This window comes from Zophobas morio, unplaced genomic scaffold (assembly GCF_036711695.1).
Source record: "Zophobas morio isolate AGI-343-1 ecotype UQ-CSIRO unplaced genomic scaffold, CSIRO_AGI_Zmor_V1 ptg000021l, whole genome shotgun sequence".
Taxonomy (NCBI): domain Eukaryota; kingdom Metazoa; phylum Arthropoda; class Insecta; order Coleoptera; family Tenebrionidae; genus Zophobas; species Zophobas morio.
In genome coordinates, this window is record NW_026972126.1 from 9,058,087 (window position 1) to 9,117,136 (window position 59,050).

Sequence of the window (59,050 nt, forward strand, 5' to 3'; positions counted from 1 at the left end):
AACAAAGATGTATGATATTATTGTTTGATATCAAATAACCGTGTTTTGCACGTAAATACTCAGGGAAACATGTGTGTCAACATAAATTAATTGTAGGTGTTAGGTACAAATGTATAGTATTATGAAGCAAAAGAATTTAATCTATTGTATTTTATAACTTATCAAATAGTGTCAGAAATGCTTCGCAAATGTAGCGTGAATAAAAACTGAAACGTGACAAGCTTGAATACCATCTAATATTTTTATGCCAGATTACCATGTCATAGATCTAAAACACCAGATCACATACAATAAAGCACACATGAGAAGAGCAACAAGCACATGCATCTTAAATATGCCCAAAATCAGTATAATGTGGTCTCGGAAACACTTCGCTCAGGAGCGCCAATTTCTAGAATAAATGTTGAAATTCAAGCTGTAAGAAAAATTAAAGCTGAAAGAAAATAACACGCAACTAATAATACCCAAATAAACATAAAATTCCCCTCTTATTTCGAGTCCACGATAATATTAATCTAATGGTAATAATTTTCTGTAAACTTTGGTATTGACTGAGAGGACGTCAGAGGACCTTCTCAACAAATTAAGTTTTTTGGTTCCTAGATCGTCAAGTCAGGTCATTTCTGGGCCAGTAGTGGGTCTTAACCATGCATAATAATAATAATTATTACACGCATTTTAACTAGCTGCACATTTTCCAGTGTTAAAACTTAAAGATAAGAGCCAAAAAAGAACACTAAATTGGAGAAATTGCGAAATCTGTCTTCTATCCTGTTAATTGGAAATAAACTAATCATGATTAGTGTTGCGTAATCTCCTGCGCATTTTACACATTGATGTTTCTAATTAAGCTGGATAAGTTCAATTCAGTGTGGTTCGAAAATCAGTTCATGTAAGCGTTCTCTAAAAATAACTTAAAACATCTAAATTGTTTAAAAATACTTGCATTCGCGTGTTATTTTTCCCCAAAATGTGTCATTACAGTCATCGTACACGGTGAAATATTCGAAATTAGTAATCAAATGTTAGCATGAATAAATTTTATTGTTGCTGGAGTAGTGTTGGTTGAGTACGCAAGTTGCGTCGCGTCGGATCTGTTCGCTTTTAAATTTACAACACGATCGGTTGATCTCATCAAGGACAGCACTTAATAATTATAAAACTCCAAAATATTATTTGTATAGCACGAGTGCGTGGTTTAATAAAAGATAAAAACTGTGGTCTTCGTTTTGCTGGTGTTACATAATAAAAAAAAAAAAAATGTGGATATTTATTGTCACTGGGGTACTAATGGTACTTGGCTACTGGGTACTGAGTCGGTGTTACAGCTATTGGACTAGGAAAGAAGTACCACAATTAAAACCTTTCTTTATCTTTGGAAACTTCTGGCCCATAATGTCGCGTAAACTATCACCTCCTGAATTCATAGAAAAACTGTACAACTCTACGAATCTAAGGCAAGTAAAACTGTGTATTATAAAAAATTCTTATTTAAATAAAATTCAGGTACATCGGCATATACCAGTCTCTTCGACCATATCTTCTAATAAGAGACCCAGAACTCATCAAGCAAATTACGGTAAAAGATTTTGACCATTTTTTGGATCATGTGGGTTTTGTAGATCCAGAAGCCGATCGCCTTTTTGGAAGGAATTTATTTTCACTTAAGGGGATGAAATGGAGGGAGATGAGATCCACTCTTAGCCCAGCTTTTACCAGCAACAAAATGAAATACATGTTTTCATTAATGTCGCAAAATGGACAACAATTTGTAAATCATTTCCTTGAAAAAAGTGAAGATGTAATTGAAGTGGAAATGAAAGACGTTACTTCACGGTTTGCAAATGACGTCATTGCTAATACTGTGTTTGGTTTTGAATCTGATTCTTTGAAAGAACCCAATAACGTGTTCTACACTATGGGAAAATTTGCGACTGATTTGACAAATTTGCGGACAATTATGGTGTTTCTAGGGTACGTGATACTGCCCAAACTTCTTAGAGTAAGATCAGTTTTGACTCAGTCAGTTTGAATTTTATAAGTAAGTAATTTATTTGTAGTTTTTCAAAGTGGCTTTCTTCCCTAAAAAAATGACGAACTTTTTTGGACGAATTATCAAAGAGAATATTGACAGCAGAGAAAAATACGGTGTCAAACGGTCTGATATGATTGGGTTGTTACTTGAGGCTAGGAAAAATAAACACAACGACGATGACCAAACTACTTTACCGGATACTGGATTTGCTACTGTAGAAGAATCAGAAGTTGGTAAAAACCAGAAATTGAGAAAGTATGACATAACAGACGAAGACATTACTGCTCAGGGTTTGGTATTCTTCTTTGCTGGATTCGAATCTGTTTCTTCACTTATGTGCTTTATGGCTTACGAATTAGGCGTCAATCAAGAAATACAACAGAAGCTTAGGAACGAAGTAGACGCCACGAACGAAAAATGTGACGGAAAAGTTACGTACGAAGCTTTAACTACAATGAAATACATGGACATGGTTGTATCAGGTAAGTATCATCATGATAATCGATTTTTCTTAATCTATGACTTGCAGAGTCCTTGAGAGAATATCCAAATGCCATAGCCACTGACAGAATCTGCACTAAATCTTACACGATCGAACCAAACACACCAGATGAGAAACCAGTTCATTTAAATAAAGGTGATAAGATATTTATACCGGTGTACGCAATTCAAAGAGATCCACAATACTATCCAGAACCAGAACGTTTCGATCCCGAACGCTTTAATGACGAAAACAAAAATAAAATTAAACCTTATACGTACTCTCCTTTTGGATCAGGACCACGAAATTGCATTGGTTCGAGATTTGCTTTGATGGAAATTAAGCTTCTTTTTTATAACATTCTGTCCAATTTTGAATTAATTCCAATTGAGAAAACACAAATTCCGATTCGCTATAGTAAGAAAGCCATAAATATGGCGCCTGAGAAAGGTTTTTGGCTGGGTCTTCAGCGTCGCGTAAAGTAACTAAAACATTTGATGGTTTTTATGTTAAAATGTGTTTGTCATTGTATAATGTCAAAAATCTGTATTCTGCATGTAAACACAGAAACATTTGTGTTAACATAAATTAGCGCTTGCGGTTTGTAATATAAATGTAGAACATTATAAAACACGATCATTTAATTTATTATACATTTTTAATGACTAGCCACATAGTGGCAACGTTGGTTCTTAAATGTTTTTTGAATAACGGCTGACACATGGTTTGATTACAAATTTAACATTGTGATATTTTTATCGTTGTTAACAAAACAGGATATGATCCATTGATAAATTTTATGTTAATTCGATAAAAAACTTTATTTCCGCCGCAACTTTAATACTTAAGATTTATCTCATGATAACGTCAGGTGATAACATGTAGGTACATCATTACAATCTCGTAAGGTGAGAATTTACCTGATTATGCTTTTTTTTCTAATATATATCTGTACATGTTTTTTAATTTTGTAATAATATTTTATTCTATTTTAGAACCATAATCTTATTTATAAGCACCCAAATGCGGGCTTAAATTGGCCTTTTTAGCACAAATCTGTCAAAAATTGCTAAGCAACAATTGATTGTTCATTTACACTAATCAATTAATTATTCAAACAGGCTTCGATATTCAACGTTTTTCTTAAGTTGGATAATAATATTTTATCAAATCATTACCTGACCGACTTCAAATTCTTCTAAACTTTCGTTTGAATAAAGGTTTTCCGCTTCTTTAATTTACATTTTGAAAAACGAATTATCAAATAATCAACGTGGTATCCATAACAACATCAAAATAATAGCCAGCTATGTATTAAAATTCGCATCGGCACAATTCACACAGTCTTGCCGAAAATATTCAATATTTCGTTAAAAATAGTTTAGAAACTAAAATAGAATAAAACGTTGTATGTACCACGTGCATAATTGTCGATTGTGGCACTCGGGAAATTAAAAGCCCTCCTTCGTCGGGCTTTAAACATTCCCTCGTGCCACAATCTCCTTGATTATGCCCTTAATACATAAATAACTATTATATGTCGATGCATAATTAGGCTAAAATTGTTTGGATTTGGTGATGCTTAATAATAATAGTATTTTAACAAAGCGAAACTAACATTTAAAAAGCTGTTAAAACTGTATACTATTAAATCATGAAGTCCAGGTAATTTTAGTAGAACTTTTGTGTTCTTCTGTTTAGGTAAAACATAAGTAAAGTATTATTTTTTGGGCGTTGTTTTTTTTTAATATTCCGCTCCTTATGGCTATTTTAGAAATATTTTTAATTTTTGTTGTAGAGAAATTTGTGTATCACAAAATAACACTTATTGTTTAAGTTCAACTTAATAATAATTATCTAGAAATGCAACTTACAAAATAAGAATTTATTAGAATTTTAATGTTATCGTAGTAACAATTTTAAGAAAATTTTTTTTGAACAATTACATGTATCAATGTAATCTGTATCTGTACTTGGTGTCAAAATCCTTCCAAAGTCTGCGCAAGACGGGCAAATTATGTTACTTCCTCTATCATTTCCCAAAAATTTTCGTCCACTACGGAATCTTACATCGATTTGGGCGTTCTTGTTACCTCCGATTTTTCCTGAAGCGAACATATCTTGCGGGTCACTGAGAACAAGTTTTTGCCAGAGCAAATCCGTCTGTATTTGGAAAACTTTTTAAAACAGATTCGTGAGACCGACACTGAAATTTGTCAGCAATTTTTGTACTCTTATCTCCTAAACGGGATATTTTACGCTTATCGGTCCAGCATAGGGCCATCAGAATTTCGTCCGGTAGAAACCGACCTCCATTTTACATTTAGACAAAGGCATTGTGGTGTCCCAGTCTGAATTAAGATTCGCGCTGAGAAAAAACAACGCCGCGAAACAGCATTTCAATAATTTGAATTTTAAAAATAAATAAGAAAATCGTTAAACATTGGCAACCATGTCCAGAGATCTTCAACTAATGTGGTAGACGGTCTAGATAACTAGTAAAAGTCTCTTTCTATTTTTCGGGCTTGTATTCGAACATTAATTCTCGACGGCGCCTCTTTAGAGTAAAAAAGAGCTGCTTCTGATTTTGATCGTATTGAATATGTGTTTTTTTGTTTGTATGTGATGTGGGGGTTTTGGTCCATGGGGTAATCGGGGAACGAATTTTGACATAATTAATAACGTGAAATAACTCTTGATCTAACATTGTGCTTTTTTTTGTGGTTGAAATTGTTGATATAGTGTGGTATAATTTAACATGATGCCAATTCATTCCATCAAAAATCAACAACAAAAGGAATGAGATGAAGTTCCTCGGTCAGTGTTAGGAAGGGGGATTTTAGTTCGAGTTTGTTTCTCAGATCCTTTTAATTTTGTTTCTTGTGGCCCTTCCGGTCTGGTGACGATTAAGTGGATGATACGATTAATTATGCAACAGACTTGCACCGCGAGGATTAGTGTTGTGGCTCAAAATACGATTTATCACGCTTTATGCAGTAGTCCGTTTTCTCTATTGCTAAATACAACTTCCTTGATGTTCTCATTGCTTTCTTTTGTTGGACTTTTGTTTTTTTTTTTGAGGGCATTTTTGTTTCTTGTCTATTGCCTTACCTGCTCCTATTTTTTTGCCAAATCCTTATTAAAATTGATGGATGCTTCCGAATTTCCTCCACCGTTCTCCGTTTCAAGTTTTTATCTGCTGTACGCGGTTCTCCACTTTTTGATTTTTCTTCGAGAGTACTGTAGTGTGCCGTTTCAAATTAAATTTAGGGCCAACAAAATAACATTTCAGTAAAGTGGACAACCTTCATGCTCTCTTAGATTTTTCCAAAAAGGTAGTGGGGATTTTTCGTTCTATTTTAGTGAGATTTGTTCTACTGCTAAATATTGCAGCGCTCTAAATGTTATTGAAACTGAAAACACGTGTTAGAGATTCAGTTATTCAGATTCAAAACACGTGTCAGAGATTCAGTTAGGGGAAAGTCCCCCTTATTAGACCAGTGCCTGAATTAAACCACCCTATTTTTTTAAAATCTAGAATAGTTGCGGACATCTAGTGCATATTTATTCGAAAGTATTTGGCACCAAAGCAGTGTTGTGCAAAATTCCATTCTGTAGCGGTAAGTGTTTGCTTGTTAAATTGCAAAGAAATTTTGCTACCATTGTGATACAACTTTTCGCATGTTTTTGTAAGGATATATAGCCTAAATTATTTCATAAATACAGTGCACAAAGACTACATTGGTCAAAGCGTAATAAAATTAAGAACCTAACCTAGAAATAAATATGTTTTATTTCGTTATTGCGTTTTAACACAAGAAAATAGTAAATTTTGTACCAGCGCGTAAATTGGACCACCTTAGATTCTCCTTATTTGGACCGGTCTAATTGAAGGAACTCCCGATTTGACCAATCACGTCACAGTATCTAGGCGCGTAATTTTAGAACTTCGTATTACAAAGCCCAATAATAAATTTTCTTGTTATAATCTATTAACTATGATTTTATACTAGATGGATTCGGAGATTTCACAATTGATGAGCACTCTAATCCAAACAATAAGACTGAAAAACAGCTGATTACTGAAGTAGAGAACAATACGAAACTAGAGACTGAGGAATTAAGACTTGATGATGAAACTGCCACTCTGCGTTATTACACACCTCTAGAAATTTCACCTATGCCCAAGATAATTAAGCAAACAACAAAAAGAAAAAGATAAAAAAAAAACAAAAACTACAATATTAACAACGACACCTTACAAGGAACAGTTGGAACAAAGAAAAAACAGAAGACTAAGAGCAAATTTGTTGATGAACTTAAAGAACCCAAAGCAGGTCCATCTGGTTTGCGTAAGGACAAAATACCAAATACAAAACAAGACGTTATTATAGAGGCCAATGTGCAAGAATGGTACTGCTTCCTCTGCGAGGAAACAACGCTGGAAGACATGATTCAGTGCAATGGATGCAAAAAATGGGTTCACGAAACATGTTCAGGAGCTGAATCGCGCACAAAGCGTTATTTATGTGATTATTGTACCTAATTATAACAGTATTGTTCAGTTTACATGTAGTTCTAAAACGTTTATTTTTGTTATTATTTTTTAAAATTTAATATTGTTTTTTTTCACATTTTAAATAAAATTATGTTCATTTCATGCATTTTTACCAAGAAGGTCCAATTTAAGAACCGGTGGTCCAATTCAAGAATGTAATGGTCCAATTTAGGAACCCAGTCTCCTATTTTGGACCACTTGCAGACCTTCAAAAATTATTTTTTTTAACCAATTTGGATGTTTCAAAAAATTCTAAAAAAATTACCAAACATTGAAAACATGTCAAAGTTAATGGCTCAACACTAGATAAGTTAATATCGTATTACATTTTGGTTTTAATTGAAAAAATGTCCCACTAGATCCGAATGAGGGGACTTTCCCCTATTCAGAATCAAATATTTCATTTGACCAGTAAAGTAAGGTTAGAATTTAGAATGCGCGGCAGTTCATAATTCAAAAATTCTACTATGGGTTTCTTATGGGAGCTTGATTTTACAGATCAAATACGCCGCATAGGTAGAAATCTTAACTAGTTCATGCTACAAGCGATAAAGACTGTACGATTATCTTCCTGTTACTAAAGGTTTAACTATATAAAAAGCTTCTGTTAAAGAAATATTGCAAATTAAAAACAGCTCTATTCCTCAAAGTAACGAACATCGTTTCTAACCTCTTGCGCATGAGTGAAACGGAAAATCCAGAAACCCTTGGGAAAGAAAAAGAACGCGAATATTTTGCGGTACTAGTGACGTTTAGATCGTGAAAATCCCCAAAATATGACAGTTGATTCAGAGAACACAGAGAAGCGTCATAGTTTAAATCAAATGACGGTTGAGGACTTCTCAATTTATGTTGGTAGCAGTGTTTGTTTCTATCTAGGAATAAAAATAACTAGAAGAAATGTCATAATATTTTTAACGACGCGTTTTATTTTCGACATATTGACACTAGATTTACCAGAATATTACAAACTGCTTACTGTTTCCTTCACTTTCATTCAGGTCACACGAATTACAATTATAGTGAAGCACGGTTTTTATTGGCATCGACTATTTAAATTTGGCGCTTGCCTTTGGCGGTTGGGGACTCCAATGGCAATAAGGGTGGTTTTGCAAAATCAGCCTCTATGTCGCTTCTCTATGTTCTCTGGTTGATTTCGTATTTTAATCACAACAAACAATCATAATCAATTTTTGGGTGATACTATTTACCAGTTTTTTTTTTGTTGACGATCGGAAATGCATTGTGAACGGAGAAAATTATTTGCATGCAGTCAAATAATGCAGTGAAAGTCACTTGGTATACTGAATTAAATGTGCTTGAAGAGTTTATTCGAGCTAGAATGCGAAATAGCCAATGGTAAGTTAATGTATATTGATAAATGCTGTATCAAGTACAATTATGAGGTATTTTGTTTTATTTTGCATAGATATTCCTTAAGAGAGGCAACATGTGAAACCATCACTGGTGAAACCACAAGAGGTGCATTTGTATGTCACCATATGGCTACACCTGCCCTACACGGACGTTATAATGTATGTATTTTGGACCAATAATTTGCGTTCTTTGGACGTACATCTGAAGAAAAGTGAATCAGCTGAGGTCAGAGCTGTGATCTCTGAAAATTCTTTTAATCCCCAAGTCAACCTAAAAACAGCTAATGTTGAGGTACAACTTCATGAAAGCTTATGACAAACTAATGGGAGCGAAGCACCACAGCGAAGCACTGGACTATTGGGCTCTAAACCAGAAAGATCTCAAGAAAATCTACTTCACAGTGTCGAAGAACTATTAGTGTCTGAGGACTATTTAAATGGACCATGAAGACGACAGTTTGTGGGCCAGTTTTTCACCAAAAGTGAATCAGATTTTGCATTAGGAAGTGCAATTTTTTATTATAGAATATTTTTTTTTTGTTTTGAAATAAATTGTTCTTTAAATTGTGATTTTTTTTAAATGGGCGTTTCAGACCCAATTCGTACTAAAATGAAAGTAATTTTTACTTGTACATGAAAGGTTTAATCAGGAATGCTAAGTTTTTCCTTTTCTAGCAAAAATGTGTAAAAAGAAAAAAGCTTGGGATTGATGATGATTCTTAAATCAAAATTTGGCAATTGATTGAAAACTCTCCTTTATGTATTATTTTAAATTCACAACCGTATCTGTAGCATGTGAAAATCACATTTATGTGGAGGGGGAACTCAATGGCAGTATGAACCACTGTACGACATACGTTCGAGGCAAATGTAGTGGTAAAAGTTGAATTTAAATATTTATTAAATACCACCGGTTCCGTTCATGTTTTGTGTCAAGATCAACAGTAAAAATATCAGTCTTCATGGTACAAGTAGTGGGATATATAAGAAAATTACTTTAATGGTAGAATTTAAGCGTTAAAATGACGCCTCGATTTCACCCATAAGGATTACACGGGGAACTGAAATACGGGCCTCGTGTTATGATCTGAGTTCAAATTTCGCGCGTCATTCACTTTACTGGTCAATTGTGATATGTCCAAAGAGCTGGGTGGTTTTTCTTAAATTGTTATTTAGCTTTAATAACTTCTCACTCTAGATTTTTGAAATAGCGAATTGCAGTATTAAAGATTTAATTTTAAACAATGATTTGCTTTGAAAGTTATCGGTTAAGTAAATGTCATCGTAAATTCGAAGAGGGAAAGGAGTTTTTATGCTGATTTTGTGTTGCCATTTACGACTTGAATTTTGAACATTTATTCTAGGACATTCCTATCACAGCGAAGTGTGTCCCGAATGACATTATTGTGACTATTTACTTGTTGTGGCCTTGTTAGCATTTTGATACTTGGTTATCAGTCTAAATTCCCAGAGCTGCGTAGGCAAAGCGAAATCCATGGACCCGAGCCTAAATTGTTAATTCGCCTACCGGATTTCGCCCCCATTGATTACGTCTCAGTATAAATTAGACCTCTCGCCCTCGTGCATTTAGAAAACATTTTATTGAAGATCACAGCCAATTTCCTTTTCTTTTTGCGGGTTTTCGAATTTTGTGCTTATGTCTAAGATTGGCGAAATATTTGAGTTGTCATATTACGATCTTCCAAAAATCTCACAGCTTTCGGAACGGTCCAATATTTGTACTGGTTTCTTTTGCCATTAAAAAATAAGATTTTGCATTATTTCTGCAAAATTTTTGATCTGAACGTTTTGATTCCATTGTTCGAAACTAATGGTGACAGTAAACAAGAAGCATTGGCATTTATTAAATCAAAGGTAACTTTTAAAATCGATGCATTTGAAAATTCTTTCTGATAGATGATAGGGATCAATCATGAAGTTGAGATAATTCTAGTGGAATCTTTGCAATTTTCTGCAACAGGCAAACCATAAGAAAAGAAAATGTTGGGGTGTACTCTTTTTAAATACACCACTGTTTGTCTGCTTTAGATACAATTTTTCATTTTACGAATATTACCCAAAGTAATTTTACTCGTTTACCCGTGCCTTCATACTCACCTTAAACTAGATGAGGAATATGGGTAATGTAATTGCTGGTACATTTCATGCAAAAATTCTCTAGCAATAAATAATAATTTGTTAGAAGATGCAAACACACAGATTTTCCGTTGCATTTGCTATTTATTGTAATTGTAAAAATTATTTTAAAGGTTGAGAACGATCAGCTAGGTACCGTTGGTAAAACACACTAAATTGAATAAACTGGTGAAAAAACGAATCATTATTATTGATTAGTGTAGTCTCGTGCGCATAGATGATTTTAATGAAGTTTCACACGTTTTCTTCAGTACATATAGTTCGAAAATCACCTCACGTAAGCGTCGTCTAAAAATAACGTAAAATATCTGAATCGTTCAAAAATGCTTTCAAACGCATGCTCTTTTTTCTAAACTGTATCATTACAGTCATCGTAGAACGTAAATATGAGTAATAAACTATTGCATATATTAGCATAAATAAATTTTATAATGTGTTTGGTTTGTTGTCGGCATGTAGCGTCGCGTCGTATCTATTCGCTTTTAAATGTTCAACACGATCAGTAAATCTATCAAGGACAACACTCACTAATAACTGGTTACTTTAATATTGTACGACACAGTGCGTTGTTTGGTGAAGATAAAATATAAAAACTGTAGATTTTGTTTTGGTTGGTGTTACATAATTTTTTTAAAAATGTGGATATTTATTGTCACTGGGGTACTAATGGTACTTGGCTACTGGATACTGAACCGGCGTCAGAACCACTGGACTAGGAAAGGTGTACCACAATTAAAACCAACCTTTATCTTTGGAAACTTCGGGCCTCTAGTTTTTCGCAAACTATCGCCTCCTGAACTTGTACAAAAAATGTACGACTCGGGCCAGGATCAAAGGCAAGTACAAATGTGTAACTAAAAAAAAATTACTTGAATATAAACCAGGTACTTCGGCATATACCAATTTCTTCGTCCAGGTCTTATGTTAAGAGATCCAGAACTCATCAAACAAATTACAGTCAAAGATTTTGAACATTTTTTGGACCATGTTGGTTTCATAGATCCCGAAGTCGACCCTCTTTTTGGTAAAAATTTGTTTGCGCTTCGTGGGATGCAATGGAGGGAGATGAGATCCACTCTTAGTCCAACTTTTACCAGTAGTAAAATGAAGTACATGTTTTCTTTAATGTCACAAAATGGAGAACACTTTGTAAAACACTTCCTTCAAAAAAATGAAGATGTAATTGAAGTAGAAATGAGAGACATTGCTTCAAGGTTTGCAAATGACGTTATAGCTAATACTGTGTTTGGTTTTGAATGTGACTCCCTTAAAGAAACCAATAACGAATTTTATACCATGGGAAAACTTGCTACTGATTTCACAAATTTACGAACAGTTTTGGTGTTCATGGGGAACGTCCTACTGCCCAAAATACTAAAAGTAAGATCAATTTTGTCTTCGGCAAATTTGTTAAGTATGTGATTTATTTGCAGTTTTTCAAAGTTACTTTCTTTCCTAAAAAAATGACGAGCTTTTTTGGACGAATAATCAAAGAGAATATTGAAAGTAGAGAAAAATACGGTGTCAAACGATCTGATATGATTGGATTGTTACTTGAAGCTAGAAAAAATAAACACAACGACGACGAACTCAGTAGCTTACCGGACACTGGTTTTGCTACAGTTCAGGAGTCAGAAATTGGTAAAAATCAAAAGCTGAGGAAGTGTGAAATAACGGATGAAGACATTACTGCTCAGGCTTTCGTATTCTTCTTTGCTGGATTTGATTCTGTTTCTACCCTTATGTGCTTCATAGCGTATGAATTAGCACTCAACCAAGAAATACAAGAGAAGCTTAGGAACGAAGTAGACGCTACGAACGAAAAATGTAGTGGACCAAACACGTATGAAGCTTTAATTACTATGAAATACATGGATATGGTCGTATCAGGTTAGTATTATTATTAGTAGTCTATTTTTCTTAATCTTAGATTTACAGAAACCTTGAGAAAATGGCCAAATGCCGTAGGTACTGACAGAATCTGTACTAAATCTTACACGATCGAGCCAAAAACGCCAAATGAGAAACCAGTTCATTTAGACAAAGGTGATATGATATTTATACCGGTGTTTGGAATTCAAAGAGATCCACAATACTATCCAGAGCCAGAACGCTTCGATCCCGAACGCTTCAATGACGAGAACAAACATAAAATCAAACCGTATACATTCTTCCCTTTTGGAACAGGACCACGAAATTGCATTGGCTCGAGATTTGCTTTAATGGAAGTTAAGCTTCTGTTTTACAATATTTTGTCAAATTTTGAAATAATTCCAATTGAGAAAACACAAATTCCGATTCGCTTCAATAGAAAATCCATAAATATGGCATCTGAGAAAGGTTTTTGGCTAGGACTTCAACGTCGCGTAAAGTAACTGACACATTTGATGATTTTTGTGTCAAAAAATTGTATTACTGTCAACATAAATTAATAGTAAGTGTGTGTATAATATTATAAAACAAAAAAATTGCATTTAATATATTTAACATCTACCAATACAGATTAAGAATGCTTCGTAAATGGAGAGTGAATAAAACTGAATCATGACTTGCTTACAAATTTGACACGATATTTTTGTTGTAGTTAATAACTGCAACAGTGCACGATCCGTTGACTAATTTCATATTTAATATTTATGTTGCTGCAACTACTATTTGATACTTTTAATAGTACCTAATTTTTATTCCACGATGACAGTACAGGCTGAGTCAGTTAAAAGGGACATCTCGAATAACTTTTTTATTTATTAACCGATAATATTAAATTTGTAAAAGGAGAATAGCAGCCTGCGTAAAAAAGTATACTGCAGGAATACCATTTATTTTTGAAATTTTGTTTTTTTTTATATATAAAAAAATGTCAAAAATTAGCTTAATTAGCTTCACTATTTAATATTCGTAAATTACTGCAATTGTTCGTACAAACATTAATTAATTTTCTGACCAATGTAAAATTTGGTAAAATGTTGGATTGGATTGTTTAGAAAAGCATAACAAATGAAATAAAGTCTCAAAAATAGTAAAAACGTGTTTAGAAAACAACGCGCAGAAAATGCTGTAAGAAAATATTATTTTACAAAAGTAAATAAAACGCATCTGAAATAATAAATATTGAACTTGGAAGAGTATTTTTTTCAATTTTACAATAAAATAAAAATTTGGATAAATTAAAAAAAATGTGACGATTGGTTTATAATTATTGAGCTTACTCTCAATTATTTCATGTTAATAAAGTGATGCATACATAGAACCCATTCGTCGTTATTTATAAACTAAACTCCATTAACATTGGTTCTCTTCGAAGTGCCCCTTTTTAGCTGACTCATCGTGTAGTTAATAGCATTTATATAACTATTAAGAATGACTGAAAAATAACCCTTAACCTTAAGATTTATCTGACGATTTTTCTAATATCTGTACACATTTTTTAATTTTGTAAAAATATTTTATATGAGAGAGACAATTGTTTGGATGTTGTGATATTTAATGTTAGTTAATTAGTTAGACCTAGATTTTTCCAAAGATGAAAGTGAAAGATGAACAAAAGAGTCCTTGCTCGTCTAACCTTGGTGATCTAAAACTGTTAAAACTACTTGTTAGAGCTGAATTCTGAAGTCCAAATAATTTTAGTAGAACTTTTGTAATCTTCTGTAGCAGGAAAACCAAAAATAAAGTATCTTTTGCATTGCCTGTCTATTTTTTTTATTTTATTCAGTAAATCAGACAAAAATATCAGCAATTTCGGAAAATACACCAAGTGATATACAAAGCGCAACACATAAGTTTGAATTATTTTTCTTAATCCTTTTGAGATGGTATTCAAATACTTTTTTTTGACATTATTTTTTAGTCGTATCAAGTCATTTTGAAGTATGGATACATATTTCATACAAAATATTTTTAAAAATGTATGGGGATTGAAGGGGGTAGTGGTACATATGTGTACTATCAGGTCTCTAAGATAATATGCATTTATTAAAATATTTTATAATATGGCCTATTATCATAGGTCAACTTTATCTCAGCATTTTTTTTTTATTTTTTTTATTATTACAGAGGAAACAACGTAAAACAACTTAACTATGATATTTGAAAACAATGTTTACACAGTGGTATTTCGCATTTTTGTTTTTGTTTGTACTTTATTTTTGAAATTCTGCCCTTTTTTTGATCGTTGAACTATTGCTATCTTAGACCCTTCTGCTGAAGGAACAAGAAAATGCAAAAATGGAACTTTATTTTTGTTCACTGCATTGGATAGTATCCAAGCGTTTACAGCCATGATCATCAACCTGTAGAAAACTTTGCGCCACTACTTTGTTGACTTACGATCTAATAATTAGACTCGAAGTTCACTTGTCAATACCAAAATATGGACTGACAAAATTAAGAATGAAACGGGTAAATGACAAAATGCTATCTGAAGAGTTAAATAAGGGAGAATTAAGGTAATTTTAAGCCGGATGCGCCCTATTCAATATACCAATAAACATAACGTCTACAGTTCGGATTAGGATGTCTTAAGCACTGATTTTTCCAGGTGAAGATTCTACCGAAATGTCAAGGTATTTGCTGAATAAAGGTGCAATTTGAAAATATTACAAAAATATGTATAAATATGCACTCGATTGGTAAATATGCAGTAAGATTGAAAAATATGGCCGGAAAAATCTTTGTTTCTGAATATAAATAGAAAATTCCAGTTTTCTAGCCAAATGGATGCGAACAAAAGGGTGCCGGTACACAAGGAGAATTATATTTCTGACATAAAAAGGTATCGATCGATAGCAACTTCCGGTAACACTGAAAATTACATTTACTATATATTTTTAAATGGAATACCCAGTATACAGGGTGATTTACGAGGAATAATGAGCCTAACAAATTTTTTTGATGCAGCCAATAATAAGTAGGTACTTGGCAGAGTTTAAGTTGATACAAAACTCCAATTTTAATAAATACTTATGTAAACATAGCGAGCATATATAAAAGTTTGTCATTTTGGGCATTAAAGTCATAAAAGACTCAAATTAATGAGTGAAATACCAACGAAAAAGATGTTTTAATAACGAAGTCAGCTAAGGAGATGTTCAAAATGCTGTCCACCACTTTTTTCGCATGCGTCAATGCGGTTGCAGAAAGCTCTTCTCACTCTATTCGATGTTCCATATCTTCTCTATTGTTTATAGGTGTTTGGTAAACACGATCATTGACCATTTTCCATAAAAAGTAATTCAGTGGAGTTGTATCAGGACTTCTAGGAAACACTAGTTAAGAACCATTAGGATAGTTACAGAAAAAAATAACTGTTCAGAGTATTGAAAACAACTCACGGGGAAATTCGTCAAGCGACCACTTCAAAATCAGACACTAACTGAACTTTGTGGCGAAAATTTTCAGATCTTCTGCTTCCAATGGAAGGAAAAGAGTAATGTGAAATTAACCCAGGTGGTAGTAGATAAATCTTTTTCGTACATTTGGCTTACAAACATCAAACATAAAATACACAATGTACAAGTAGAATTATTTGTATGACCATTTTAGTCTGCAAAAATTTTCCACAGTCAAACCATAAAAAATAGTATCACACTTTAAAATTTGCTCACCTGATACGTTTAGGTGCCACAGCAAAAACACTTCTACTATTTCTGAAATAAGAATCTGCTTGACTAAAATTAAATCTGCTTTCCTTAAATAATGAAATATATTTATTTATGTGCGTGCTTTCCATTTATTTGTTTGTATAATCACATATGACGGAATCGCATAAAGAGGTTTTTGATAATTAATTATTAATATTTTTTTCATTTACTTATCTTTTTCTAAGGATTTGACGAGAAACTGAACCAGAAACATGGCAAAATCTACTACGTCCATCGCTTCACAAACTCTCAAAACTAGTTTTCCATTATTATTATTTTATTTTTTGTACAATTTTTTTTTAAATAAACGAGGTAGTACGAAATTTGTAGGATCTGGAGTAGCGTTATGAAGACTGGTAAATTAAACAAAGTTCATTGTCACTGGCGTTGTATGTTAGCTACCAACAATGCATTGCGTTAGATATGGTGTTCGTTCACTTCTAAATTTCTGACACAATTATCAAACTTCATCAAGGACAGCATTGAATAACAGGTCAATTTGGGATTCGCACCATTCGGATGCGTGATCTTGTAAAAATAAAATTTGTGGTTCTAGTGCGGTGTAACGTAAGTCTTTGAAAAATGTGGATGTTTATTGTTGCCGCGGTACTAATGGTACTTGGTTACTGGAGGTTTAGCCGATCCCATAGTTACTGGATAAAAAAGGGAGTAACCCAATTAAAACCAATTTTTATCTTTGGAGATTTCTGGCCTTTATTTTCGCGCAAACTATCCGCCCCTGAAATGACACAAGCAATGTATAACTCTGGTCAAAATTTAAGGCAAGTACAACTTACATTTTAAAATTAAAATTATTATTTATTCAAATAAAAACAGGTACGTGGGCATATACCAGTTCCTTCAGCCCGTTCTTCTTTTGAGAGATCCAGAACTCATCAAACAAATCACAGTAAAAGATTTTGACCATTTTCTGGACCATATGACTCTTCTAGATTCAGATACCGATCCTCTCCTTGGTAAAAATTTAGCTTTACTTACTGGTATTCAATGGAGAGAGATGAGATGCACCCTCAGTCCGTCTTTTACCAGCCGCAAAATGAAGTATATGTTTTCCTTAATGTCACTAAACGCAAACCAGTTTGTAAACTATTTCTTGCAAAAAGATAAAGTAGTAATTGAGGTAGAAATGAAAGATGTTATTTCAAGATTTACAAATGACGTTATTGCTAGCACTGTGTTTGGTTTTGAATGCGATTCCTTGAAAGAACCCAACAACGAGTTTTATACAATGGGAAGGGCAACTACTGATTTTACAAATCTACGAACAATTCTGGTATTCATGGGTTACTTCTTAGCGCCCAAGCTACTTAAAGTAAGTGCACCTACCAAGGATTTAGTTTTTGAAACAAAAAATTTGGTTTCTAGTTCTTCAAAATCACGATGTTTTCTGATAAAATAAATAAATATTTTACAACAATAATTAAAGAAAATATTGAAAGCAGAGAAAAATACGGTTCCAAACGACCTGATATGATTGGTTTATTACTTGAAGCCAGAAGAAACAAACACAACGACGATGATCACACTCCTTTACCGGATACTGGTTTTGCTACGGTAGAAGAATCAGATATTGGTAAAAACGAAAAGTTGAGGAAGTGTGAAATAACAGATGAAGACATTACTGCTCAGGCTTTTGTATTCTTTATTGCTGGATTCGAAACTGTTTCTACCTTAATGTGTTTTATGTGTTACGAATTAGGTGTCAATCAAGGCGTACAAGAGAAACTTAGGAACGAAGTAGACGCCACTAAAAAAAAGTGTGGTGGAAAAATTACGTATGAAGCACTGACCACAATGAAGTATATGGATATGGTAGTATCAGGTTACTGTTATCATTATCATTAGTCTATTTTTCTTAAATCATAATTTACAGAGACCTTAAGAAAATGGCCAACTACTGTAGGTACTGATAGAATGTGCACTAAACCCTATACCCTTAAACCAAAAATAGCAGATGAGAAACCAGTTCATTTAGATCAAGGTACTGTGATAATGCTACCAGTTTATGGAATACATAGAGATCCACAATACTATCCAGAACCAGAACGGTTCGATCCCGAACGCTTCAGTGACGAGAACAAAAGTAAAATTACACCGTACACATTTTTTCCATTTGGATTAGGACCGAGGAACTGCATTGGTTCGAGATTTGCCTTATTGGAGACTAAGCTTCTTTTTTACTACACTCTGTCTAATTTTGAAATCATTCCAGTTGAGAAAACGCAAATCCCCCTTCGTTTTAATAGAAAGGCTATAACTATGTCTGCTGAGAAAGGTTTTTGGTTGGGCCTTCAACGCCGCGTAAATTAAAATTGTGAGTATATATAGACAATGTTCTATCACAAGAAACAACCAGCGTGAAACAATATTCTACAAGGAAAGTGTTTGTATCAAGACTAAGTATGACAATAATGAAATTCAAAATCTTGTAAAATTTTGTAGTTTTGCAAGACGTATCGGAGTTCATAAATTAATAGTCGGCTAGATATATCAAAGTAAAATGCCCCCAGTGTTAGTCTGTTGGATATTATTAGGCATCTATATAAAATTTTGTAAGTTAAGTATCAACCGAGAATTTTTTAAGATTTTCGGTTTTTAAGAAGATTGTTCAAATTCACATAAGTTTTATTGCAATAAATGTCACAATAAAGCAAATATGTCTCTCAGATTAATCATCAAACAACATGTTTTCTAAGCTTAAGAGCATATGTAGCTGTCATAAGTTTTAGCTTTAGAACAAACATCAATAAATAGATACATAACATCTTTTGAACGACCATACTCTTTGCATATGAAATACTCCTGCGGCTTATCCTCCAAAGGTTCACTCTCACCAAGTTCTGTGCACGATGGAATAGGATATTCGTCCTGCGGGCATACACCATTTTGCAGAACAATGTCGCAAAGTCCAATACCAATGTTGTAGCCAAGTCCTTGTTCGCACTGACTCGGGTAAGCTTTCAGCGTGTCTTTGGTTTGGACGCATAGAGAACAAACTTGTTGCAGTAAAGAGGATCCGGAAAAATACCCACAATGTCAAACAGACATGGAAAAGGCAAATCTGCGATACCATCGCAAAAGGGATCCTGTGCAGTAGTGCACTTATTCTTGATACATTTTTCTCCGTAGTTCACAAGTTTTCGTGTTCTGTTTTGTGTAAGTGTCGTCATCTTGGATACATGCCGCTAAACTACTGCAACTGTCGCAAAAAAGTCCATAAGTAGGGCAATTTTTGGGTTTTTCACAAGTTTTGGATAGAGCCGCGCTGTAGTCCATAAGGTTTTTGGCGTGGCAAAAGGCCAAAAACTGAAACGGAAAAATTGTTAGCTCCCATGTACAATATATGCATTAATGCACAACAGCGTTCACACTGACAACTATGACTAAATAAAAATACTGTTTTCCACTACAATCTATAGATATTGCACCATACGGTGATATCTCACTTTGGCCCACCCTTCCCTACATTTGTTGAGATATAATAACTTGTCATATACCTATCTATGTATATTAGAAACTTGTTTGACACTTACCCCAATGATAGCGAACCATATTTTCATTTTCACTTACGATTTATGCTTTGCTTGTTACAGAAATAATTTTTTTTTAATGTTTGCGGCTCTGCGGTGAGAGTCAAGTTTATATTGCAACCGTTGTGGTAGTACATATAACTTTTTGATAATTATTTGAAAAAATAAGAGGAAATGATGTTGAATTGTTTGATAGGGTATGGTTGTGAAAAATTCTTGCAATTTTTATGATGCATTAAGTTAAAGAAAAGGTATGTTATTGATTAAAATCTTAAGTGTTTAATCTTTAAAGCAGGAATATTCGTAAAAGCCGTTTTTCTTTTCTACAGAATTTTTTCCACTACTAGAACATTTTCTTTTTCGAATATTTTAAATTAATACCCATAATAATAATGGCGAAAAAGACATTTTAGGTTTAATACGTAAATATATTGACGATATTGACGGTGTCCTTCTTCTTATGTATAATGTTTACCCGATCGTGGAGCATAAAAGTATAAAAAATAGGTGTAAAGTTCAAAGGAGGATTAAAAAAGCCTGCGAGACTAACAAAAATTTAAGCGAAAACAATACAATCGATGGAAATGAGACTGATGGCACGTATGAAATGACCATTGACCCTAGTTTACTGCATAACGAACCGGCACCTAGTAAAATTTAAATGGTACTTCCATCTCAAATTTATATTAAATGATGGTTTTCGACTCGACAACTAAGAATGATTTCTCTTACCATTATTTTGTTCACCCAGTATTATATATAGCATCCTTAATGGCAAAGTAAGATGATTTTTGTGCTTCTGTCGATACATACGAGTACAAACCATCCATAATTTTGTTAACCGAAACGTGGTTGACCTCTTCAATAGCAGACTCTCTGGTTTCGCTTAAGGACTACTTAACAATCTTGAGAAATGACCGAATTGGGAAAAGAGGAGGTGGTGTCTGAAATACATTTCTGTATTTCATGTTATGTGATATTGTTATGGAAATTGAAAACACGTGTTAGAGATTCAGTTATTCAGACTCAAATATTTTAATTGTGATATGTCCAAAGCGCTGGATGGTTTTTCTTAAATTATTATTCAACTGTAATAACCTTTCATTCATTCGAGATTTTTGAAATAACAAATTGCAGTATTCAAGATTAAATTTTAAACATTGATTCGCTTTAAAAATTATCGGTTAAGTAAATATCATCGTGAATTCGAATAGGGAAAGGGGATTTTGTGTTAGCATTTATGTGTTCTACGACTTGAAGTTGCACATTTATTCTGGGACACTCTTCTCACAGCGAAGTGTCTTCCCAATGACATTATTGTGACTATTTACTTGTTGTGAGTGATTTATGTAATGGGGAACTCGGTTCTCGATGTAATAGTCTTGATGAATTATTTTTGGTTTATTTAAAAGTCGAGAACGATCAGTTATCGTTGATAAAATAGACTAAAGTGGATAAATTAATCATTATTGATTAGTGTAGTCTCGTGTGCATTGATGATTGTAATGAAGTTTCACACGTTTTCTTCAGTGTAGCTCGAAAATCACATCACGTAAGCGTCGTCTAAAAATAACGTAAAATATCTGAAACGTTCAAAAATACGCGCTGCTTAATTAACTGCTGTATTTGCATATATTAGCATAAATAAATTTTAAGTCATTGGAGTTGTGTTTGTTAGGTTGGCATGCAACGTCGCGTCGGATCCATTCGCTTTTAAATATACAACACGATCAGTAATCTATCAAGGACAACACACTCACTAATAATTACCTAAATTGATATTGTACGACACAGTGCGTTGTTTGGTGAACATAAAATATAAAAACTCTGGTTTTTGTTTTGGATGGTGTTACAATTTTTTTTAAAATGTGGATATTTATTGTCACTGGGGTGCTAATGGTATTTGGCTACTTGATACTCAACCGACGTCAAAACCACTGGACTAGGAAAGGTGTACCACAATTAAAACCAACGTTCATCTTCGGAAACTTCTGGCCTTTAATTGTTCGTAAACTATCATCTCCTGAACTTGTACAAAGAATGTACAACTCGGGCAAAGATCTAAGGTAAGTACAGCTGAATTTTATAAAAATATTTTTTTTTCACTAGCAGCCATGAAGCATGCAAATGTCAACTCATTTAGAGGTAGCAAATTCAACTTTTGCGACCACGGGTTTAAAAAGAAAAATTGAGGTTATGTACGAAATGCTTGATGTGATTATTTCTTAAAAAATGAATAACTGTGTGTTACTAACATTACTTGAGCATACGCATGGTAGTTGGTAGACGGCATAAGATAAAATGATTAATTCAGCGACAAGTATAAACGGTTTTCTTTGTGTTGAAGATTTAGATTAAGTTTGATTAGAAATCAAAACGAAATCATGTTGCGTCAAAAAATTGAACGTTCATTTTTTCAATTTATTGTCTTATGGTTTCTACTAGTGAAAAAAATAGTATATTAACCACGGTTGCAAAGCCACTTCTAGACCTCGCGCTTCAGAACCCTCGACGCTGCGCGTCTCGGGTTCTAATTTGCGCTCGGTCTAGAATGCTTGGCTTTGCAAGCTTGGCTAATAATATACTATTAAAATATGTATTAAACTAGGTATTTTGGCATATACCAATTTCTTCGACCAGCCCTTATGTTAAGAGATCCAGAACTCATCAAACAAATTACAGTAAAAGATTTTGAACATTTTTTGGATCATGTTGGTTTCATAGATCCAGAAGCCGACCCTCTTTTTGGCAAAAATTTATTTGCTCTTCGTGGGATGCAGTGGAGGGAGATGAGATCCACTCTTAGTCCAAGTTTTACTAGCAACAAAATGAAATACATGTTCTCATTAATGTCGCAAAATGGAGAACAATTTGTAAATCATTTCCTTCAAAAAAATGAAGATGTAATTGAGGTGGAAATGAAAGACGTTACTTCACGGTTTGCAAATGACGTTATAGCTAGTACTGTGTTTGGGTTTGAATGTGACTCCCTCAAAGAAACACATAACGAGTTTTATACCCTGGGAAAAGTTGCTACGGATTTCACAAATTTACGGACAGTTTTGGTGTTTATGGGGAACATCGTACTGCCCAAACTACTAAAAGTAAGATCAATTTTGACTTGAGAAATTTTGTTAAGCATCTAATTTATTTACAGTTTTTTAAAGTGGGTTTCTTCCCTAAAAAAATGACGAGCTTTTTTGAACGAATAATCAAAGAGAATATTGAAAGCAGAGAAAAACACGGTGTCAAACGATCTGATATGATTGAATTGTTACTTGAAGCTAGAAAAAATAAACACAACGATGACGACCACGGTGACTTACCGGATACTGGTTTTGCTACAGTTGAGGAGTCAGAAATTGGTAAAAATCAAAAGCTGAGAAAGTGTGAATTAACAGACGAAGATATTACTGCCCAGGCTTTCGTATTCTTCTTTGCTGGATTTGAAACTGTTTCTTCACTTAGTTGCTTTATAGCTTACGAATTAGCAGTCAACCAAGAAATACAAGAGAAGCTTAGGAACGAAGTAGACGCCACGAACGAAAAATGTAGTGAACAAATTACGTATGAAGCTTTAACTACGATGAAATATATGGACATGGTCGTATCAGGTCGGTATTATTATTACTAATCTATTTTTCTTAATCTATGATTTATAGAAACCTTGAGAAAATGGCCAAATGCCATAGCCACTGACAGAATCTGCACTAAATCTTACACGATCGAGCCAAAAACGCCAGATGAGAAACCAGTTCATTTAAACAAAGGTGATATGGTATTTATACCAGTGTATGGGATTCAACGAGATCCACAGTACTATCCAGAGCCAGAACGATTCGATCCCGAACGCTTCAGTGACGAGAACAAAAAGAAAATCAAACCGTATACATTCTTTCCTTTTGGATCGGGACCACGAAATTGCATTGGCTCGAGATTTGCTTTAATGGAAGTTAAGCTTCTCTTTTACAACATTTTGTCAAATTTTGAAATAATTGCAACTGAGAAAACACAAATTCCGATTCGCTTTAGTAAGAAAGCCATAAATATGGCATCTGAGAAAGGTTTTTGGCTAGGACTTCAACGTCGCGTAAAGTAACTGAAACATTTCATTATTTTTATGTCAAAAAATGTACGTCATTGTATGATGTCAAAAAATTATATTACTCTTAACCTAAATTAACAGTAAGCAGGTGTATGTAATATTATAAAACAGAAAAATTGCATTTATTATATTTTACATCTACCTATATAGATTAAGAATGCTTCGTAAATGGAGAGTGAATAAAATCTGAATCATGACTTACTTACAAATTTTGATACGCTATTTTTGTCGTAGTTAATAACTAGAACAATGCACGATTAGTTGACAAATTTCATTTTAAGTCTGTAACAGAAAGCTTTAATATGTTCCTGTAACTACTTATTTACTATTTGATATATTTTAATAATATCATATGTATTATTAGTATTATTACTACCCACGATGAGAGTACAGGGTAAGTCAGATGAAAGGGACATCTCAAATAACTTTTTTATTTATTAGCCAAAAGTAATTATATTAAATTTGCAAACGGAGAATAATAGTCCTCGTGAAAAGGTATATTGCAGGAATACTATTGGTTTTTAAGATTTTGTAGCTTTTTAGTTTTATTAGCTTCACTATTTAATATTCGTTGCTCGGTGCTGCAACTTTACGTAAAATTTGGTAAAAAGTTGGACTGGGTTGTTCAAAAAAGTAAAAAAAAAAAGAATGAAAAAAGTCATAAGAAAATATAATTTTACAAAAGTAAATAAAACGAATCAGAAGGAATAAACAGACTATTTTTGCTCAATTTTACAGTAAACTAAAAATTTGGATATTCTCTCTATTATTTCATGTTAATGAAGTGATGTATACATATACATACTCATTCATCGTTATTTATAAACTAAATTCCATTACGATTGGCTCATTAATAAAAAAGTTTTTCGAGATGTCCCTTTTTAGCTGACTCATCTTATAGTTAATAGCATTTACATAACAATTAATATAATAATGATTGCCAAAGGATCCTTGACGTTAAGATTTACCTGACGATACATTTTTTCTTTCCTTTTTCTAATATCTGTACACATTTTGTAATTTTGTAATAATATTTTATGTAGGTATGTAGCACATATAACGTGGCTACAATTGTTTGTGATATTTAATGTTACTTAGACGTAGATCTTTCTAAAAATGAAGGTGAAAGATGAACAAAGGAATCACTGCGCAACTAACCTTGGTTACCTAAAATTGTTAAAACTACTTGTTATAGCTGAATCATGAAGTCAAGCTAATTTTAGTAGAACTTTTGTAATCGTTTGTAGCGGTAAATCAGAAATAAAATATGTTTTGCATCTTTTTTTTAATGATTCCGCTGCCTGTCTATTTTTGTTATTTTATTCAATAAATCTGAAAAAATGTGAAAGGGTTGATATATTTTGCTTAACCCCTTCGAGACCGTTGTTTGATTTGGTTTTGTGACACTATTTTCTAGTGGTATTAAGTCATTTTGAAGTATTATCCATCCACGATCTTTATATAGTAAAGTAGGCTTTGATATTTTTTCTTTAAGTTGGATAAACTGATTTGATGATTTAGTTTTTTGTCTGTCAGTAGTCTGATTGACATTTGCTTTGAGCTGGATTGCCACTTTTCTACTTCATTTATTAGATCAGAATTATTAGACGCAATTTTTTAATCAAACAAACAAATGTTTTAATTTTCTCAGCATAGATAATTTATCATTGTGACAGATTCACAGATCATTGCGACATTATTTAAAAAGAAAATGCCGAAAATAATTTTACTGCAACAAAAAATTGCAATAAAAACATCTTTTTTGCAGTTTCGAAAAGACAGGCCCGATCTTTCTTTCGAAGAAGTAACTATGAGAGTCTCGAACATATTTTCTGTAACGTAAAAATACGTTTTAAAATATTTTAAAAATTGTGGCGAAAATTTTATCAACAGGGGACCAAAATGTAAAAACATCACTATCTGGCAAGGGAAAACCAACGGATTTATTTACAAATTATATGTTTCGGAAAGACCTGCAACGACAAATTTGGCAACTTAATGAAAAAAAAACGAATATTTCATTGTAGATACTCTTTGGCATATACTAGGGAGCAGTTGAAATTTGAAGGGGGGCGAACCACATTATACAAAATTCTTAAGTCAATGGGTTATAAACACAGGGGAGTAAATGGTCGCAAAATTCTATGTGAACAAAAACATGTCGTTGCAGCCAAAATTACTTTTTTGAGAACATATTTACAGTTTCAAAATTCTTGTGAAAATTTGAATTTCGTGTATTTGGATGAAACATGAATCTATCAAAATGGTTCGTCCATTCGTCGCTGGATGCACGATACTGATCTAAAAAGCAATCCCATCGGGGTTCTTGGATGGTTGTAACAATTTTTTAAATAAAAAAAATAACGATAGAAACTATCATAAAACAATGGACGGGCTCATTCCTGCTTTGGTAAAATTCAATTTTACGAAAATCTTTAAAAAATTATACGTCACAATGTTTATTTTAATACGTGCCCTCTATCTCAAAAACGATTGAGCGCATGAAAAAATGTTTCAAATAAAATTTGTCCCAAATTTTGTGTTCTACAAGTATGATAATAAATGTTAACATCATTGGAGCAATAGAAACCGAGATAATCGCAAAAAAACTGTTTTTCTTGACTTTTGACCTTGAATAACTTACGACGCAGACACGAGATTTTATGAGACTTTTGAGACAACTTTTAGAACGCCAAAATTAAGGTATATACAAAAATTCAGCTTATTATCTCTCATTCCGAGGTTGATCCCTTTTTTATGCTAAAATTTCACGTTCAGCAATTACTCCAGTTCTCAGCATTATTACCACCAGTCCCGTTTGTAAGACAGACATACGTATTTTGTTCGTTCAGTTGTTCCGAGTAGATGCCGGCTCCTGAATCACTATCTGTTTTGGCACCATCGACATAATAGTTATTTATGTATTAAGGGCATAATCAAGGAGATTGTGGCACGAGGGAATGTTTAAAGCCCGACGAAGGAGGGCTTTTAATTTCCCGAGTGCCACAATCGACAATTATGCACGTGGTACATACAACGTTTTATTCTATTTTAGTTTCTAAACTATTTTTAACGAAATATTGAATATTTTCGGCAAGACTGTGTGAATTGTGCCGATGCGAATTTTAATACATAGCTGGCTATTATTTTGATGTTGTTATGGATACCACGTTGATTATTTGATAATTCGTTTTTCAAAATGTAAATTAAAGAAGCGGAAAACCTTTATTCAAACGAAAGTTTAGAAGAATTTGAAGTCGGTCAGGTAATGATTTGATAAAATATTATTTTTCCAACTTAAGAAAAACGTTGAATATCGAAGCCTGTTTGAATAATTAATTGATTAGTGTAAATGAACAATCAATTGTTGCTTAGCAATTTTTGACAGATTTGTGCTAAAAAGGCCAATTTAAGCCCGCATTTGGGTGCTTATAAATAAGATTATGGTTCTAAAATAGAATAAATATCTATTATTTTATTAGGAGTTTAAGTGATACTTTATGTGGCGAGTATGGACGATTAAACGCCGAGCGATAGCGAGGCGAATTAAGTCCATACGAGTCACATGAAGTCACTTACACTCCGAATGAAATACAATATTTTATTTTCAAACGATGAATCTTCTTTTGAAGTGATTATTTCCTATCTTCTTGCTTCATTAAGGAATTGCCTTGATTTCACTTACGAGCCCTAACAACTAAATGTTCGGACACGTATTCTTTTATACAAAAAAATGTAATTTAATGAAAAAAAATGTATTTTACAAAAACAAAACTAGAGTAATATATAAGTAGGTATCTTTAATGCAATATTCTCAACAAAAATTGTAATATTATTAACTTAACAAAATTATAACACAACAAGAAGCTGGTATGAACGAATAAACTTGGCAACTAAATATTCGGACATGAGTATTTTTTTTTACTTAGTATGGTGTAACATCTCATTTTGCTTTGATTATTGCGCGTATCCTTGAAGGCATAGTACTTACAAGACTTCTGCATTATTCAGGAATAAAACTTGCCCAAACTTCGTCGATTTTTGCTTTTAAACCTAAGAGTGTTCGTTGGGGGTTGTTGCGCAAAACGGATTTTATGTCGTGCCAAAGTGTCTCAATGACATTTAAGTCAGGGCTGTTCTCAGGCCATGAAAGGACTCTTATATCATGATCCCCAAACCATTTCTTAGTACTTTTTGCGGTATGACATGATGCACCGTCCTGTTGAAAAATATAATCGTTGTCCGGATACAGTTTTTCAACAGACGGCAACAAACTGTTTTCTAAAATTTGTTGCTATTTCATGACGTTAATAGTCGTTTCCACCAATTCATAATTCCCCAACCCTTTAGCTGACATGCATCCCCACACCATTATTCCTCTAGGAAACTTTACAGTTCGTTTTAAACAGTCTTTATTGAACGCTTCACTTTTTGATCTTATCACTCTCCTCCGCAAATCTCCCACGCACACATCAAATTTTGACTCGTCACTAAAAATGACCTTTGACCAATCTTCCATGGTCCATGCCAGCTTAGACTTTGCCCAGTTGTACCTATTTTTCTTTTGATTTGCCGTTATTAAAGGTTTTTCTTTGGCCTGTAACGGCACGGTGGAACAAATGTAAACCAAAAACTTAAAAATTACCTTATAAAAACTTAATCCTGACTTGTGAATCCATTTCCTACAACATTCTCGTGACAGCTTATGCCCTATTTCATCCGTCCATTGTGCTGTTATGTCCCGCAATGTGTTTCTTCGATTTTTTTTACAAAGTTTTACAAGGAGCCTTTGACTTCTTTCTGAAACTAATTTCGGTCTTCCTGAACTTTTTCCTTTAACGTCTAGTCCACCAGTTTCGCGATAATGTGAGATTATATCCGCTACAGTGGACTTTGCTAAATTCAGTTCTTCACTAATTTCCCGAATTTTTTTACCTTCACGTCCACGAACCATTTTGTTAAAGAATATATATATTTTTCTATGGATCTTACAACACAGTTAGGTAAAGCAGGAAGAGGAGAATGATATTTATTAACAATCAAACAATTCACACCGTCTACTTAGTGAAAATTAATTTTTTTATTTATTTGTCCGAATAATTAGTTGCCAAAGTGTATTCACTTTTTCTGAAAAATCCACAGTCATAGTTGAATTAAAATGCTATGTAAAGTAAAACATTCAACTTTTTTATTAAAAGCTATTCTTTGAAATCTTAGCTTCCTATTTTTATGTGATTTGATAATAAAAATTAAAAATTAATTCATAAAGAGTGGTTTTTGAACGCTCCGGTTAGTTTGTCCGAACATTTAGTTGTTAGGGCTCGTACCATGGTTACTATCAGAGCTGTTCAAAGTACTCAAAGAAAGTACTTGAAGTACCAAGTACAAAGTACTACTTGAAATAGTGTTCAAGTAAAGTACCAAGTACTTACTTTCAGCAAGAGTATTTCAAGTATCAAGTACTTTTCAGATGTACTTGAAGTACAAGCCAAGTACATTACTTCAAGTACTTACGAGTACTTGAAGTACTGGAGGTATACTTCAAGTACTTACAAATACTTGAAGTACTGAAAATGCTCCAAGTACTTTCTAATTATTTGAAATACTGTAGAACTAGATAACTTTTCCTGTTTTTTTAAAAAAGCTTAATATAAATATTTTAGAACTGAATATTTTAATACTCAGAATTTAAGTATACAATAATACATATTTCGCCACATAAAAAATTGCATAAGCATCAACTTAAATGCAGAATGGTAGTTCACTTATTAATAATACTATGTTCTTTATAAACAATATTCTTTTGAAATACTTTTACATCTTTCTGTTGACACAATGCCTTCGACAAAATTAACGTCTATTTCTAATTTAAAATTTAAAATAAAATACATGACGGCGTTGCTTATGTATGCTTACTATTAATTTATAACAAAAACATCGGCGCTGTATGGTATTTTCTCAGGCTTCTGTTGCCTTTTTTTAATATTTTGAATTTTGGTTCACCACCAAAACGTTCTGATTTTTTAATAAAGTTGTGTTAAAAAGATATGAATTTTATGAACCGGTTCCGTGTTTAAGTTTGTGGGTAGTTTACAGCACCCTTAATAATTACCCATTGTGAAAGTGCACAGGGCCGGATTTGTGAAACTGAAATTTTTCAGAAAAAAATTTTAAGAGCAGTGCGATGCATATACATGCTCGTGACATAAAAATGTTTAAGTCACTGTGTTGCATTTTCAAAAAAAACGTATGAATTTTTTAAATAAAAAATAAAATGCCTAAAACGAGAGTCCATTTTCAGCGAAAACTATAACTCTTGAAAAATATCAAGGTGATCAAAGTAATTAGTCGTTTTTTACTTTTGCGGTTACCAAAAATGGTGAGAATTTTCTTGGAATGAATGCCCCATATTCCTGAATATATCTGTCTACCACTTACGTATTTACTATTCTAACAATTATTAAATTAACCTAAATACTACAGTGACTAAATAGTAAACACTAATCACTACAATGTTTGTCTAACTAAGTATGTAACTTTACACTGACAAATCACAAATAATAGGTTCGTAATGCTGTTCCGTCCATTTATACAAAATTTTGTTCCTCTAATGCCACAATACTTTCAGAATTTTCCTTTACATTTTCGATTGGCTTATTTTTTATTTTTACCTGAAAACCCAAAGAAGATGGCATTAGTAACTGATAACTACAATGACTTCAGGGAATGCCTAACAACGGCTTTTGCGAAAATTCAGGTAAATATGTACTAAATTTATTATTGTTAAAATATTTCGTAGGGGTGTATTTATCTAGGCAATTATACTAACTAATCGCGAATTTCATTAACTTTGTATTTTTTTACATGTGAATATGTATTTTATTCCATTTACGGAAGCGGCCACTGACCCTTTTGGGTATCTTTACCTGATATTGTAAATACAAATGTACTTCTGTAACCGTCCTGTATTTAAACATCGAAACCGAACGTTGTCTATTATTTCGCACACAACAAAACAAAGGTCCTTCGAGCAATATCAAAGTACAATTCGGTACTCATCAAAACCATACAATCATGGTCGTATCAACTGTATTACAAAAAACATTGGTACTACGAGCCGAGTTTCACAAAACATATTTCATTTTGAACAATATTGGGTTTATGTAATAAGCGATGCAATGTAATACGTAAAATTGTTGTACGGTAATAAATAAAATCCGCACAGGAAAAATAAATGACACTAATTAGTGTGACTTTTAAAATTATTGTTTTTCTGTATTACGTCTTTTTAAATTGTTGGTGTTCAAATAATTCATACAATTTAACAGATTATTTGAAACTGTAATGTGAGAAAATATAAGTAGTAATAACAAACTAAGTTTATATGGCTGAACCATGTATAAACAAAAAAAGAAAATTTGGTAAAAAACGAGTGTCTAACATGATAAAGAAAATTAAACTGCAAAATATTTAACATAAAATTGTGTTTAAATTCTAGGAGGAAGAGGCGAATATGAAAGTCTGTACCTGCCACCAGCTATTGCTATTATAATAAAAGGGATAATCCCCTGCCGAGTTCTCCGCCCTGACCAGGCTTCTTACTGACAAATACACGGCGGGGTTAAGAAACTAATGAAAGAATAAATATCTTTTTGAACGAGTACTGAATCATTTCTCAAATATTTTCAAATCCGACCTTGCACTTTAGCAGGTACGTCAACAAACCCGATTCCCTTTGGGGTACCGGGAAGGTACTGAAAAACTACCCGCAAAGTTAAATTCCAGACCAAAATACAAAAAAGACAAAATTCATATATTTACAACTTTACATCGCTGAAAATTTTACACAGATCTCCGACCCTTCTGTTGTCGTCATCCACTCTCAAATGACATATTTATGACATTAATTTTCTTACCTACCTATCTATCGGCATTATGCAAGTACCTATGAAATGTACGTCATATTGTGGATAAGATATCCACAATCACAGATCAAAATATAATCTCACAGGAAACAAACACGATTTTACTATAAAAATACATCTAATCAAATAATTGAATTAATAACTTCAAGTATTTAACAGACCCTATTTTGAGGTGTGAAAACTTCGTAAAATAGAGACTAAAGTATTTGAAATTTCCACTTTCATACTTCAAGTAATTCAAGAGTATTTAAAATACTGAGTGAAGTACTTGGAGGAAAGTACTTGGCAAAATCAAGTACTAAACTCAAGTACATTTTAGAAATACTCCAAGTACCAAGTACCAAGTACCTAAATATAAAAGTACTTCAAGTAAAGTACTTGAAGTACTTAAAGTACTTGAAGTATTACTTCAAGTACTTTTACTTGAAGTACTGAACAGCTCTGGTTACTATGGTTGACAACCGCTATGATTTTCACTCCGGCGGAGTATAAATGTTGTATTTATTCGCAGGCGGAGTATAAGTAGTACTTATACGCTGTCATAGAAATGACACTTAAACCCCGGTAAGAGCGTCATATAAGTTATATGACGTTTGAAAATAAAGGACAATTAGTTGAGGTGTGTGTATAGGCACCCCCCAACCGGTTGAAATTAGAATAAAATCAATGATTAAAAAACACTTAACACATGACAGTAGAGTATGCACAGAGGACGATACAGACAAATTAAAATGAGGTGACCTTCTAGGAATGCATCATCCAGAAGGTCCCCTACGGGGCAGACCTCCCCCTAACGTATATTCCATAAAATTGTGGAAGATCTCGATCGACGACCTGAGGGCTGTCAATGACAGGGTTAGCACTGATGACTTATCTTTGATTCCTAATTGTTTAAGGTCTTCAATCGTAACTTTGGGCATGCCCCCTCCCGAGTGCCCACCACTACTGGTACTACGGCTTCTTCGGATGCACCAAATCTTTCTTTCACCTGTGGTAGTAGTCGCGAGTATTTGTTTACTTTTTCCTGCCTGCCGTTTTCTAAGTAGTTCCCATTCTCATGGCGGACTGTTACATCGAACACAAGGACCCTTTTCCCGGATTTGACCACCAGGTCCGGTTTGAGAACTTCCCCCCTATCTGTAAGGGACGGCTCTTTGACTAGTACCGCACACGGATCTCTTTGACTGACTTTATCCATCACCAGATTCAGTATCTCATTATGTCTTCTTATTCTTTCTGCCTTCGTGTAGCTGCATTGCCCTGTTACGTGGGCCAACGTTTCAGGCAATAATTTGCATTTTCTACACAGCAGATCTTGCCTGGGGACTGCTCTATTCAATGCCACTTTCGTGGGGCACATGGCAGTGTAGGGTCATACAACCAGCCGTTCCCAATAGGATCGTTGGCAAGCGAGTGCACCGCTTTCCCTTGGGTTTGGCTATCTCCCCAGTTTGAGAGCTCCTGCTGTTTCCTCCTCTGCTTCCAGCGGTCTATGGTCTTCGTATCAGGGAGGGGCCATTCCAATCTGATGGACCGGGCCAGCTTCCTTAACCTCGGTTCTAGTCCATTATCTGATGCAAGAGCTCTAATGGCAGGGTCAGAACTATTAAAAAATCTTAGCCCCGACTTAAGGCTAGAGGCCGTCGCTATTGTCTCTAATCTGGGAAAACCTAGTCCTCCGTCTCTTTTCCTGGCATATATCAAGCCATTGATGGTCGACATTGGAAGATGGAGAATGTTCTTGACTTCTACCCGAAGGTCGTCGTATATAAGAGAGTCATAGTTACTCTCTGTTGAACGCCTCCGTCAAGGTATGAGTGTGCTTCGTTATGTTCCATACACCCAGTGAGTGAAGTGCTAGAGACGTCCTCATCGCCACTTCCTCTATGAAGAGCTTAAAAGGTGCTAAGCAAAAAAGTGTCTCCAGAGTCGCTGTGAGAGTGGTTCTCATTGCTCCTGTAACACTAAGACACGCCATTCTCTGAACGTGTTCAATTTGCAGGGCTGTTGTTTTTTGTTTGACTCTGGGTCACCAAACTAAAGCTCCGTAGCACAGCATCGGCCTGACTATTACCATGTAGATCCAGAGGGCGATCTTGGGGTTTAAAACCCAAGACCTTCCCACCACTCTACGACATTGCCAAAGAACCGACCGTGCTTTTTCCACTTTATCATCTACATGCTTCTTCCAGTTCAGTCGCTAGTTCACTACAACTCCCAGGTATTTGACTTCATCCGAAAGTTGAAGCGTTGTGTTAAATATTTTTGGCATCTGTAGTGTGCCAATTTTCCTTCTCCTAGTGAACAAGATTAATTTCGTCTTTTGTCCATTTACCGAGAAGGCATGTCTGCTACACCAATCCTCGACTATTGTTATTGCAGTTTCAACTAATGTGTCTGTGTTTTTTCCTGGTAGCCAAAATCGTGTCAACGACAGTGGCCCATATTATAGGAGAAATACCTTTCCTGGGGACATCCCTTGTCTACAACAGCCTCGATCTCAGTGCCACCTAGATTAATCAGTTCCCTGTTCCTCAGCATAGCAGTCACCCACCTACTCAGGATGGGGTTCACGCGTGCTCTTGTAAGGCTAGTATAGGATTAGCATAGGCTTTTGAAGGTCGTTTTATCGAACGCTCCTTCAATATAATAATCTGCGACCTACATGATCACTTATTATGACGGCTATTTCAATTATGTAATCTTCAATATTATTTCACTAGTAATGTAATGCAATTCATTATACTTCATTTAGATCTTCAAGAATAAATTTATAAATATAGAAATGGAACACTTTAATTATATAAATTACAAACAATAAAACACTTGTGTATTAGGGTTACTATAAACATTAATAATAATGTTTTTTCAATCGGATATGTTGATACCAGCTACCTAATGTGGTTAGCTGTGCCGTGTTTTGTTCGTACAAGAACTAGGTACTTGCCAAAATTTCTCCTGCAATTTTAGACGTTACATTTTTTTTTTTTTTTCTTTTAATGTATCAATGAATAAAATCCATGGCGTTTTACGGTTTCTAAGAGATCTGCTCCAAAGTCTGCAAGCATGGAAAGACCGTCTGAAGCAATACCCAGTGTACTCTTTAGGATTTGATAAACTCAAAACTGTAGTGATGTTTTTTGGGATACTCCTAAACGCATTTATGCCTGCAGGTTGTATTATATAAAAACCTTTCCTGTGTACAGCAAAAAAATCTTTCATCTTTGGTATGTTGAGGACGTAGTACCAAATATTTCGTAAATATTTTTGACTTCTTGGGTCTGTATCCTTGTGACTGTCTTTTTGAAGATGCAACCAACTTCTTGCATTTGCTTATGTCAACTTTGTTTTTCGTATGGTAGCTTTTAGCATCGAATAGAAAGACCAAACACTGGAACATTTGTACTTTTTCGACAGATTGTCGAAGTACGGCAGCAGAACCTTCTAACTTGTTACATTTTACACTTTTTCCTCGTTATACCATTTCACATAAGTTTTTTCACTGGTGGCAGCTTCTTCTATATCTCCGAGTCACTCATAAAATTCGTCTCACGAAAAACGTAAAATTATGTGTCGTTAAAACATGCAACTAGTCACTATGGTTTAAAAAAGTTTAGTACACTTTGATCCCAAATTTGAATTTTTAATAGTTTTGTGTCTTAACTAAGCAGTCGCAGATAAAATGTTGTGCATCACTTGTAGGCTAGAGCATACTCCTCGTGTAAAGTTGTCAAATTTTTATGTATATATATCCCAAGAAAATCCACATGGGCGTTTATCAGAAATTTTATTTTTTAGGATGAGCGTCATGATGATGATTTGGTTTCAACCAGTGAATGAAACTAGCATAATTCCTGATGTTGCTGGTAGAAGTATTATTTACCACTTCGTCTTCGTTTATGTTGCTGTTATCTGTAGATTCTTCATGTGATCACTCAGATTCAAATTCGCTGCTTGTATCTGCAGTATGATCTTCTGAATTGTTTTCATTATTTGAGGAATTCGAAAGTTCATATAAATTATCACAACCTCCAGACTCTGAAAACGATTTTTCAACTAATTTTTCTAGTCTGTTTGAGTTAATGGTCGTTTTCTGTCCATTTCTGTAAGAAGAAATTCTACATAAAGAAACTCTCATTCAGTGTTTAGATACTATTGGTATATATTTATACCACACATGTGATCTACTGGTACACATAGGTACCGGACAAACAAAGACGTGCATAACTATGTGATCTAACACTCTAACAAAAGCTTCAAGTAAAATAAATACTTACTGGTGCCAGTTAGCAATTTTTTTTCAACTGTTTCAGGGAACAAAACTCTTAAACAACACGATAAAATTGACTCAACAAGTTAACAATGGACACTTGTGTTCAACACGTATTCACTGCACACAAATCTAGACAAAACATGTCAAATTTCCATCTACGGACAACTTGCGAGGTGGCTCTGGTGCTCTAATGAACAGGAAAACCTGATTGTACACCATACATGGGAAATTACCTCCACTTAAGACAATTAGCTCTTCGGAACCATTTTTCCACTATCAGGCAGGTTGCAGGTAACTGATTTGCTGAGGATGGGAGGAAGATTGGAATGAGATCTGTCTATCGTCGTATCCAAGTTATTGGATTACGGAGTTGCCATCCACACTTGGTGTTGCCGTTGACTCCAGAGCACAAACATCTGCGGCTAGAATGATGTAGAGAAAGTTATACCAATGGAATTGCGTGTAAAAACAAAGACATTATCTAAGAACATAATTAACATGCAAATCGATCAAGAGTTACTTTTATTATTGTAAGATTTACCTCTGACTCAAAGATTAAAGGCATTCGGGTAAGATTTTCCACATAACGAGAACTATTACCACGTACTTATGTAATTCTAGACACTGATGAGTGAATGGAACAATTTTTTCAGAATCTGGGATAAAACGCTGTAAACATTTGTTTAAATAAATTTTGTTGTCGCGAGCATTACATGTGTTAGCTGCTGCGCACACTGTGTTGTCAGATATGATAATAAAATTTCCAATACAATTACTAAGCTTCACCGAGAATAGCATTGGATAAACAGATCGATTTGAGATTCGTTCGCTCTGGATGCGTAACTTCGTGAGAACAAAGTATAAAATTTGTGGTTTTGGTATGCTTTCATAAAACTTCATGAAAAATGTGGATGTTTGTTGTTGCTGCGGTACTAACAGTACTTGGTTATTGGATATTAAGCCGGCCCCACAGTTACTGGATCAGAAAAGGGGTCCCACAATTAAAACCAGTTTTTATTTTTGGCGACATATGGCCCTTACTTTTCCGAAAACTATCACTTCCTGAAATGACACAAGCATTGTACAGTTCTGGCCAAGATCTAAGGTAAGTACTTACATGCGATATAAAAATAAAAAATAATATATATTCTAAAAAAAAAAAATAGGTACATCGGCGTATACCAGTTCCTTCGACCCGTTCTTCTATTAAGAGATCTAGAACTGATAAAACAAATCACAGTAAAAGATTTTGACCATTTTATGGACCACATGAGTGTTGCAGATTCGCATGCGGACCCTCTCCTTGGCAAAAATTTAGCCGCACTTACTGGTATGAAGTGGAAAGAGATGAGATCCACTCTTAGTCCGTCTTTTACCAGCAGCAAAATGAAGTATATGTTTTCTTTAATGTCACAAAACGCAGAACAATTTGTAAACTATTTCCTGCAAAATGATAAAGAAGTAATTGAAGTAGAAATGAGAGACGTTATTACAAAATTTGCAAATGACGTTATTGCTAACACCGTGTTTGGGTTTGAATGCGACTCTCTGAAAGAACCCAATAACGAGTTTTATGCAATGGGTAAGTCAGCTACTGATTTTACAAATATACGAACAATTCTGGTGTTTATGGGTTACATCCTAGTGCCTAAAGTACTTAAAGTAAGTAAGTATAATTTTGAATCGTTTGTTTTTAATGAAAACTCTGATTTTTAGTTTTTCAAAGTGAAACTGTTTTCTGATAAAATAAATAGATATTTTAGGACAATAATTAAAGAAAATATTGAAAACAGAGAAAAACATGGTGTCAAACGAACCGACATGATTGGTTTATTGCTTGAAGCAAGGAAAAATAAGCAAAACGACGACGAAAACAATATTATACCAGATACCGGTTTTGCTACGGTAAAAGAATCAGAAATTGGCAGAAATCAAACGTTGAGGAAGAGGGAAATAACAGATGAAGATATTACAGCTCAGGGTTTTGTATTCTTCATTGCTGGCTTCGAATCTGTATCTGCACTAATGTGCTTTATGTCGTACGAATTAGGTGTCAATCAAGATGTACAAGACAAGCTTAGGAGCGAAGTAGACGCCACTACAAAACAGTGTAATGGGAAAGTTACCTACGAAGCATTAATCACAATGAAATACTTGGATATGGTGGTATCAGGTTAGTACAATTACTGTAATATGTTTTTTTTTAAGTTCATAATTTACAGAGACCTTGAGAAAATGGCCAAATGCTGTAGCTACTGACAGAATCTGCACTAAACCCTATACGATCGAACCAAAAACATCCGAAGAAAAACCACTTCATTTAGACAAAGGTACTATGATATTGCTACCAGTGTATGGAATTCACAGAGATCCACAATACTATCCAGAACCAGAACGGTTCGACCCTGAACGCTTCAGTGACGAGAACAAAAGTAAAATTATGCCTTATACATTCTTTCCTTTTGGACTGGGACCGAGAAACTGTATTGCTTCGAGATTTGCTTTAATGGAAACTAAGCTTCTTTTCTACTACATTCTGTCCAATTTTAAAATAATTCCAGTTGAAAAAACACAAATTCCAATTCGTTTTAATAGAAAATCTATAAATATGGCAGCTGAAAAAGGTTTTTGGTTTGCACTTCAGCGACGTGGATAGTAACTAAAACATTTATACCTGCGTAAATGTTATTTTATGAGATTAAAAGGCTTTATTGTACATGTAAAGGATATAGTTATGTCAATATGAATTAACAGTAGGTAGGTGTCTACTATTTCAAATCTGTAGCATCATAAAACAAAAGAATTTAATTGATATATTTTTTATATTAAGTACCTATATTATATAATCATATATATGAGTGCTTCGTGAATATAATGTGATTACTTAAATGCTGAAACTAATTCGGTTATACGATGTCTAAAAGTTAACTTTCTTAACAATATATTACTACTGTGGGTGATGGGTTAGTCATAAATTAAGATTTAACCATGCCCGCAGTAGTAATCTATTGTTAAGGAAGTTAACTTTTACACAATGGGGTACTTGCATAAAACCGAATTAGCATTGAGAATACTATACCTATTAGGTATATATATATATTTAACACTGTATACTAGTCAGTAATAAATTTGAGTCATAGTACTCACATCAGTACATAATGTAATTATTTAAAAGGAGCTCTTAGGATTTTTTCCTTACTTATTCTAAGATCGATACGTTAGGATTCATCCGACGAATCATAAGTAAATTCCCTCCATACTCACTGACTTACTTCAACTGACTCAGCATAATGGTATTGGGCCCCAACCTACAAGGGGTTAACAGATCTTGGAGTTTTTATCTCAGCCTGAAACTGTGTCCTCCCCTTTAACATCTACTTTGGCAAGGTCAACTTTATTACCTTATATGAGGACCTTAGAACACTTTTTTGTTGTAAATCAAGTCTTGGAAACATTTTAAGAATGTTTACACTCTTTACACTCTTTACTAAAGCAGATTGTGCCACTGTATACTACTCAACTTAAACTCTTCTATCCACCTCCGTTTAGATCGTCTTTAATTTCTGGTCTAAAGACTAACCTATTTTATAGAAGGAAATGATTATTGACCAAGAGCGTCATATTTATTAATTAATTTGAACGTAGGTATTTGCGTGCACTGTAACAATTAACTTTCTATTTGCTATCCAGTAAATGTAAGTAATGTTAAGCAATCAGTCCACAACAACCCGAAATAAGTTTTTAAATATATGATAAATGCTGGTAATGATAATAATTGTTGATAATACGCCAAGCCTTGCCTTTGAGATACTAGAGCAAATAGTAAATGGGTTTGCACAGGTTTTCTCTAATATATGTCACTTAGCTCAAGTTATAGCTAGATTTTCTTAGCAATATTTTATCTGTGAAGATGATATTATAGCATCTTTGTCTACATCCTGTCATTTAAAGTCGTCGCCTCTCAAGTGTGAATTACAGTAATTCTTGTTGATTCAAGCTCAAAACAACAAAACAGTCGTTTCCAAAACTCTTGCTGTTTACGTACGAAAATTTTGTTTTTATGCTAGGAGGCGAAGACCGTGAAAATAGTTTATTCTGTTGAATAAGACTGTTAAGACACTTTCATTGTTGGATTATTATCGCAATGGGACATTCGTTAACGAAGATTTTGTGTATTCTGTAACCGCCTGTAAGCATGAATTTCTGGCTAAATACTCTGATTTGAAAATTCAAGAAACATCGTTAAAGGCTCACATTAGAGATCTAATCAACATATTTGTTCGAACTGGCAGTGTTAACAAATGGAAATCTCCTGGAAGGCCTTCAGTATTTGAGGAAGTTGTTGATGATTTGAGATGACTTGAGCAGAATCCGCAAACATCTTTGACAAGATTTCCTCAGCAGTCAGAAGTTCCTGTTGCAACATGAAATTGAACAGTGGGTCCAAAGCGTTGAGGAAAGAATGCTACAGAACATTTTTGAAATTAAAAATAGAGTGGACATGTGCCTTGAATAAAATCGTGAGCATTTTCAACATTTACTGTGATGTTTAAATACAATAAATTTGTGTTTTTTTGTCGTGCCCAAATAGTTTTGACCGCGGCCGAGCTTTTGGACACTAACAAAATTATTTATTTGGGTGTAGGCCCATTTCCTTGGCAATGGAAGAACTAAACTGCATGTAGGGGAAGAGGTAATAACTAAACATTTCTAACATTTTTATACATATATTGAAAGAAAGAAGCATATCAAAAGAATAATCGAGTAAATGTGTAAATGATGAACAGAAAAATAAAACATAAAAATAAATTTACACACATAACACGAAAAAAAAACAACATGCAAAACTATCTTCTATGAACATAACCCACAATTTTATTTAAATTTAATCCTAGAAAAATCAGCATGCAAAACTAAAAATTAATTCGGTAAATCCTTAATTAAGTGCGATACCTTCTAAACAATATTAATATTACGAGCGTGATAAATAAACTAAAAAAAAGTACTAACTACGAAATCGAGTAATTACTTAATTATTTAATAAATTGCGATTGGGCATTTATATATATATTAATTAAATCATTAAAGTAGCGTCATTAATGAAAATAAGAGATTGAAACTGTCTAAATATAAATTTATTTGCATCAAGGAAAAATATATTATTATGCGTATTAGATATTGCAATTTTATGTAATTAACAATTAATCTCATATGCAAATTTGTTTAAGACGGGACGATCAGGTGAAAATGGATAACCAATAAGAATAATCTTAGAATTTTTAAATTTGTCAGAAGCTAAGTCGTTGAAGATATCATGATTCAGTATTTTGCCACTCAATACTTCTACATCTCCGCCAAATATCATAACGAAGTCTTGACAGTGAACCGTCGAAATGTTATCGGCAACTATCTTTTCAAAAGATTGGGCTTGATTATGGAAGAAACGTCGTATTCATTGTGTGATAGATATTCGTTGAGTAATTTGACACAATTACGTTCCTTACCATCAGCCAGTAAAATAATTTTACGTCGATTAAATAGTTGGGTCTTGGGCGGATAAGGTTTATCAGTTTCAGAGGGTGTACAAGCAGGTGTTTGGTCAGTAGAAATTGACCCTAAGTTGGTTTTAAAAATAGTATCTACCACAGGCTTAAAACCATCAAATTCTTGTCTAACAGACGTCGTAATAGATGATTTTAGATCATAACGTAAGTTCTCAAATAACATGGATACGCGTTCCTCAGCTTCATCAAAAAATATGTTTAACAGAATCCTTGAAGGACTTCTTCAATTGATCAAGTTCCGTTCTAAGAAACTCGTTCTGTTCACGTAGGAGTGTGATCGTCGTATTTTCAAGGTCAGTTTTACTGGGTTTATCACATCGAGGACATGAGTTAATTGAATTTACATCATCAGCAATTAAGGAATAATTTTTGAAGGTACGCAAACAGCTCAAATGAAATACATTCTTACATTTAGAATAAGATGTAGAATTAACCACCAAACTCTTACATTTACAACAAACAGAATTCATTATGTATACAAAAAGAATAATTTTTGAAAATTAAATTTTGGATAAAAGATTAAAAGACGGGGACACACTCTTCACCCCTACGGTGCTTTTCGTGAGGACTTATTAAAGAAGCAGACAAGAAAGCAACGGAGAGGTTATGATGTGTAAGATCAAAACAGAGGTTAAGAGGTTAAAAAAGGACCCGACAATTAGCGTGCAAATAAAAACTTACGATGAAAAACCAGTTTTTTACACTAGAAAAGAAAACTCAAGTTTCACTAACATTACTTTAAATATTGACGAATAAACAGTAATAATTACGATAACAGTAATAAGTTCACTTGTATCACTGTGTGCTGTACGACTCACATTAATAATTTATACTTACAATTTTCCCACAGGCTCGTTAATTTGTCCTTTAAAGACGATTTGACTTTGGACATTTTTAAAAATGGCACAAAATACTAGATGATGAACAGTTTTTAACACACTTTTACACTTTTGAACTTCGCTTTACGAAAACTCAACACGAACTAATTGATACAGGAAGAGAAGTCAAAAAGAAAGTTGTAGGAGGGCTTGGTGTATTTAACTCATCACAGCTCTTGCTTGAAGAGACAACTTGTGCCAGGGTCTGTAAATGCGTGTTTTAATTATTATCTTAAAACATACATACGTACTTATCTGTACAATAAAATTTGTTCCTTGATGGTTTGGGCAGAAAAATAGATTTGGGTTATTGAATTGTCGACATTTTGCTAACGGAATTCCCCGACCCTTTTACGCAAAACTCAGGTTGGATTGTCCTCGCAATAAATATGTGCTTAGGGTATAAAAAATTGAGATTTTAGAACACAATAGGCCGAAAAAAGTAAAATAAGCAGAAAAAAATGAAAATAAGTCTAAAAAATTCAAAAAAGGGACTCATGATCAAAAATATGCAAATAGGCAAAAGCAAGCTAATTATTAATTTTGCATTTACTTATCTTTTTCTAATGATCTGAGATGAAACTCAACTAGAAACATGGGAAAATCCGCTACGCCCATCGTTTCACAAACACTTAAAACTAGTTTTGGTCCATTATTATTTTATTGTTTTTAAGTCATTCAGGCACAATTATGTATTTTAAATTATTCATTGTACGTAAATGAATGGACCATTTTTTTTAATAAACGACATAGTACAAAATTTGTCGCATTTGCCGTAGTGTTGTATAGACTAAAATTAAACTACCTTAAATTAAACAAATTTCATTGTTGTTGGCGGTGTATGTTAGCTACCAACATCGCGTTGCGTCAGATATGGTGTTGACTTTCAAATTTCCAACACAATTATCAAACATCATCAAGGACAGCATTGAATAACAGGTCAATTTAGGATTCGCACCATCCGGATGCGTGGTTTGGCAAAAATAAAACTTGTGGTTCTGGTACGGTGTAAAACAAATCTTTGAAAAATGTGGATGTTTATTGTTACCACGGTACTAATGGTACTTGGTTACTGGATGTTAAGGCGACCCCATAGTTACTGGATAAAAAAAAGGAGTACCCCAATTAAAACCAGTATTTATCTTTGGAGACATGTGGCCTTTATTTTTGCGCAAACTGTCTGCCCCTGAAATGACACAAGCAATGTACAACTCTGGTCAAAATCTAAGGCAAGTACCATTTCTACTGTAAAATTAAAATAATTCATTCATTCAAATAAAAACAGATATGTCGGCATATACCAATTTCTTCGGCCCGCTTTTCTTGTGAGAGATCCAGAACTCATCAAACAAATCACAGTAAAAGATTTTGACCATTTTCTGGACCATACGAGCGTTGTAGATTCAGACACCGACCCTCTTCTTGGTAAAAATTTAGCTGCACTTGCTGGTACGCAATGGAGAGAGATGAGATCCACCCTTAGTCCGTCTTTTACCAGCAGTAAAATGAAGTATATGTTTTCCTTAATGTCACTAAACGCAAACCAATTTGTAAACTATTTCTTACAAAAAGATAAAGAAGTAATTGAGGTAGAAATGAAAAATGTTATTTCAAGATTTGCAAATGACGTTATTGCTAACACTGTGTTTGGGTTTGAATGTGATTCCTTGAAAGAACCCGACAATGAGTTTTATACAATGGGAAGGGCAGCTACTGATTTTACAAATCTACGAACAATTCTGGTATTCATGGGTTACGTCTTAGTACCAAAGTTACTTAAAGTAAGTGTACCTACCTATGACTAGATTTTCAATGAAAAATTTGTTTCCAGTTTTTTAAAGTGACGATTTTTCCTGACAAAATGAATAGGTATTTTACAACAATAGTTAAAGAAAATATTGAAAGTAGAGAAAAATACGATTCCAAACGACCTGATATGATTGGATTATTACTTGAAGCCAGAAAAAACAAACACAACGACGACGAGCACACCCCTTTACCGGATAGTGGTTTCGCTACAGTAGAAGAATCAGAAATTGGTAAAAACCTGAAGTTAAGGAAGTGTGAAATAACAGATGAAGACATTACTGCTCAAGCTTTTGTATTCTTTATTGCTGGATTCGAATCTGTTTCTGCCCAAATGTGTTTTATGTCTTACGAATTAAGTGTGAATCAAGAAGTACAAGAGAAACTTAGGAAGGAAGTAGACGCCACTAAAAAAAACTGTGGTGGAAAAATTACGTATGAAGCATTGTCCACAATGAAATATATGGATATGGTGGTATCAGGTTAGTGTTATCATTATCATTAATTTATTTTTCCTAAATCATAATTTACAGAGACCTTAAGAAAATGGCCAACTGCTGTAGCTACAGATCGAATGTGCACTAAACCCTATACCCTCGAACCAAAAACAGCAGATGAGAAACCAGTTCATTTAGATAAAGGTACTGTGATAGTGCTACCAGTTTATGCAATTCATAGAGATCCACAGTACTATCCAGAACCAGAACGGTTCGATCCTGAACGCTTCAGTGACGAGAACAAAAGTAAAATTACACCGTACACATTTTTTCCTTTTGGATTAGGACCGAGGAATTGCATTGGTTCGAGATTTGCGTTATTGGAGACTAAGCTTCTTTTTTACTACATTCTGTCTAATTTTGAAATAATTCCAGTTGAGAAAACACAAATCCCGCTTCGTTTTAATAGAAAGGCTATAAATATGTCAGCTGAGAAAGGTTTTTGGTTGGCGCTTCAACGTCGTGTAAAATAAAATACTCGTAAAAATAAAATTCTAATTATGAACTTGGCCGCAATAATGTAGACAATGTTCTGTCACTAGAAAAAACCGACGAGAAACAGCCGTGTATTTTTTAAGATTTTCGATTTTTAAGAAGACTGTTAAATTCACATAAGTTTTATTTCAATAAATGTTACAATAAAGCAAATAATTATGTCTGTCATATTAATCATCAAACAGCATGTCTTCTAATCTTAAGAGCATATGTAGTTGTCATAAGTTTTAGCTTCAGAACAAACATCAATAAAAGGATACATAACATCATTAGAACGACCATACTCTTTGCATATGAAATATTCCTGCGGCTTACCCTCCAGAGCTTCACTATGACCAAGTTCTGTGCACAGTGGAATAGGATATTCGTCGTCCGGGCATACACCATTTGGCAGAACAATGTCGCAAAGTCCTGTACCAATATTGTAGCCAAGTCCTTGTTCACACTGATTGGGGTAAGCTTTGAAGGTATCCTTTGTTTGGACGCATAGAACAAACTTGTTGCAATAAAAAGGATCCGGAAAAATACCCACTGCTTGACACGGAAAAGGCAAATCTGCGATACCATCGCAAAAGGGATCCTGTGCAGTAGTGCACTTATTTTTTATACATTTTTCTCCGTAATCGCATGTCTTCACGTTTTGTTTTGTGTAAGTGTCGTCATCTTGGATGCATGCCACTAGACTACTGCAACTTTCGCAAAAAAGTCCTGAAGTAGTGCAGTTTTTGGGTTTTTCACAAGTTTTGGATAGAGCCACGCGGTAGTCCACGAGGTTTTTGGCGTGGCAGGAAGCCAAAAGCTGAAACGGAAAATATGATTGATCACATTAATGCACAAACGTTCACACTAACAACCATGACTAAATAAAAATACAATCTATAGATATTGCACCTTACTGCGATATCTCACTTTGGCCCACTCTTCTTTATATATGTTGAGAATAACTTGTCATGTATCTATATTAATAACTTGTTTACACTTACCCCAATAATAGCGAACAGCACTTTCATTTTCGGTGACGATTTATGATCTAGAAGCTCATCCACTGTGCTTTGATTTTTATAGAAATTTGCTTTTTTAATGTTTGCGGCTCGGCGGTGAGATCAAAGTTTATGTTGCAAGCGGTATGGTTGTACGTACAACTTTTTGATAATTATTTGAAAAAATAAGAGGAAAATCATGTTGAATTCTTTGATAGGGCATGGTTGTGCAAAATTCTTGCAATTTTTGTGATGCATTAAGTTAAAGGAAAGCTATGTTCCCGATTAAAATCTTAGTTGTAATATTTAAAATAGGAATATTTCGTAAAGGACCGCTTTTATTTTATATAGAAATTTTTCCACCATTTGAGCATTTTCTTTTTCGAACATATTACCCCTAATAAATAAGTTCCAACACAGATGGTTGGTTACCGTATTCAAACAAAACACGGTATATTTGGAAACAAATGAATTGCCATTTCATGGAATTCTCTCTACCTACCATCTTACTGGTGTTTCACTTCGTTGTTTTGATGGAAGAAGAAAGCGTGAATTATACCCCTCCGCACAATACTAATTTCATTATTGAGGGAGCTAAAAATTCATTAATCTCCTAGGGAACGAAAAAAAACTTTTGGGCTTAGGAAGACGAATTGTAATGACATGTTTGAAGACTGGTAGTGGAGAAAGAATTTTTTGTAACCAGTTTCTCAGATCTTAGTATGGCGTCCGATTGCGTAACCTTTAATTCTATTACATAAGGTATTTCTTATATTAATTATGGAGTATCACAAGAATCTATCCTTGGGCCAAAGTTATGTCTGCCATACGTAAATGACCTTCGCAATTATTTGTCTAAAGCAGACGTGATACTTCACACAGATGACATTTGTATTGGTACTACCTCAGGAAGTACTATATCTTTCTTATAATAAAAGTAAAAATACACTTAAAATTGAAGAGTGGTTTACTGCAAATGGATTAAGTCTAAACAGAAAAAAAGCGTTTTAATGGTATTCACTTTAAAACCTTACAATTAGAGAGCGGATTTTATGAAGTTTGCATATCCGTTATTTTTTGCATATAATTCTTGATATTTAATATGTGAACGAATCATGCTAATTAAAAATGAATACAGCTATAAAAAAATTGCATATTTGCATATATTTGCCTTCTGCTGCATATTTCACGTAACGAGTGCATATTTTGCATTTTTATCAATTTTTGTACTAATTTGAAAAAAAAAAAATGTCGTTCTATCGGCATTTATCTAGAAAAACGAAATTTCATGAATCACATTACAAATATAGTCCTGAGCTTCAAATAACTAGTAAAAGTTTGGGTTTTATCGTAGTTTGGAGAAACCACCGGGTGTTAAGCCATTCTTCCAGGTAAATTCGGGCTCTAATTACTTTTGGAAATACCATCCATTCCCAATATTTTTGTTCGTTACTTAAGCGTATTAATGGTATGTTTTATGGTGGTCGAAGGGACGTTACCCTATTATTTTTCATCGTGAGTTTGCATTGAAAGCATTTAAAGCGATACAGGTGTGTCAATATGTCGACGATAACTCTAATTAATTTATGGATTAAACCTTTTCCTGAACTTATTCTTCAAGAAGGAAGTCAGTTTTGTCCCGCCTGCTCTAAACTGGTAAGGATTTTTATACATCTGTGGACGTAGTACGCACTTTTTCTACTTGCAAAGGCATATTTTAGAATCACCGGAAAAACTTTTTGTTAGAATATTTCGAAAAATATTTAAAAAAAATTGGTCTAAAGAGTTTGGACAGTACTTCCCTCGCTGTCGGAAACTTGACGACTGCATGCCTATTATGTTTTTTTTTTCTCATTACATTTTTGTAGTGGGAATTTAAAAAAAAATTGTGATGACGTCATCAACATTTTTGCAAGGACACGTATATCAGTTGGGATAGATGTAGTGTAATACTAAGAATAAAATTATTGTGTTCCCAAATTTTCGGGAAAATGAATTGGGTCGTTTTGAATATTGATTTCTTATAATCAATAAAATAACGAAACAATTTACTCACGTATACGGCGCCGGTGTGTAATATCTAGAGAGCAGATTTCTGTCGGGCTAGGCAAGGCCAAACTCGGTACGGCTCGCACGGGATGCGAATTCATTGCCGTTGCGGACTGCACTTCGTTTATTTGAGATTAGAATAACGTTGTTTCGTTGCACTCTGCTGTTAATTCCCGTTCTCATTTAATTAGCCGTTTGATTAATAATTCGTTAATTATATTTATGGAATCCAGCACGTCCCCCCCTATAATCGTGACGTAACCCGACAGAAATCCGCTGTCTAGTAATATGAGTGGCAACTGAAAATCGTTTATGTATAAACATTCTTAATTTAAGATGACAAGCGTAACAGCATACGTGAGAGCCAAAGAGAGAAACTGTAAACAAAACGACCATCGGTTTTATTGCTTCGACTTCCGCTTATTATATAAAACATTGCGTTTTATTTTAATTCTTGACGGTGAAATTCACAATTGGTTGATTATAAACATGTCTATTTCGCATTCGCGGAACCAAGTGACCGCATTAAACAAATGCAGGTCTGTAATGTTAAAGTCGATGTAAATAAGCGTGCTACTCTTATGTTTCAACCGAGTTTTTCCTTTAACAAATTTTGTGTCTACCAAATTAGGTTGGTTGGGGTGTAATTCTAATAATAAGTGTTGCCTTTAATTTAATCAATAAAATAAATTTACTTCATTAATTTTTTTGAACCACCTCTTAACAAAATCTAAAAAATATGAATGGAATGATAAATCACAAGTACAAACTCATCATACTTTTTGCATTTTAGATAGGATTTATTCAGCAAAATTTAAGGGTGACGTCATCAATTTTTTTAGGAGGGATGAACAAATACATTTTGAACAAAAGTTTACCATGCTTATAATAACTTTAAAATATTCCCAAGATTTCAAAACATTCGGTTTTGTAATTCCTGATTAAATCGATAAAATAAATTCACGCCTTCATTAATTTTTTTGAGTCACCCTGCATATGCAAATCCAAAAATATGAATGGAATGATAAATCACAAGTACAGACTCATCATATTTTGTACATTTTAGAAACGATTTATTCGGCAAACTTTTTAGCTGACGTCATCAGTTTTTTGTAGAAGATAACCAAATATATTTTGACTAAAAATTTATTATGCTCTTTATAACCTTACAACATCTGCAAAATTTCAAAGCATTCGGTTTTGTAGTTCCTGATTAAATCAATAAAATAAATTTACGCATTCATTAATTTTTTTGAGTCACCCTGTATATGCAAATCGAAAAAATTTGAATGGAATGATAAATCACAAGAAGAGACTCACCATATTTTGTACATTTTACATAGGATTTATTCAGCAAAATTTTGTGGTGACATCATAAATTTTTTAGGGGGGACGACCAAATACGTTTTGATCAAAAATTTACCATACTTACGATAATTTTAAAATATCTTCAAGATTTCGAAGCATTCGGTTTTGTAGTTCCTGAGTAAATCAGTAAAATAAATTTACGCTTTCATTTATTTTCTTGAATCACCCTGTATATGCAAATCCAAAAAATATGAATGGAGTGATAGATTACAAGTACAGACTGATCATATTTTGTACATTTTAGATATGATTTATTCGGCAAATTTTCGAGCTGACGTCATCAAGTTTTTGGAGGGGATAAGCGAATATATTTTGACTAAACATTTATTATGCTCTTTATAACCTTAAAGCATCTGCAAGATGTCAGAGCATTCCGTTTTGTAGTTCCTGATTAAATCAATAAAATATATTTACGCATTCATTAATTTTTTTGAGTCACTCTGTATATGCAAATCCAAAAAATATGAATGGAGTGATAAATGACAAGTACAGGCTCATCATATTTTGTACATTTTAGATATGATTTATTCCACAAACTTTTGAGCTGACGTCATCAAGTTTTTGGAGGGGATAAGCAAATATTTTTTGACTAAAGATTTATGATGCTCTTTATAGCCTTAAAACATCTGCAAGATTTCAGAGCATTCGGTTTTGTAGTTCCTGATTAAATCAATAAAATATATTTACGCATTCATTAATTTTTTTGAGTCACCCTGTATATGCAAATCCAAAAAATATGAATGGAGTGATAGATCACAAGTACAGACTCATCATATTTTGTACATTTTAGATATGATTTATTTCACAAACTTTTGAGCTGACGTCATCAAGTTTTTGGAGGGGATAAGCAAATATTTTTTGACTAAAGATTTATGATGCTCTTTATAGCCTTAAAACATCTGCAACATTTCAAAGCATTCTGGTTAGCAGATTAAAAATTAAATTTCAAAATATTGTTTTATAATTTTGATTTTTTTTCCAAAAATCTGGACGTTTCGGGTGAAAAGTCGATTCAGAGTTGTAAACTACATGTGTAGGACTATGTTATTTTATACAATTGAAAACCCATTTACTATGTACAATTTTGAAGTGACGTCATCGCATTAGTGGTGGGGATGATTAGACAAATTTTGGTTAGCGTTTTACCATCTACATGATATTCTTAATATAAGTACAAAATTTCACAACAATCGGTCGAGTACTTTCGGAGATTATCTGTCTAATAAAAATCCGGGACGGCAGACGGACAGACGGACGGACAGACGGACGGACAGACGGACAGACGGACAGACGGACAGACAGACGGAAATGGGAGACCTATTTCTTCGTCTTCTAGGGGTCATGAAAGATCGAGAAAACGTAAAAGTAGAGAGTCGGCCGACGGACTCGATTACAATACTTCCTTTGCTTACGCTCGGGAAGTAATAAATTGTTACCAAAATACTTATTAGCAATTAAATAGTGGATAACTACTATTTTTCAATTTGTTCTATTTATATTTATTACTTCCCGAGCGTAAGCAAAGGAAGTATTGTAATCGAGTCCGTCGGCCGACTCTCTACTTTTACGTTTTCTCGATCTTTCATGACCCCTAGAAGACGAAGAAATAGGTCTCTCATTTCCGTCTGTCTGTCCGTCTGTCCGTCCGTCTGTCCGTCTGTCCGTCCGTCTGTCCGTCTGTCCGTCCGTCTGTCCGTCTGTCCGTCTGTCCGTCTGTTGTCCCGGATTTTTATTAGACAGATAATCTCCGAAAGTACTCGACCGATTGTTGTGCAATTTTGTACTTATATTAAGAATATCATGTAGATGGTAAAACGCTAACCAAAATTTGTCGAATCATCCCCACCACTAAAGCGATGACGTCACTTCAAAATTGTACATAGTAAATGGGTTTTCAATTGTATAAAATAACATAGTCCTACACATGTAGTTTACAACTCTGAATCGACTTTTCACCCGAAACGTCCAGATTTTTGGAAAAAAAATCAAAATTATAAAACAACATTTTGAAATTTAATTTTTAATCTGCTAACCAGAATGCTTTGAAATGTTGCAGATGTTTTAAGGCTATAAAGAGCATCATAAATCTTTAGTCAAAAAATATTTGCTTATCCCCTCCAAAAACTTGATGACGTCAGCTCAAAAGTTTGTGGAATAAATCATATCTAAAATGTACAAAATATGATGAGTCTGTACTTGTGATCTATCACTCCATTCATATTTTTTGGATTTGCATATACAGGGTGACTCAAAAAAATTAATGAATGCGTAAATATATTTTATTGATTTAATCAGGAACTACAAAACCGAATGCTCTGAAATCTTGCAGATGTTTTAAGGTCATAAAGAGCATAATAAATGTTTAGTCAAAATATATTTGCTTATCCCCTCCAAAAACTTGATGACGTCAGCTCGAAAGTTTGCCGAATAAATCATATCTAAAATGTACAAAATATGATGAGCCTGTACTTGTCATTTATCACTCCATTCATATTTTTTGGATTTGCATATACAGAGTGACTCAAAAAAATTAATGAATGCGTAAATTTATTTTATTGATTTAATCAGGAACTACAAAACCGAATGCTTTGAAATCTTGCAGATGTTTTAAGGTTATAAAGAGCATAATAAATTTTTAGTCAAAATATATTTGGTTATCTTCTACAAAAAACTGATGACGTCAGCTCAAAAGTTTTCCGAATAAATCGTATCTAAAATGTACAAAATATGATGAGTCTGTACTTGTGATTTATCATTCCATTCATATTTTTGGATTTGCATATGCAGGGTGACTCAAAAAAATTAATGAAGGCGTGAATTTATTTTATCGATTTAATCAGGAATTACAAAACCGAATGCTTTGAAATCTTGGGAATATTTTAAAGTTATTATAAGCATGGTAAACTTTTGTTCAAAATGTATCTGTTCATCCCTCCTAAAAAAATTGATGACGTCACCCTTAAATTTTGCTGAATAAATCCTATCTAAAATGCAAAAAATATGATGAGTTTGTACTTGTGATTTATCATTCCATTCATATTTTTTAGATTTTCTTAAGAGGTGGTTCAAAAGAATTAATGAAGTCAATTTATTTTATTGATTAAATTAAAGGCAAGACTTATTATTAGTATTACACCCCAACCAACCCAATTTGGTAGACACAAAATTTGTTAAAGGAAAAACTCGGTTGAAACATAAGGGTAGCACGCTTATTTACATCGACTTTAACATTACAGACCTGCATTTGTTTTATGCGTTCACTTGATTCCGCGAATGTGAAATAGACATGTTTATAATCAACCAATTGTGAATTTCAACGTCAAGAATTAAAATAAAACCCAATGTTTTATATAATAAGCGGAAGTCGAAGCAATAAAACCGACGGTCGTTTTGTTTACAGTTTCTGTGTTTGGCTCTCACGTATGCTGTTACGCCTGTCATCTTAAATTAACAATGTTTATACATACACGATTTTCAGTTGCCTCTGATACGTAGGTATACGTGAGTAAATTGTTTCGTTATTTTATTGATTATTACAAATCAATATTCAAACGACCCAATTCATTTTCCCGAAAATTTGAGAATATAATAATTTTATTCTTAGTATTACACTACATCTATCCCAACTGATATACGTGTCCTTGCAAAAATGTTGATGACGTCATCGCAATTTTTTTTTAAATTCCCACTACAAAAATGTAATGAGAAAAAAAACACAATAGGCATGCAGTCGTCAAGTTTCCGACAGCGAGGGAAGTACTGTCTAAACTCTTTAGACCAATTTTTTTTTAGTATAACAATATTATCTTTAAAAAATTGGTCTAAAGAGTTTAGACAGTACTTCCCTCGCTGTCGGAAACGTGACGACTGCATACCTATTATGTTTTTTTTTCGCAGTGGATTTCAAAGAATTCGGTTTTGTAGTTCCTGAGTAAATCAATAAAATAAATTTACGCATTCATTAATTTTTTTGAGTCACCCTGTATATGCAAATCCAAAAAAAATCAATGGAGTGATAAATCACAAGTACAGACTCATCATATTTTGTACAGTTTAGATAGGATTTATTCGGCAAACTTTCGAGCTGACGTCATCAATTTTTTGGAGGGGATAAGCAAATGTATTTTGACTAAACATTTATTATGCTCTTTATAACGTTAAAACATCTGCAAGATTTCAAAGCATTCGGTTTTGCAGTTCATGATTAAATCAAAAAAATAAATTTACGCATTCATTAATTTTTTTGAGTCACCCTGTATATGCAAATCCAAAAAATATGAATGGAGTGATAAATTACAAGTACAGACTCATCATATTTTTACAGTTTAGATAGGATTTATTCGGCAAACTTTCGAGCTGACGTCATTAATTTTTTGGAGGGGATAAGCAAATATATTTTGACTAAACATTTATTATGCTCTTTATAACCTTAAAACATCTGCAAGATTTCAAAGCATTCGGTTTTGTAGTTCCTGATTAAATCAATAAAATATATTTACGCATTCATTAATTTTTTTGAGTCACCCTGTATATGCAAATCCAAAAAATATGAATGGAGTGATAGATCACAAGTACAGACTCATCATATTTTGTACATTTTAGATATGATTTATTCCACAAACTTTTGAGCTGACGTCATCAAGTTTTTGGAGGGGATAAGCAAATATTTTTTGACTAAAGATTTATGATGCTCTTTATAGCCTTAAAACATCTGCAACATTTCAAAGTATTCTGGTTAGCAGATTAAAAATTAAATTTCAAAATGTTGTTTTATAATTTTGATTTTTTTTCCAAAAATCTGGACGTTTCGGGTGAAAAGTCGATTCAGAGTTGTAAACTACATGTGTAGGACTATGTTATTTTATACAATTGAAAACCCATTTACTATGTACAATTTTGAAGTGACGTCATCGCATTAGTGGTGGGAATGATTAGACAAATTTTTGTTAGCGTTTTACCATCTACATGATATTCTTAATATAAGTACAAAATTTCACAACAATCGGTCGAGTACTTTCGGAGATTATCTGTCTAATAAAATCCGGGACAACAGACGGACAGACGGACGGACAGACGGACGGACAGACGGACGGACAGACGGACGGACAGACGGACGGACAGACGGACGGACAGACGGACGGACAGACGGACGGACAGACGGACGGACAGACGGACGGACAGACAGACGGAAATGGGAGACCTATTTCTTCGTCTTCTAGGGGTCATAAAAGATCGAGAAAACGTAAAAGTAGAGAGTCGGCCGACGGACTCGATTACAATACTTCCTTTGCTTACGCTCGGGAAGTAAAAATTGGTCTAAAGAGTTTAGACAGTACTTCCCTCGCTGTCGGAAACTTGACGACTGCATGCCTATTGTGTTTTTTTTCTCATTACATTTTTGTAGTGGGAATTTAAAAAAAAAATTGCGATGACGTCATCAACATTTTTGCAAGGGCACGTATATCAGTTGGGATAGATGTAGTGTAGGGAGCAGTACGGCTCAGATAGCCCCTAGCGCGGCACAGCGATAATGCTCATGAAGCAACGCTGTCCGCAGTCACTTTGTGGATGGGTGGCCAAGATCGCCATACCTATCTGAGCGGCTCGGTGCGTCTCCCCCCTCGACACCCAATGGGTAAAAGAGGGTAACAGATTATATATATATATATATATATATTAGGGTGATTCAAAAAAAAAAAAATAATTTTTTTTTTCGTGCAAAGAGGTTCAAAAGTTTCTTTTCAACGTAAAAAAATACCAGTTAAAATTTGAGCTCTTAATATTAATATTAAGACCGTCCGCATCGCGTTTTTCTATTTCCCATAAGAATAACATGGGAAAATTTTTGTTTGCACCTTCTGATTTTTATTGCTAGCCCGTCGTGTGTCGTGAAAAAAATTCAATCACACATTTTTATAGAGAATTGAACGCTCTACAAAAAGTGTCTCCTATGATTGTGCGAGAAACCTGATAGTTGAAGAGTTATTTTAGGCTAAAGTTAAATTTATCCAAATTTTGACGTTTTTGATGCATTAGAATAAATTTGATGGTCTTATTGGAATAAATCACCACAAAAATTTATACACATTTTAAATTTAGTTTTTTAAACAGTAATTGTTTATAATTTTATGCTATAATAAGGCCAGTAAAACTCTTTCCGAACATTTTCAGCATCAGTGGGTTAAAAAATCATAGTCAGGTTTCTCGCAAAATCATAGGAGACACTTTTTGTAGAGCGTTCAATTCTCTATAAAAATATGTGATTGAATTTTTTTCACGACACACGACGGGCTAGCAATAAAAATCAGAAGGTGCAAACAAAAATTTTCCCATGTTATTCTTATGGGAAATAGAAAAACGCGATGCGGACGGTCTTAATATTAATATTAAGAGCTCAACTTTTAACTGGTATTTTTTTACGTTGAAAAGAAACTTTTGAACCTCTTTGACACGAAAAAAAAATTATTTTTTTTTTTTGAATCACCCTAATATATATAGATGTAGTGTAATACTAAGAATAAAATTATTATATTCTCAAATTTTCGGGAAAATGAATTGGGTCGTTTTGAATATTGATTTGTAATAATCAATAAAATAACGAAACAATTTACTCACGTATACGTATCAGGGGCAACTGAAAATCGTGTATGTATAAACATTCTTAATTTAAGATGACAGGCGTAACAGCATACGTGAGAGTCAAACAGAGAAACTGTAAACAAAACGACCATCGGTTTTATTGCTTCGACTTCCGCTTATTATATAAAACATTGGGTTTTATTTTAATTCTTGACGGTGAAATTCACAATTGGTTGATTATAAACATGTCTATTTCACATTCGCGGAACCAAGTGAGCGCATAAAACAAATGCAGGTCTGTAATGTTAAAGTCGATGTAAACAAGCGTGCTACCCTTATGTTTCAATCGTATTTTTCCTTTAACAAATTTTGTGTCTACCAAATTGGGTTGGTTGGGGTGTAATACTAATAATAAGTGTTGCCTTTAATTTAATCAATAAAATAAATTGACTTCATTAATTTTTTTGAACCACCTCTTAAGAAAATCTAAAAAATATGAATGGAATGATAAATCACAAGTACAAACTCATAATATTTTTTGCATTTTAGATAGGATTTATTCAGCAAAATTTAAGGGTGACGTCATCAATTTTTTTAGGAGGGATGAACAAATACATTTTGAACAAAAGTTTACTATGCCTATAATAACTTTAAAATATTCCCAAAATTTCAAAGCATTCGGTTTTGTAATTCCTGATTAAATCGATAAAATAAATTCACGCCTTCATTAATTTTTTTGAGTCACCCTGCATATGCAAATCCAAAAATATGAATGGAATGATAAATCACAAGTACAGACTGATCAAATTTTGTACATTTTAGATATGATTTATTTGGCAAATTTTCGAGCTGACGTCATCAAGTTTTTAGAGGGGATAAGCAAATATATTTTGACTAAACATTTATTATGCTCTTTATAACCTTAAAACATCTGCAACATTTCAAAGCATTCTGGTTAGCAGATTAAAAATTAAATTTCAAAATTTTGTTTTATAATTTTGATTTTTTTTCCAAAAATCTGGACGTTTCGGGTGAAAAGTCGATTCAGAGTTGTAAACTACATATGTAGGACTATGTTATTTTATACAATTGAAAACCCATTTACTATGTACAATTTTGAAGTGACGTCATCGCTTTAGTGGTGGGGATGATTAGACAAATTTTGGGTCTTAAATCGTATAAAATAACATAGTCCTACACATGTAGTTTACGACTCCGAATTCAGTTTTTACCCGAAACGTCCAGATTTTTGGAAAAAAAATCAAAATTATAAAACAACATTTTGCAATTTAATTTTGAATCTGCTAACCCGAATGTTTTGAAATGTTGCAGATGTTTTAAGGCTCTAAAGAGCATCATAAATCTTTAGTCAAAATATATTTGGTTATCCTCTCCAAAAACTTGATGACGTCAGCTCAAAAGTTTGCCGAACAAATCCTATCTAAAATGTACAAAATATGATGCGTCTGTACTTGTGATATGTCACTCCATTCATATTTTTTGGATTTGCATATACAGGGTGACTCAAAAAAATTAATGAATGCACGAATTTATTTTATTGGTTTAATCAGGATTTACAGAACCGAATGCTTTGAAATCTTGGGGATGTTTTAAAGTTATTATAAGCATGGTAAATTTTTTATCAAAATGTATTTGCTCATCCCCCCTAAAAAATTGATGACGTCACCCCAAAATTTTGCTGAATAAATCCTATCTAAAATGTACAAAATATGATGAGTCTGTACTTGTGATTTATCATTCCATTCATATTTTTGGATTTGCATATACAGGTGACTCAAAAAAAATGATGAATGCGTGAATTTATTTTATCGATTTAATCAGGAATTACGAAACCGAATGCTTTGAAATCTTGGAGATATTTTAAAGTTATTATAAGCATGGTAAACTTTTGTTCAAAATGTATTTGTTCATCTCTCCTAAAAAAATTGATAACGTCACCCTTGAATTTTGCTGAATAAATCCTATCTAAGATACAAAAAATATGATAAGTTTGTACTTGTGATTTATCTATCATTCCATTCATATTTTTTAGATTTTCTTAAGAGGTGGCTGAAAAAAATTAATGAAGTCGATTTATTTTATTGATTAAATTAAAGGCAACACTTATTATTAGAATTACATTGGACCAACCCAATTTGGTCGACACAAAATTTTTTAAAGTAAAAATTCGGTTGAAACATAAGGGTAGCTGCCCATTCACAATGGACATAAGACATAAAAACGAGCGCATAACATAATTTACGTTTTTGGTTTGTGTCTGGCTTAAGTGGGATTTATAAACTTGCTGTTGACGTTGAAGTTGCCGCTGCAGTTGCTGTTCCCGCTGACGTTGCTGCTAGAGCTGAAAATTGTCATTTATAAACTCCGTTGGCAGTTGCCGTTCGCACAGGCCGCAGCAGTCAAATCCAATTGTGAGGTTACGTTTTCATGTCAACAATGCACAAACACCGACAGAAAGCTACAATGATGGCAGGTTTTTAAAATATCAGGGTTTCGGTGAACAGATGATTAGGTGGTTTAATATTAGTGGGCCTCATTATTTGATTTTGAAATTTGATTTTCGTGGAATTAGTGCTGTCAACCAGAAAAAGGTCCCGCCTACTTCAGGGAATTTTCTTTCAAGTTGACAGCACTGCACACCACCTCAATTTGATTGGTTGAAAACCCAACGTCAACGGCAACGTAACGGCGAAAGATAAAAGTTGGTCAT

The 59,050-nt window shown here is 33.6% G+C and overlaps 7 protein-coding genes, 1 long non-coding RNA gene and 1 pseudogene across 10 annotated transcripts in view; 7 read left to right on the forward strand and 2 right to left on the reverse strand.

The window, feature by feature from the left end:
* The window catches only part of LOC135132551 (cytochrome P450 9e2-like), a 2,740-nt gene extending 2,227 nt beyond the window's left edge, over window positions 1-513 (forward strand). The window contains exon 5 of the mRNA XM_064060678.1: window positions 1-513. This exon is cut by the window's left edge and continues 462 nt beyond it. The gene's annotated coding sequence lies outside the window, so the exon portion shown is untranslated.
* A 321-nt stretch (window positions 514-834) lies between these two features.
* On the forward strand, window positions 835-4,245 carry LOC135132553 (cytochrome P450 9e2-like). The gene is made up of 4 exons (XM_064060680.1): window positions 835-1,457; window positions 1,507-2,002; window positions 2,061-2,517; window positions 2,565-4,245. Exons 1-4 carry the CDS (start codon window positions 1,261-1,263, stop codon window positions 2,999-3,001), a joined length of 1,587 nt encoding a protein of 528 aa, XP_063916750.1. The 5' UTR covers window positions 835-1,260; the 3' UTR covers window positions 3,002-4,245.
* Window positions 4,246-11,033: 6,788 nt separating this feature from the next.
* LOC135132550 (cytochrome P450 9e2-like) lies at window positions 11,034-14,297 on the forward strand. The gene is made up of 4 exons (XM_064060677.1): window positions 11,034-11,443; window positions 11,492-11,987; window positions 12,041-12,497; window positions 12,546-14,297. Exons 1-4 carry the CDS (start codon window positions 11,244-11,246, stop codon window positions 12,980-12,982), a joined length of 1,590 nt encoding a protein of 529 aa, XP_063916747.1. The 5' UTR covers window positions 11,034-11,243; the 3' UTR covers window positions 12,983-14,297.
* Window positions 14,298-16,638: 2,341 nt separating this feature from the next.
* On the forward strand, window positions 16,639-19,682 carry LOC135132547 (cytochrome P450 9e2-like). Of its 2 annotated transcripts, none has more exons than XM_064060675.1 (5): window positions 16,639-16,742; window positions 16,806-17,031; window positions 17,087-17,582; window positions 17,636-18,092; window positions 18,144-19,682. In XM_064060675.1, exons 2-5 carry the CDS (start codon window positions 16,832-16,834, stop codon window positions 18,578-18,580), a joined length of 1,590 nt encoding a protein of 529 aa, XP_063916745.1. In that variant the 5' UTR covers window positions 16,639-16,742; window positions 16,806-16,831; the 3' UTR covers window positions 18,581-19,682. The 2 variants fall into 2 exon arrangements, 1 of the variants encoding a protein (XP_063916745.1); XR_010281044.1 differs by having other exon boundaries at window positions 16,656-17,031; window positions 18,144-19,222; window positions 19,277-19,682.
* Window positions 18,875-36,790, reverse strand: LOC135132554 (uncharacterized). The gene is made up of 3 exons (XR_010281046.1): window positions 36,645-36,790; window positions 36,337-36,525; window positions 18,875-19,576 (listed from the first exon to the last, which is right to left on the reverse strand). It is a non-coding gene; the product is annotated as an uncharacterized LOC135132554 (long non-coding RNA).
* On the forward strand, window positions 21,282-25,184 carry LOC135132304 (cytochrome P450 9e2-like). 2 transcript variants are annotated; one of them, XM_064060354.1, is made up of 5 exons: window positions 21,302-21,352; window positions 21,479-21,866; window positions 22,409-22,904; window positions 22,958-23,414; window positions 23,463-25,184. In XM_064060354.1, the coding sequence occupies exons 2-5, from the start codon at window positions 21,667-21,669 to the stop codon at window positions 23,897-23,899; spliced, it is 1,590 nt and encodes a 529-aa protein (XP_063916424.1). In that variant the 5' UTR covers window positions 21,302-21,352; window positions 21,479-21,666; the 3' UTR covers window positions 23,900-25,184. The 2 variants fall into 2 exon arrangements, with proteins under 2 accessions (XP_063916423.1, XP_063916424.1); XM_064060353.1 differs by having other exon boundaries at window positions 21,282-21,866.
* On the forward strand, window positions 36,521-39,275 carry LOC135132552 (cytochrome P450 9e2-like). Its single transcript, XM_064060679.1, has 5 exons — window positions 36,521-36,672; window positions 36,725-37,208; window positions 37,270-37,765; window positions 37,820-38,276; window positions 38,326-39,275. Exons 2-5 carry the CDS (start codon window positions 37,009-37,011, stop codon window positions 38,757-38,759), a joined length of 1,587 nt encoding a protein of 528 aa, XP_063916749.1. The 5' UTR covers window positions 36,521-36,672; window positions 36,725-37,008; the 3' UTR covers window positions 38,760-39,275.
* Window positions 39,276-41,763: 2,488 nt separating this feature from the next.
* LOC135132705 (cytochrome P450 9e2-like) lies at window positions 41,764-45,499 on the forward strand (annotated as a pseudogene).
* LOC135132706 (uncharacterized) lies at window positions 45,450-46,378 on the reverse strand. The gene is made up of 2 exons (XM_064060881.1): window positions 46,327-46,378; window positions 45,450-46,142 (listed from the first exon to the last, which is right to left on the reverse strand). The coding sequence occupies exons 1-2, from the start codon at window positions 46,351-46,353 to the stop codon at window positions 45,543-45,545; spliced, it is 627 nt and encodes a 208-aa protein (XP_063916951.1). The 5' UTR covers window positions 46,354-46,378; the 3' UTR covers window positions 45,450-45,542.
* Window positions 46,379-59,050: the final 12,672 nt, after the last annotated feature.

Coding starts and splice junctions, on each gene's coding strand:
- LOC135132553 (XM_064060680.1), top strand. CDS start 1,261: ATGTGGATATTTATTGTCACTGGGGTACTAATGGTACTTGGCTACTGG. Junction 2,003..2,060: donor TACTGCCCAAACTTCTTAGA/GTAAGATCAGTT, acceptor ATTTATTTGTAG/TTTTTCAAAGTGGCTTTCTT. Junction 2,518..2,564: donor CATGGACATGGTTGTATCAG/GTAAGTATCATC, acceptor TATGACTTGCAG/AGTCCTTGAGAGAATATCCA.
- LOC135132550 (XM_064060677.1), top strand. CDS start 11,244: ATGTGGATATTTATTGTCACTGGGGTACTAATGGTACTTGGCTACTGG. Junction 11,444..11,491: donor GACTCGGGCCAGGATCAAAG/GCAAGTACAAAT, acceptor AATATAAACCAG/GTACTTCGGCATATACCAAT. Junction 11,988..12,040: donor TACTGCCCAAAATACTAAAA/GTAAGATCAATT, acceptor ATTTATTTGCAG/TTTTTCAAAGTTACTTTCTT.
- LOC135132547 (XM_064060675.1), top strand. CDS start 16,832: ATGTGGATGTTTATTGTTGCCGCGGTACTAATGGTACTTGGTTACTGG. Junction 17,032..17,086: donor AACTCTGGTCAAAATTTAAG/GCAAGTACAACT, acceptor AAATAAAAACAG/GTACGTGGGCATATACCAGT. Junction 17,583..17,635: donor TAGCGCCCAAGCTACTTAAA/GTAAGTGCACCT, acceptor TTTGGTTTCTAG/TTCTTCAAAATCACGATGTT.
- LOC135132304 (XM_064060353.1), top strand. CDS start 21,667: ATGTGGATATTTATTGTCACTGGGGTGCTAATGGTATTTGGCTACTTG. Junction 22,905..22,957: donor TACTGCCCAAACTACTAAAA/GTAAGATCAATT, acceptor ATTTATTTACAG/TTTTTTAAAGTGGGTTTCTT. Junction 23,415..23,462: donor TATGGACATGGTCGTATCAG/GTCGGTATTATT, acceptor TATGATTTATAG/AAACCTTGAGAAAATGGCCA.
- LOC135132552 (XM_064060679.1), top strand. CDS start 37,009: ATGTGGATGTTTGTTGTTGCTGCGGTACTAACAGTACTTGGTTATTGG. Junction 37,209..37,269: donor AGTTCTGGCCAAGATCTAAG/GTAAGTACTTAC, acceptor AAAAAAAAATAG/GTACATCGGCGTATACCAGT. Junction 38,277..38,325: donor CTTGGATATGGTGGTATCAG/GTTAGTACAATT, acceptor CATAATTTACAG/AGACCTTGAGAAAATGGCCA.
- LOC135132706 (XM_064060881.1), bottom strand. CDS start 46,353: ATGAAAGTGCTGTTCGCTATTATTGGG. Junction 46,143..46,326: donor TGCTGTTCGCTATTATTGGG/GTAAGTGTAAAC, acceptor TTTCCGTTTCAG/CTTTTGGCTTCCTGCCACGC.